General features: G+C 47.6%; 2 protein-coding genes across 10 annotated transcripts; both read left to right on the top strand.

Moving 5' to 3' along the window:
- Positions 1-26726: 26726 nt before the first annotated feature.
- Positions 26727-31818, top strand: SRSF6 (serine and arginine rich splicing factor 6). Of its 2 annotated transcripts, none has more exons than XM_015881306.2 (6): positions 26727-27008; positions 27280-27428; positions 28675-28802; positions 29041-29249; positions 29576-29665; positions 29787-31818. In XM_015881306.2, the coding sequence occupies exons 1-6, from the start codon at positions 26902-26904 to the stop codon at positions 30142-30144; spliced, it is 1041 nt and encodes a 346-aa protein (XP_015736792.1). In that variant the 5' UTR covers positions 26727-26901; the 3' UTR covers positions 30145-31818. The 2 variants fall into 2 exon arrangements, with proteins under 2 accessions (XP_015736792.1, XP_015736791.1); XM_015881305.2 differs by having other exon boundaries at positions 26736-27008; positions 27280-27437.
- Positions 31819-35689: 3871 nt separating this feature from the next.
- L3MBTL1 (L3MBTL histone methyl-lysine binding protein 1) lies at positions 35690-67192 on the top strand. Of its 8 annotated transcripts, none has more exons than XR_001559059.2 (22): positions 35691-35862; positions 46275-46437; positions 47189-47412; positions 48252-48396; positions 48556-48694; positions 49342-49465; positions 50061-50157; positions 52327-52418; positions 53025-53129; positions 54121-54256; positions 54724-54824; positions 55604-55755; positions 57029-57105; positions 57544-57629; positions 58204-58314; positions 58606-58720; positions 58913-59012; positions 59892-60089; positions 60410-60533; positions 61397-61554; positions 62464-62526; positions 63350-63404. XR_001559059.2 is itself a non-coding variant. In XM_015881299.2 (22 exons), exons 2-22 carry the CDS (start codon positions 46302-46304, stop codon positions 63482-63484), a joined length of 2532 nt encoding a protein of 843 aa, XP_015736785.2. In that variant the 5' UTR covers positions 35694-35862; positions 46275-46301; the 3' UTR covers positions 63485-67192. The 8 variants fall into 8 exon arrangements, 6 of the variants coding, with proteins under 6 accessions (XP_015736787.2, XP_015736785.2, XP_015736784.2 ...); XR_001559060.2 differs by having other exon boundaries at positions 60393-60456; XM_015881299.2 differs by having other exon boundaries at positions 35694-35862; positions 54733-54824; positions 60410-60456; positions 63350-67192.
- The last annotated feature ends 631 nt before the right edge of the window (positions 67193-67823 follow it).

Below are 67823 nucleotides of genomic sequence, written 5' to 3'. Positions count from 1 at the left end.
ATTGTAACTAATATTGTCAACCCAGTATCTTTCCTTAGCGGAACTCCTGGAGAACCAGTATCTCCTGACTGCTTTGAAACAACTGAAGCTGCACATTGCAGCCGGTCAGTTGGACCTGAAGAACAAGCCCTTAGAAGATGCAAAAGATGCCTGCTTTACCAACAGCTACAAGGAGACTGTAAGGCAGGTTATGCAATAACTGCTACTGACCAGGACCCAGGGACTATTCTTCCAGTTCACCCATTCCAAGCCGGGGACTGGATCCTGATCCAGACGGGGAAGGAGACAAAGCTGCAGCCTGACTGGGAAGGACCATTCCAAGTACTTCTAATGACTGAAACAGCTATGAGGACAGACGAGAAAGGATGGACTCACTACACACTGGTAAAGGCATCCACTAGCCCTGAGGCGTGGGAACTGTTGCCACAGAAAAACCTTTAAAAGATAAGAATTAGAAGGAAATCATGAAAAGTTTTTTTTTTATATGCATATTTTTTAAATTATTATTTTAACTAACCTTTAACTTTTCCTCAAATAGGTGAATAAATTATATACGTAAGTGGGAGAATATTATAACCTATATAGAACTAATGCTCAGAAAAAGTTTTCCATGTTGTAACAAAAAGTTTTTACTGCTGTAACAGAGTGTATCCCATTCGTTATCCTGATATATATTCGTTATCCTGTTCTGGAAAATGTAAAATTTGGCAATAATGCAGGGGAGGGACCAACTGGTAGTTTTTGATATGAATAAGGGACTCTCTTGTAGTGTATGGAATGATGTATGGTGGGCAACTACCTATTGAGGCTGGACATATACACCTGGAATATTTGATACTTCATGAGCACGTAAGGGAGTTGTCCAGCCAGACTGCAAACCGTTGCAGTGTAACCCGGTAAAAATAACAATTAACAAGACTGATAGCATTATTAATACCACTTTTGGTCTTGGGGTAGATATGCATGGAAAGGATTCAACAGCGAGATTCCAGATAGCTGTGTGGGATACATTGTGAAAATATCCAAATTGTCCAGGATAGGGAAGAGCTTAAAAAGGGGGTTAGAAAATCTTCCTAAAAACCCTGCAATTGTGACAGCTAAGGAGATAAAAGATCTTAGATAAACATTTGAAATCAAAACAGGATATGGGGACAGTAATGCCTGGGTAGAATGGATTAAGTATACTGTCCAGAGTCTCAACCATAGCAATTGCTATGCTTGTGCATCCGGATGGCTCATAGCTCAGGTGGTGCCCATTCTGCTGGGATGGACCAAGGAACCAAAGGGAATGCGATGCATGATTGCCCTGTACCAAGAGAAAACTGCCTGGGGAAACAGAGACTGCAGATCTCTCTCCCTCTTGTCTCCTCCAATGCCTGATACAGATGTCAAGATCCCTCCTGCAATCTCTACAGCGGTAGGTAACCATACAGCTTGCCTCTCACGGTAGGGTGTGAAGGCTACCAGGCCTATGGGAAACTTTTCCTTGTGCAGTGAGGTCTTGAATGTTATGGAGGATTCAGCAGGAAATTATTCAAGACTGGGAATCTCCAGGGCAGATCTCTGGTGGTACTGTGGGGGAAAGGTTTTATGGTCCACCCTACCATCTAACTGGGGAGGCACCTGTGCACTTGTTCAATTAGTTATACCATTCACCCTGGCATTTGAAAAAGGAATATGAAAAATTCTGGAAGAACCAAAAGGAGTTTAGGGGTATCATTTGATGATGCAATATATATATAGATTCAATTGAGGTACCTAGAGGTGTCCCTGATAAACTTAAGGCAAGAAATCAAAATGCTGCAGGATTTGAGTCACTGTTTTGGTGGGTGACGATCAACAAGAATGTAGACTGGATTAACTACATCTATTATAATTAACCGCGATTTATAAATGATACAAAAGGTGCAATTAAGGGAATTGCAGAACAGCTAGATGCCACGAGTAGGATGGCCTGGGAAAATTGGATTGCTCTAGATATGATGCTAGCTGAAAAGGGGTGTGTGTGTGTGTAATGTTGGGAACCCACTGTTGTACCTTCATCCCCAATAACACAGATCCAGACGGCACAATAATTCATGCATTGCAGGGACTTACTACCCTTGCGAATGAATTGGCAGAAAATTCAGGAACAGATACCTCTATCACTAGATGGATGGACTCGTGGTTTGGTAAATGGAAAGGGATGATTGTTTCTATATTTACTTCTTTGATTATAGTAGCAGGAGTCCTGGTGGCCATAGGATGCTGTATTATCCCCTGTGTAAGGGGCCTGGTACAGAGATCAATTGAGACAGCATAATTAAAACAAACACCAGTGAAACGACCACCATACTCAGATAAAATGATAATATTAAAGGAGATGGGTAATGAAAATAATGATATTAGAGGAGATGGGGAATGAAGGAAGTGATGAAGAGGAAGAGGTCTATAAGATAATACCTTAAAGAAAAAGCAAAACTTGCAGAAATCAACAGTGTATAAAGAAGAAAAGGGGGGATTGTGGGAATCAAATGTTGTTTCTGCATTTAGAATAAGATAAGAATATTTTATTTCAAGGTCTCATTATATAAGTGAAGCAGTTTGTAGTTATTAGGTAGAAGTTATTAGGTACAAAGACTGCAGCTCCTGTCTGTCCAGCTGTCTGAAATAGAACTACTGATTTTTGGTGCTGGACAAAGAAGACCTGAGTAATAAACGATCCAAAGAGAAGAAGCTGAAATAATTAACAATATGCCTGTATAAACTAGCAACAATGTATGTTTTAGTGTTTTGTTGTACGCATTGTAAAAATACCTAAGGATGTGCCTGAAGAGATATCGGGAAGGACTGGAATCACCCCCGCCCCGGGCTCTTTGTTTAACGACGGTTTCTGGGACAGAATTAAAGAAGCTTTGAAGGAAATCAACATATCAGTGCAATAAGAGTACCGAGACATCTTGGAAACAGAAACAGCAGGATGGCGACTGACAAGATAGCAAGTGAACTAACAAATTTCAGAATGTAATTAACAAATGCAAACCTCAGGTAAAATTGTAACCTGTAATACCCAACCAAAGGGGAGAGGGGAGGGGGAAACATATGGGAGAAAAGGTATAAAAACTGTAACATCATGTCCATAGGCACGCTTCTGCCATCAGGGCGCCCGCCATTGCAATAGCGAATAAAAACTGCTTTTATCAGATATACCGTCCTGACCAAAAATTATTGAGGATATTTCCAACAAGGAGAAAAGGCAGGGTTATTTCTCTTCATGTTACATGCAGCAGATAGTTACAGTGCTAAGGGTTACTTGTTTTCACAGATGTTTTCACAGGGTGAGAGCTTTGTTCTGGTTCCCTGCACAGAAAAGTTGTCACTGTTCTCTGGGACATCCATTCTACAGATGAGTCACTGTGTTATTACACACAAATAATCTTCATCTGAAAGTAGCTGCCTTTCATGACATTGAATCTAATGTTCAATTAACAACTGCAATCAATATCTGTCAAACAAAAAGAAAAGAAATGGAAAAAAAAAAAAAAAAAAAAGAAGGAAGGAAGTCCAGAGGCTGAGGGAGTGCTGTGTCACTAAAGCATCCCTGCATGGCCTTGGCTGTGCCCAGCTCTGGCTGTGAGGCTGCACCTTAGGGTTGGCTGTGCAAGATGCTGCCCTTGTGTCAGATGAGACCCCCGGAGCCCCTCTGCAAGATAAGCTGTTGGCACACTGTCCCCATGCTTTATTAGTGCCTGTCGGCATCCATTAGGGGATGGCTGTGGGGATGGGCTTGCTGTGGCTGTCTGGACTACTTCCCTACCCACTGTGCCAGTTGTGTGGTGCCAAGCTGCCTTGAAAGGATTTTAAACACATAATCATCTTGCATCTTCCAGCAGAATGAGCCCCAAAATTGCCTAACTAAGCATTCAATATATGCACGACATCTCATATCTTTGACTCACTAAGCAATGGGCATATTTCTACTCTTAAGTGTAACTTAAGAGTAAATATACGCTTACTGGTGTAAGTACTGGGTAATGCTGATGTTGTTAGGTGTCACAACTCCCATTGCCTGGAAACCTTGTGAAAATGCAGAACTGGCCCTCAATGCTGGCCACACAGAGTAGCAGCCTCCTGCAATGTTGGAGAAACATCAGCACCCACTGCAGTTCTCATGGGAGTGATGGGCAGTGACCATGGTAGGGGGGTTGGAGCTCAGTGATCTTTAAGGTCCCTTCTTACCTCAGCTATTCTATGATGATATGCAGTACAACAGGATTCAGCCGAGGGTACTCTAAGAGCAGGCTTGATGTCACTGTGAGTGTCTTAATTTTTTCTGAACAGTTCTGGAATCTGAAGAGGTCCCAGATGACTGAAAGCTGTCAGACCTTGTCCAAATTTTCAAGAAGGGTAAGAAAGAAAACTGTGTTAAATAAAGACCTTTCTGTCTCACTTCAGCACCTGGTAGAATTACAGAGGATTGTTCTGGAGTTGTCAGAATCACTTGAAAGACAGTGCAGTCATTGGTCATGGACAACATGAGTTCACAAGGGTTAGGGTCCTGCTTAACTAATTTAATTTCCGTTTACAGCAAGTTTCCCCAGCTGACCAAGGGAAGCCAGTTGATGTAATCTTCTTGGATTTCAGCAAAGCTTTTGATACTATTTCTCACAGAATCCTGGACAAAATACCCATCAAACAGCTAGACAAATGCATAATATGGTGGTTGAATAATTAACTGATACACTAGGCTCATATGGTTATAGTAAATTGGTTGGCCATCAGTCACCAGTGGAATTTTCCAGGGCTCTGTCCCGGGGCCTGTTCTTAATGTTTTCATAAATAGCCTCCATGCAAGACTCAATCCATTCAAAGTGTGTCTGTAGATAATAGTAAATGGATAGGAGCTGTTAACTACCTCAAGGGTATAGAAGCCTTGCAGAGGTCATGACACATTAGAGGGTGATCACCAACTGCATGAAGCTTAACAAGGGCAGGTGTCAGACTCTACACCTTAGGACAGGGCAACCCCTACTATATGTATAGACTGGAGGATGAGTGGGGCTGGAGAGCAGCCGCATAGAAGGATCTGGGGGGTTCTGGTTGACAGAAAATTGAATTGAAGCCAGCAGTGTGTCCCAGCAGCCAGAAGGGCCAACTATCCCCTGTGGTGCTTCAAGTCCAGCACAGCCTGCCAAAGCCTCATCTCCAGCACTGTGCACAGGTTTGGGTGCCACAACATAGATATAGGCCAAGATTAGGTTCTTGATGCAAACCTGAATCCTGTGGTTCACTTGATCCAAATCCATGGGTTATTCAGTGGCTCGTGCAAGGTGAGGCCATCTCTGAGACAGGCAATCAGCCTGGAGCACATCTGGGTAAAAATAAAAAAGGCTGTTCCTAGTGAGGGAGAAAGGGTGTGAGGAAAGAAGTGGATGAAAACAAGTGATGTGAAAAATGTCAGGGCTGGTACTGGAAGTGTGAGTCCTGCACTCCTAAGGGCCTGCACAGAGACAAAGGTCAGGAAAGGTGGAAAAAGTCAGATTTCTGCACCCAGAAGCCAATTAATCTGTGTGCCAGGAGGTCCTTCCATCAAGTACAACATGTCAGGCCATGAAGACTTGGGCATGCCACATGACACAATAAAATGTGCACTGTCACCAAGGCATAGTGTTAGACATGACCTGACCCCACCAAGGAGAACAAGAATCACTGTTGTCCCATGGCTCTGGACTCTGAACAGCCAGCTCAGGAGAGCAGAGAGATGGTAGAGAGACTTGGGAAAGAGGTGGATTCTGTCAGCACAGGCAGATGTGAGCCTTTGCACATGGCATTTTTGCTCAGTCACCTCTTCCACAGCACCCACAGATGCCAGTGAAAGGCAGGCAGAGCTGACCAGAGGAGCTTGGTGCAGTAAGGGCTCTCATTGCTAGTGATCATTTGCTGTGCTACTGGGAATCTGGGCCTGTGGGCTAAATGCACTTGCTGAGGTCCAAACCAGCCCCTGATGCACGATCCACCAGCCATAACATACAAATCTGATTATTCCCATTTTCAGTAAAGGACTGGAGGGACCTCTCATTTTGAAATGCCAAGTGAATCAATTGTACTTTTCTTTCTCTTATCAGATGGGATTGAGGAGGGAGGGACCATTAACATGAGGGAAAGAAAGAAAATGGAAATGGTATGGCAATAAGGTTACGCTTAAGTGAGCCCCATGACAATAGCTGGAGGCTGTTCACATGATGGCTTAGGCATTCTTTGTGAAGAGTGCTGAGAGTCTGCCAGGTCACCATCAAATTCAAAGGTGCAAAGGAAAAAAATAACAACTTGTAAGCACAACTTTGTGCTCCAGTTGACCAAGAAAGAAGGAGCACTGGTGTGGTGCTGCACTGAATGCACAACCTGAAGCCACCAACATGCCAGGGACAAAATCAGCCCAATGACCACAGCACAGCCTTGGCCCCCTACAGCCATGGAAGAGGAATGGCATGGCACGTGCCTTGTGCTGCATGTATGTCTCTTTGGCATGGCCTGTTACTGAGGGTTTGCTCCTGGACAAACCCAGCCCCTGCAGAGTTGGCTGCATTAAACTCAAGCAACAACCTGTTGTAGTGCTGAAGACTGAGATGCCTAGACACCAGCCTCCTGGGACCATGGTACTGCTCTTGTTGACTTGAGTGGAGTTGTGTCCCAGTGCAAGACAGTGCATACCATATTCATGCCATGTGATACCCTACCTATTCTATAGCTTCAGTACTAACGCCTCGCAAAGATCCCAGACACATGGCTGCAATGTTTCCAAAGTGCACTTTGCTCCAGTGCAGTCTTTTTCTCTACACTAATGATCTTACCTTTCATAGACAAATCCCCACAGGTCTGTAAAATATTGTAATTGTGTGAAAATATCCTATCTCCAAAATCAGGGATAGGAACATCACCAGCCTGTCACTTCCTGGGTAAAAGCAGCATCACAAGATCAGGGGTGATCGCATCACTTAGCCTTGAAGTCCACAGTTTGCAACACAGCAGCAAACACAGTCAGCAAGTGCTGCGTCTGATGCATGGACTCAGATGTAAACGATACAAATCATTTACTACAAGTCCTCACATCACTTATATACCTCCACAAGTTTACTCTTTCTAGCTTTCTCATTCGCCTCTATGTGTCAAAAGAACATTCCACAAACACTCTTCAACTGTTCATGCAGGCACTTATCCGAGCAGAGCCACGAGCCATTCTTTCTTCTTCTAGAGGTGTCCTTGGTTCTCATGCGGTTTATCTTGCTCCACAGCTGCTGCTCTGTACAGTCCTTCTTGTATTCCCACAAGCAAGCACCAGTGGATTCTCTTCAGTGCCCAATGGCAGCTGGGAAGGTGTCCATATGTGCTGCTGTTTGGCCACCACGCAGTAGGGCCACAGTGCCCAACCAGTGCCACCAACAAAGGGTCCAGCCATCAAGATTGTTCTGCCAGCACGTGTGTTTGGCTCCTGTAGGTGAGTCCACCAGCTCTTTACTTCAGTAAATCCTGACCACTTCAACATCCCTGTTAGCCACTTCAAGCCAGTCAGGCTGTAGCCATCACTCAGAACCCCTCTAATTTTCTGGGTACAGCTCAGCACCTTGCTTGGTGGTTTACCATCAGCTGTAATACTCTGATATGGGAAATGGCTGATGGGAAGGTATTGTCCCTCTTGCTACTTTGCTGTGGCATCTCTACCAAGATGCTCCCCAACAAGAACCAACAGCAAGGAAGTGCTGCAGGCATCTTCTGCAAGATAGTCTGTCCGTGGAGCTCACCCTGGCTCCTCTAGTTCCAACACTGCCAAGCCAAGTGAGACCTCAGACACCACAGTGCTGGCTTCCCACACATAAATCCCAAAATGGCCTGTGGATGTGCAGGGGGAGGACAAGGAGCACTGTCCAAATCCTGCTATATGTGAACATCAGCAGATCCAGAACAGTGAGGGCAGCAAGGGACAAATCAGAAGGATTGTGGACAAAGGGCTGAGGACAGAAGAGCCAGATTGTGGCACAGGAGACCTCAGTGCCAGAGTCTGCAGTACAATTTCCCCAGCAGAGGATATAATAGTAACAACAGCCACACTGTGAAAAGGTAGGATCGGATTTTTAGCTGTGTAACTATTTTGCAGACATAATTCAAGGAGAAGTCTTACTCTAGATAAATCACCTCAATGCAGAAGAGGAACAGTTGGAAACAGAGGAGCTGCCAGGCACTGAAAGGCTGCCTGAGCAAACCTGAGCATGTGGGAGACCTGCAGCAGCCTCAGCCAACGTGGAGTCCCAAGGCAGATTCCTCCAACCTGCCTCAAAGGAAGCAGGTTTCGGGGACCAGGTTGTGTTCAGAGGTGAGGGCCCTCCTTGCAAAGAATGTTGCTTTAGTAGGGAGATGCTCTCTGAGATATGGGTTTACCTCAGAAAGGAGCAGTGCTATTTCTCCTATTTCTTGCAGAAGTTCTTCTGTCTCAGGGAACCATCACTGACTTATATAATAGACCTCAGGGATCTTTACAATAGGCAAAGGCATTTGAGTATGCAGTAGGGGAGATGTGTTTTGTAACATAGCGTATGACTAGGCAGAAGGAGGGGAGAAAGGAGAGGAGAGGGAGAAGAGAGAGGGAGAGGAGAGGGGGGGGGGGGGGGGGGGGGGGGGGGGGTGGAGAGGAGAGGGAGAGGGAGAGGGAGAGGGAGAGGGAGAGGGAGAGGAGAGGAGAAGTGGCTGTGGGATTTCAGGGCAACAATTGTCTGATCTGCCTGGTTTATTAACTAACCAATATAAAATGTTTCCCACACTTTGCTTGATCCTGCTACTGAAGGCCTGGAAGATCTGGGGATGGTAGAGCAGGAAGATTTAAAGGATATATGTTTTGTTATATTGATTATAGAATAGTTGTATGTCCCTGTGCAAGACAATGCATACCATACCCATGAGTATGAGTGATTCCAGCACTTAGGTAATTTAGATCTTGGTTTCATGAGTGCAAACCCTAGACCAGCCAAACTGGTAGGGATTCCCATAAACCTTGGCATCAGGCTACAACCAGGAAGTGCTGAGCAGTGCTGGAAGCTTCAGAAGCCTTACCTGCAATCCTTCTGCACCTGCTTATGCATTTGTATCAAGGGGTTGCGAACAGGCCTGCCCAGCTCTTGTTTGCTTTGTCTCCATCCATGCTGACAATCCAGTGCTGGGACTAAGACTGGCATAGCACACTACGGTCCTGCTGAGCTGAGACCTTGTGCTTGTGAATTTCAAGCACGAGCTGACAACTCAGACATTGTGCTGCATTGTTGCATGGGTGATCCTCCTCATGTAATCCTCCTCAATGTAGAGCAGGAAACAAGGACTTCTCCTTGGGCAATGGCTGTATAATAGGCTGTTACTGGAGTATGGAACCCTCAGAGGTCAGTGCCACTCCCTCTGCACTGGGGAAGGAAAAATATATATCCAGGCCAGCCTTTGAGGCTGCTTGTTCAACCTGTTCTTCGGACCCTTGTAGTTAGTGGCTTCCACAAGGCTCTTTGGCAGGCTGAGATGTGAAAGCTATTTTGAACCTGCAGTAATGTCCAAGTGATACAAGCTGGGGTCTGTAGGCTAAGCCTGGGATGCTTGTAGGCACATTCCTCTTTAGTGTCTGTAGTTTTGTAAACAGCAGAGGAAGCGGCCTGCCAGGCTTAGGCAGATTGCTCTAGCCTTTGGGATCACCTCATTTCATGGCTACATAAATAGGACTTGCACCCAGAATAATGCATGTAGCTGGTGGATAACTTATGCAGATATAGTCAGGTATGGTACCACAGCTGAGGTGATGATTAATTGCTGTGTGCCTTCCAAATGCTCTGCTGTTTCTATACACAGTGAACTAGCTTTAAAATCATCATGATTTTAAGGTGAGCAGGAGCATTTGCTGAGCAAGTAATCCTGTTTATCAACCACTTGATCACACTGGAAAATGTCACAGCCCTTGCAACAAGTCACACAGACTGTTATCCTGCCAACCCTTTGCCCTGTCCACTTTCTTCCCTGTGCTTCTCCACTTCTGGCGTAGCTTTGCCATCCAGTGTCAGAGGTGGCACACACTGAAACCTTCATAATGTGCTGCACCATGGCTGTTTACATATGCCTCTTAGCGTTATAGATTTGGCCTCTGTCTTTTTTATTTGTGTCTCCAATTCTTCCCCTACAAAGTACATTAGTTGTTATGGAAACAATTATTTCGTTGGTATGAGTAATCTTCATGACAGCAACAAAAGCAGCAAAAAGTCAGTTCATATGCTGCACCTTCTACTTCATTCAGTTACCTGCTAATTAGATCTTCCCTTGAAAGTGATCAAAAACCCTGACACCTGTAGGGAAAAATAAATATTTTTTACTGTCTGCTTTGATCAGTTTTTCTGACTTTGTATTAATCAGAGAAGACTGACAGGTAGAAGCTGAAGCATTAGCCAACATCCAGTCCCTCAGTGTAGGACGACCAGAGGATATAGGCTGTACATAGGAAGCACCCAGCTTCCTATGTACTGATCCATAGGATCAGCACAAAACACCAGATTCCGAGCTGACCCACTGGTCTCTGCACTTATTCAAGAAATCCAGTGTAACCCAGGGCTGGGAGGATGCAGCATCGCAGCATGATGATACAGGGACTCCACATGAAACCTTGTCTAGGATCCACTAGACCAAGTCCATGTCTGTCCATTTGTAATACACTGGAGTTTTCCTGAGGCTTTACATTCATAGAATTGTAGAATCGTAGAATCATAGAATGGCTTGGGTTGGAAGGGACCTCAAGGATCATCAAGTTCCAACCTCTCTGCCACAGGCAGGGTTGCCAGCCACTAGATCAAGTACTAGATCAGGTTGCCCAGGACCCCATCCAACCTGGCCTTGAACACCTCCAGGGACAGGGCATCCATAAGCTCACTGGGCAACCTGTTCCAGCCCCTCACCACTCTCTCAGTGAAAAGCTTCGCTGACATCTAATCTAAATCTTCCCTCCTTCAGTTTAAAACCATTTCCCCTTGTCATATCACTATGACAATATCTACCCTTGAAAAAAGTTGCTTTCTCTCCTGTTTATAATCTCTCTTTAAATACTGGAAGCACACAATGAGATTTCCATGCAGTCTTCTCAACTCTTTCTCTCTGTTATGGTTTTGCAATTTGGTTGGTGTTGGTATTCCACATCAGAACACCATGCCTCATAATGGGAGTAAAGGGGACAAGTTTTTTTTTCTGTGAACTGCCTTAATGGGCATGTGGGGAGGGGCACCGGAAAGGAAGTGAGGAAGGGGACAAGGGGTTGCTGGCCCGGCTCACTGCAAGGAGACAACGTGGTCAGAGTTTCCTGCCTTCCACAGCTCCATCGGTGACATTGGGGACTTGGTATTCTCTTTGTTGAAACTCTCTTGTTGTTGTTTAGCATTATTGGGTTATTAAACTGCCGTTCGTTCTCAGATCACCTTTTTTCTCCCTCATTTTTTGTTAGACCTAATCGCAATCTCCCTTCCCTTCCCCTCTCCTGAAACGCACATGGCCGGGCCGCACCGTGCCACGCCGTGCCGTACAGTGCCGCTAGAGAAAGGGGGGGGCTTTTGTTCTTGCTGCCCCGGGTTTGTGCCCACTGTCCCGGAGTGAGCTCTAGAGAGAACTCCGTGACACTCTCTCTTCCCAGCTCCCTCAGCCTGTCATCATAGCAGCAGCACTCCAGCCCTCGAGCATCCTCATGGCTTCCTCTGGACCCTCTCCAAAAGCTCCGCATCTTTCCTGTGTTGGGGGCTCCAGACTTGGACACAGTACATCAGCTGGGGCCTCACGAGGACAGAATAAAGGGGGACCATCACCTCCCTCACCATGCTGGCCACCCCTCTTTTGATGGAACTCAGGATAGCACTGACCTTCCAGGCTGCAAGCACACACTGCTGGCTTATTTTAAGTTTTTCAAGAAGCAGGACCCCCAAGTCATTCTCAGCAGGGCTACTCTCAAGGATTTCTTCTCCCAGTCAGTGTACGAATCTGGGATTACCTGTCACGTGGGCAAGACCTTGAACTCTGCTTTGTTGAACCTCATTAGGTTCACAAGGGCCCACCTTTCAAGTTTATCAAGGCCCCTCTGGACGCTATCCCTTCTTTCTGCTCTATCAATTGCACCGCTCAGTTTGGTGTGATCAGCAAACTTGCTGAGGGTGCACTCAATCTCATCATCTACGTCACTGATAAAGATGTTGAAGAGCACCAGTCTCAAGACAGAACCACTTGTTACTGGCCTCCATGTGGACACAGGGCCATTGACTACAAATCTCTAGCTGTGACCATCCAACCAATTTCTTATGCACTGAACAGTCCATCCTTCAAATCTGCATCTCTCCAACTCAGAGATAAGGATGCTGAAGTCCAAGTAGATGGCATCAATTGCCTTCCCTTTGTCCACCAGTGCCATCACCCCATCATAGAAGGCCAACAGATTGGTCAGGCAAATTGTTTGGTGAAGCCGTGCTGGCTGTCTTGGATCACCTTCTCATGTGCCTTAACAACTCTTCTGTATTTGTTCCAAGATCTTCCCAGGCACAGAGGTGAGGCTACCAGCCTGTAGTTCCCTGAGTCCTCCTTCCTCCATTTTTTTGTAAATGGTTGTAAATGTTCCCATTTTTTCAGTCAATGGGGACTTCACCTAACATCTACAACTTTTCAGATATGATAGAGAGCAGCTCAGTAATCACATCAGCCTCTTAATACACATCGTCCAGCCCTTCTGACTTGTACACATTCAGTCCCATGAGGAGGTCTCAGACTTGATCTTGTCCTTAGAGAGGGCGGGGAGTTTGCTCTGCCAGTTCCCATGAGGAGGTTCAGGGATGTGAAAGATAGAAGAATCCTGGCAGCCAGTGAAAACTGAGTCAAAGAACTCACTGAGTACCTCAGCCTCCTCCATATTCGTTGTAGCCAGTTTTTCCTTCTCATTATCAGTGGTACTCTCTTTGGCCTCTCTTTCCTCAGATGTACTTACAGAACCTCTTCTTGCTGTTTTTAACATCCCTTGCCAAATTCAGTTCTACCTGTGCCTCAGCTTTCCTAATCCCATCTCTGCAAGTCCAGACAGCATCCCTGTATTCTTCCCAAGTGACATGCCCTTGCTTCCACTGTCTGTACTTGCTCTTCTTTCCTTCTTTTTCCTCAGTTTGACAAGAAGGTTCCTGCCAAACCATGCCGATTCTTGCCTTCTCTGCCTACTTTCTTATTTTGAGGGATGGAGAGCTCTTGGGCTTTCAGAAAAGCATCCTTAAAGAGTAGCCAGCTTTTCTCTACTGCTTTTTCCTCAAAGGACAGCTTGCCAAGAAATCTTGTCCAACAATTCCTTAAACAGCCTGAAGTTTGCTCTCTGGAAGTTCAGGGTCCTTACCCTACTCTCTTCCAGGTCCATGCTCCTGAAGATCATGAACTCAGCCAAGGTATGGTCCCTGCAGCACGGGCTGCCTCCAATCTTAATGTCTTTAATGGTTTCCACAGTGGTGAGCACAAGGTCACCTCTGGTCGACCTGTCCAATACCTGAACCAGAAAGTTACTGTCAGTGGACTCTGGGAGTCTTCTGGATCACTTGTAGTTCACCATGTTGTTCTCCCAGCAGAAACTAGAAACATTAACTAGAGATAATTTAAACTTCCAAATCAGACTCTGACAAGATGTCTGATGGCATGCCTGCAGCTGGCCCTTCATCTCCAGGACACCAACAGAGCCACCCAAAATACAGTGAGTACCACTTGGCAGCTCCAAGCTTTGCCTATGCCTCATCTGATGCTGCAGGCCTGTTGTGCAGAATTAATCAGCTGCCTTGGCTAGAGAAAGCTTGGTGGAAACAGTACCTTGAATTGAGTCCTAGCAAGATTTGTGGAAGCAGGTTTAGGCGGATACAGATGTGAAACACGAAGGGGACTGTGAGCAGGGCCATGTCCTCTGATCTCAGACTATGAGAGCAGGTTCATCTGAGGATGCTCCCAGATGTTAGATTCTCTGTATTCTCCAGTGCTGCTGAATATGAGATGTCAGCTGAGCACTTCTGGGTCTCCAGTAAGAGCTGATTACAGAGCCAGGCTAATGGTAGCGATCAGACAAGCTCTTTGGTGTGAAAAGGGGCAGAGGCAAGAAACAGGTTTGAAAGAAATGATGTGATCCCAAATAACTCCCAAAGGAGTTCTTCCCAGGAAGAATAAACCCAAGGAAATTCCTAGACTGTGATAAGCCACTGGGAGACCAGATGCACCACGAGGATGGAACATGCTAAAATGTTATATCTATACATGGAAGATTAATTGCAGCTCAGAGAACAACACAACCACCTCAATTACCTCTTCGTGCTTTCTCTGTTAGCTAATCAGTGTGTGAGGGGATTGATACTGATACTTCTGAAGATTAGGAGCTGTGCTATGGTACCCTTCACCTGCCTGGGAAGCACATCCTGCCCCTGTACCTCTCTCCTTGATCCACACGCCAAACTTCAGAGGCATCCCACTGCTTTTCAGTAAACCCCAGGCTATGACCACAGGAATGGATGTTCCTTTTCCAGATGCTTTCACCTCCACTCTGGAGCTCCACAGTGGAGCTCCCCCTGGATGGTGTGGAACTGCTTACTGCTCAGTGCCATGCTCGGCCACCTTCAGGCCCAACATGTGGCAGAAAGTGTGGCTTGCAAGGTGCTGTATGAGTGCTCACACCTGAGCAGAAAGCACTATTGAGCCATGGATGGTGATAAGTTCTTCAGAAGGGAGAGGCAAGGAAGGAGAGGTGGCAGCATGACTCTCAGTGTTAGAGAGTTTTGATCTTGTAGAGCTCAGTGATAAGAATAATAAGGTTAAGTCTCAGTGGATAAGGATAAAGGGGAGGGCCAACAAAGCTGACATGGGGGTCTGTTAAAGACAACCTAATCGGGATGAAGAGACAGACAAGGCATTTCTGTGAACAGCTGGCACAGGCTGTATGATTGCCAGCCCTTGTTCTCATTGAGGACTTTAACTTCCCCTGATAAATACTGGAAATATAATACAGTGCAGAAGAAGCAGTCTAGGAGGTTTCTAGAGTGTATGGAAGATAACTTCCTGATGCAGCTGGTAAGAGAGCCTACCAGGGAGGAGCCCTGCTAGACCTGCTGTTCACAAATGGAGGACTGTTGGGAGATGTGGAAGTGGGGGGGGGGGGGTCTTGGGCAGCGCAGCCACAAAATGGTAGAGTTCTCTATTCTTGGTGAAGTCATGATTCAGGGCAGAAAAATTGCTACCTTGGATTTCCAGAGGGTGGACTTTGAACTGTTGAAGACACTAATAGGGAGGCTTGTTTGGGATTCAGTCCTAAAGGGCGAAAGGGCCCAGGAAGCCTGGGTGCTCCTCAAGATGGAAATCTTAAAGGCACATGAGCAAGCTGTCTTCCTGTGTTGCAAGGGAAAAAGACTGGCTTGGATGAAGAGGATCCAGGAGAAAAAGAGCATCTGTCTCCTGTGGAAGAAGGGACTGACAACTCAGAGAGAGTAAAAAAAAATTATTAGGATGTGCAAGGAGAAAATTAGAAATGCAAAATCCCAGGTTGGACCCAACTTGTTCACTGGGGTAAAAGAGAACAGAAAACATTTGGATTAAAAGTAAGGGGAGAGCTTAGAAGAATCTCCATCCTTTACTGGATGTGTTGCCAAATGGTGACCACTGAGGACAAGAAAAAGGCTGAGGTTCTCAATACTTTCTTTACTAAAAACTGAGACCTTGAGGTACTCTACCCCCTGACCTGGAAGTCTGGGATGGCGAACAGAATAAACCTTCCATGATTCAGGTGGAAACAGTCAGAGATTTACTACTCCACTTTACTGCCACAAGTGCCAGGGACCAGATCTACCTGAGGATGCTGAGGGAGCTGGCAGAGGTAGTTGCCAAGCCACTTTCCACCATCTATCAGTGTTCCTGCTCAATCATAGAGGTCACAGAGAACTGGAGGCTTGCCATTGTGACTCCTGTCTGCAAGAAGGGTCATAAGGAGGATCTGAGGTCCTAGAGGCCCATCATCCTGACCTCAGTGCCTGTGAAGGATGTGGAATAGGTCATCTTGACTGAGATCACACAACATAAGTGGGACAACCAGGGGATCAGGCCCAGCCAGTATGGGTTCACAGAAGGCAGGTCCTGCTTGACCAACCAGATCTTCTCTGATTGATTGCCCAGCTTGGGAGAAGAGTGAGAGGCTGTTGACATAGTCTACCTAGGCCTCAGCAAAGTCTTTAATGATAACTCCCACAATATTCTCCCGGAGAAGCTGGCAGCTTGTGGCTTGGAGAGGTACACTCTTTGCTGGGTAAAGAACTTACAGGATTGCTGGACCCAGAGGGTGATGGTGAATGGAGATAAATCAAGATGGTGCCTAGTCACAAGTGATGTCTCTCAGGGGTCAGTACTGGGGTCGGCCCTGCTTAATAGCTTTATTGATGATTTGGATGAGGGGACTGAGTGTACCCTAAGTGTAAGTTTGCAGATGACACCAAGTCAGGAGGAAGTGTTGATCTGCCTGAGGGTAGGAAGGCCCTACAGAGGTGCATGGACAGGCTGGATAGCTGGACTGAGGCAAGTGGAATGAAGTTCAACAAGACCAATTGCTTGGTCATGCACTTTGGTCACAATGACCCCAGGCAGCGCTACAGGCTTGAGACAGAGTGGCTGGAAAGATGCACAGAAAAAGGATCTTGGGATGTTAGCTGACAGCCAGCTGAATGTAAGCCAGCAGTGTGCCCCTATACTCAGCTCTGGTGAGACTGCAACTCAAGTGCTGTGCTTAGTTTTGGGCCCCTCACTACAAGAAAAGCATCGAGGCCCTGGAGTGTGTCCAGATCAGGGCAGTGAAGTTGATGAGGAGTCCTATGAGAAGTCCCAGTCCTATGAGAAGCTCTGCATGGCAGTGGTACTTATGAGTGAACCCTCCAACTTCTCCTCTACTCAGGACAAGCCTCAGGAGGCAAAGATGTAGGAAAGATGCTCAAGAAGTCACAAGCCTGGTGATCCATGTATCATGAGCAGGAGAATTCCTAGACCGTCACCTTTTATGCCCATTATCCTCCCTTGCTTTCTTTTAACTCAGAAGAAACACATTTCTCTACTATGTGCTGCCAGCTCATCAGAGTTTGAGGTCATCTGAGGTCAGCATCAGTCAGCTGGCAACTGGAGGGACCACGGGCTCATCTCACAGCTTTGTACTGAGGATGTGACTGCTGGAGCTACGCACACCTTGATGTTTGTTTTGGTCACCTGAGGAGCTCAGTGCTTTCCACTGTCAGCTGAGGCCCTGGGCAGCCGCTCTTGTAGAATCTAAGGAAAGTTAATTGCTTTAGAGATAAGGCTGTGGCTGCTTCTCCAAGCACATCACAGGAGAAAGCACTGGGACAGAAAGAAAAACCAAAACCACCAGCTGCTTAAATAAAGGGCTGATTCAGCAGTGAACAATTATTTGGATAGAACTGCATCCAAACCCTCTATTATAAAGTGCCCGATCCCAGTCAGGGAAAGCCTTTTGCTGCCTAAGGGATTTGGAGAGAGCCTTTATATTACCCCAGAAGGAAACCTCATGTTTTCCAGCTGACCATCAGATTTTCCTACTTAGTTTCCTACTCAGCAAACATCTTTTCCCTCTGCATTTGTACAGCATGTGAACTACAAAGTTCCACTCCATGCCTGGTTTTCCAGGATGCTGCTAGCATGCAGGGAACCTGGAGGAAGTGCAGACACATCTGCAGGAGTGACTTCCTTTGCCCTAATGCCTGCTTCAAAATGTGGGCTGTCGAGCAGAAGAAGCCTGTGCTATATGCCTGGATTGCTAGATTTCAAGAAGCAGCACAGAGTTGGGTTGCTGCTGGCCCAGTTCCCTGGTGCTTTGCAGGAAGATTGAGGGAAAATGGATAAACACTAGCAAATGGAGCAGTGTTAGACCAATCTATTTCCCATCCCCTTTAACCTCTTCCACCATTATTATAAGTTGAAGATGTCTCCAGACTGATAATTAAGAGCCAAGAAGCTTCAAGGGAAGGTCACTGCTAATAGCATGCAAGACAAGATGATTGCTTTTTCATGCTGACAACTGATGCATTTTGCTTGTCAAAGTGTCACTCTTTTGGCTGAACTTTACACTTCTGGACCTCTCAGGGGTACATTTTCTCAGACTGGGCACTGGATATGCATGAGAGATGAGGACTGAAATACAACCACTTCACTCCAGGTCCTATTCTGCCTATTTTTTTTTCTACCCCCCTCCCCCCCCCCTTCTGCAATTAGCTCAGTGAGTTTTCAGCTCTAATGCCAATACTTCTCACCATACCATGTGCAGTCTCTTTTTCTTCTTACCGCACTGCATCTGCCTGTGTATTCATCCATACAGCTGTTTCATAAAGAGACTACAAGCAAGGCCCTAATCAAGGCATGGGCTAGGGTAAATTTAAATGCATCCTGGGAAACTGGATTTGTTGTAAGGAATTAAAGGCTCCCAAAGATTCGTCTGGCCAAGTTGTACCTTGATCTCTTATTAGTAGGCTCAAGGCTTTGTTCCCAATAAGTGCAACACGCCACAGGCCATTTAAGAAGCTTCCAGAAATGGCTGGTGGTCCAGGTGTCAAATAACTCTAGTGTTTGCTCCTGGTTATCAGACCTTTCCTGGGGCTGTCATGGTGATAATCAGTGCAACATCCTGACTGAGAGGACTGAAGGATGTCTTGCCCAAGGGCTCAGCCCAGCTTATTACAGCTCTTTGTTGGAGGAGGACTGGACGTGGGGTGCAGCAGGGAAATCCCTGTGCATCACCTACATCACTACAGATATAACTCGCAGAAAGATCACTACAGTGATAGCAAGAACCTTTCAAAGTCTTCTATGACATCTCCTAAAGATCTCAGATAAACACTGAGTTTCAGGTAAAACTCACAGATCTACCACTGCCTGAGAAGCTTGGGTAAGCTGTGTGCATGGCTACAGGCACCAGCAGGGCACCAGGAGTGCAGACAGCTCCAGTGTCTTCATAGCATGTGGCCAATGCTACAGGCATGGCTGATAACCCATTTTTTATTTTTCTGGAAAAATAGATGCATTTCAGGTTTTACTGAAAAACCCACTGTCACATGATTTACTGCACTGAACGACTCGCTAGTAATATTTTCCCTAGGTTTACATTCAGTGAAAAGTAAACCATGCTTATAATCAAGCTTGTCAGCAAGTCATGGGGAAGGGGTAAAATTAAGCCAGAAATGAAAATTGTTTCTTCTTTAATAGGAAAATAAATAAATAAATAAATATGGAATGCCTTCAAGATAAAAGTAAACAAAGAAGCCATCTATTCAGTAAAATCTGTGGAGAGGCAAATTAACATGCTTACAAATGTTACCCTTCCTTAAAAAATCAGAAACATTGTCATCCACAAACGTGCTGACCTCCCACTCTTTGTTATTTGAAAGGTACCAATGTGTTCTTATTTCAGTAGAAACTTCAAGGCTGGGCTTTGGAAGCACACACAAAACTGCCCCATTTTGCAAGAATTTGTTTGCACCAGATGTTTTCATGTTATGCATGGCATTAAATATCTCTCTCACATACGTGGTATAGCCCAGAGATGTTTTGCTAGAATTCTCAGATCAATTCTCAAGTCTCATCATGTAAAAATGAAGGAGACAAAAGTAAACTCAAGACATCTCAATCCGAAGCCCAAAGTGCCTTCATGGAGGGCACTTTGCACTGCTGAGAATAAATCTCTATCTCTGCTCATGTCTAAAAATCTAAGATTAAATTCTTTGATGTTTATTCTTGAAACGTATGTGAAAGTCTTATTCATTAGATGTTTGGCTCTCAGGATAGGTGGATAAGCACTGACTGTCTCCAGGCTCAAGAGGAAGGCTGAGAGCCTACAAGAGTGAGTGAATTTCTCTCCTTCTCTCTAAACAGAAAAGGACTGATGCATAAAATTCATTGCTGAGTCCAGCTCAGGGCCCAAGTATCAGAATGCCTCCGCTGGCCCACCAACGTTCATCCACCACCATCTCACCTCTTGTCCAACATCTCTTCTCACCAGATCTTGTGAGACTGGGGCTCCTTTGTACTTCTCCAGGGTCTCTGACAACAGAGTTCCTCTCTCCCACGTGGCCTTATGCAGGTGCTCCAGATGAAATCCCTGCCAGCCCCCCAAGGAGAGCCTCCACCAGGCCAGCAAGGTCTGCCCCAGCTGGAAGTGACCGTGTGCCACCAGCACCATGCCAGAATCATCAGCAGACAGTCAAGCCTTATCCTCAGTAGTGTTTTGCAGTCAAGCCTTAACCCTCCGCTTCCTTCCAGAAACACTTTTTATTCATACTCCTCCCTGATGCAATGCCTGCCCCTTGTGCAAGGTTTGGCAGGAGCTCTGACAGGTTGCTTCTCTAAAGGAGACCATCTCTTTGAATTTCTAGCCCAGAAGGTTTTAAGTTTTATTGCTGGGAGTGGGATTTTTAATGCTACATAAATTTCAGCCTGCTCCAGGGAGGTCAAGTAGCATGGGCTGCATGAAGAAGAAAGGATTCAGAGGAGAGATTCATAAAAGTTACAGAGGCTTTAAAAAAGAAACAAAAAACTATGATTAATCTCCTAAATGCAAAGAGCATTTTCTGTGACGTTAATTTAATGAGTCAGCACTGCTTTCAGAGTGTTGCCAAGTCTCTCCACTTGCCCTGGCTGCTAGAATCCAGAGAACTCTTTTAATTCAGACAAAAAATTACAGAATTCCAGGGGTAAGAAGAATAGCTGGACAAGGCAACTAAAGGCCTCCAGAAAGGCACGCAAAGGGACTGAGTAACTCATTACTCACAAGCCAGACTTGCAATTTTGGTGCCCTGTCCCCACCCACCTGGAAAGCCACCATGGAGGACAGGCTAGTCCCAGCCCCCTCCACAAGAGCACTCCCTGCCAGGGACCAGCACCCTTATCTCTGCTGTGCACGTGGAGCTGGGTGAGAACTTTGTGGCTGGCCATAAGACAGGGCTACACATTCTATAGGGCTGGCAGGGGACACAGCAGCAGCATGAGCACAGGTGTGGGACATGGTAACAGCACAGGGGCTGCTTGCAGGGACAGGTAGGGCTCAACGCAGGCAAGCCATTGCCATGATATGATGGCCAGGCAGTGACCATCAGCCTATGCATTGCTACTGCCTTGCAACGGAGCTGGTAGGCAGCGCTGGCAGTGTCAGGGGAATGGGGCAGGCAGGCCCAGTGGAGCACTTGCCCCACTGGACTCCTTGCACTGCATCACCAAACAGCCTTGTGGTTACAAATTTCAGCCAGGACTGATGTGAACTGAGAACAGATGGACAGGACTGGAAAGCAGATGGTGAGAAGGAAATTTGGACATCATTTAAAGGCCCCTAAGTGTCTTGTCAGGAAAACACACATTATGGGCAGCTGTCTGAATTGCAGACAAGCCCATGGACAAGTGTGAGTGCAAAGCTGGAACAAAAGGGATGCAAGAACAGGGCAAAACACAGCTACCACTCATGGGCAAGTCACTGCACTCAAATCATTGCACTGTGGCTCTGCTGACAAACGATACAGTCTTCTGCAACTCCATGGCTCTCAGCCCTGAGGCTGCCATGGCTCATGAAGCCTTCCTGCTACAAGTGGGCTCGACATCCTTTGAAATGAAGTGGGAGCTGCCCACCAGAGAGAGCAGAAAATGGGAAAATGGGGGAAATGAGAGCCAGTTTGCTGTCTGTATATTGGTTTCTGCACCCCTCTGCTGGGCAGTCAGTACCATTGCTAAACAACACAGCAGTGAATCGCAGTGGAGTGCAGTAATGAGAGTTGACAGGAAAAATAAAAACACTACCAAAATAAAAATAACTTCATCAAAATTTCAAAATGTGGAAGCCAATGATAATCCCTACTGACAGACAGACTGCAGTCAGTGATAACCTCCCAGGGCCCTACTCTGCCTGGAGGCAACAGGTTCAACATACATTTTCATCAGCAGAATCACTTAAAGACAATCAAGCAGGGAATCCTTTCTCTGTTCTTCCAGTGATATCAGATGCTGGACAGAAGGCATTTGAAAACATTCACTTTTACCTCACTGAGCATTCACCTGTTATATTCTCACAAGGTAGCAGAGGATAGGGACCCAGGCTTGGAGACATCCCAGATCAGAGATTTTTTTGGCCTAAGCACAGACATCACCACATGTATTCTGTGACACTTTATTAAAATGGCAATGTGGCAGCTGTATCTACAGTTCTCTCACAGATAAGTCAATCAATCTTACACATGTAGGACAAACTGGAACAACAGAGCTTTAGAAATACTTCCCAAAATGAATAATAATGCACAGTCTGAGCGAAGTTCCTTCTTACATCCAGTCTAAACTTCCTCTGGTACAACTTGTGGCCATTTCCTTGGGTCCTGTTTGTTGCCTGGGAGAAGAGGCCGAACCCCTCCTCATCACAGCCTCCCTTCAGGAAGTTGTAGAGTGCAATGAGGTCTCCCCTGAGCCTCCTCTTCTCCAGACTAAGCAATTCCAGCTCCTTCAGCCGCTCCTCCTAAGACTTGTGCTCCAGACCCCCCACCAGTTTTGTTGCCCTTCTCTGGACACGCTCCAGGGCCTCAATGTCTTTCTTGTAGTGAGGGGCCCAAAACTGAACACAGTACTGGAGGTGCGGCCTCACCAGTGCTGAGTACAGGGGATGATCACCTCTCTGCTCCTGCTGGCCACACTATTTCTTATACAGGCCAGGATCCCACGGGCCTTCTTGACCACCTGGACACACTGTCAGCTCATGTTCAGCCGAGCACCAACCAACACCCCCAGGTCCCTTTCCTCTTCACAGTCATCCATCCATTCTGCCCCAGGCCTATAGCGCTGCATGGAGTTATTGTGACCAAAGTGCAGGACCCGGCACTTGGCTTTGTTGAACCTCATCCCATTGGCTTCAGCCCAGCAATTCAGCCTATCCAGAACCCTCTGTTGGGCCTCCCTACCCTCAGGCAGATCCACACCACCTCCCAACTTGGTGTCTGCATCTGAAGACTTACTGAGGGTACACTCAATCTCCTCATCTAGGTTATCAATAAAGGTATTAAACAAGATGGGGGACACCACTTGTAACAGGTTACCAGCTGGACTTAACTCCATTAACTACCTAGCCCTCTAGCCAGTTCCTTACCCAAAGAAGGGTATACCTGTCCAGGCCATGGGCAGCCAGTTTCCCCAGGAGAATACTGTGAGAGACCATGACAAAGGCTTTTCTGAAATCTAGGTAGACTGCATCAACAGCCTTTTCCTCATCTACCAGTCTGGTCACCCAGTTGTAGAAGGAAATGAGGTTGGTTAAGCACGAACCCATAACCATTAATGAACCCATACTGGCTGGGTCTGATCCCCTGGATGCCACACGCATGCCGTGTGATCTCACCCAAGACAATTTGTTCCATAACTTTCTCCAGTACCGTGGTCAGGCTGACAGGCCTGTAGTTCCCTGGATCCTCCTTACAGCCCTTCCTGTAGATTGGAGTCATATTGGCAAGCCTGCAATCCTCTGGGACCTCTCCAAATAGCCAGGAATGCTGATAGATGGTGGAGATGACATTACTGTGACATTTCCCAGGGACAGGCAGGATGTCCATCTGGAGAGAGAATTTTTGCTGGAATCTCTGACCATATAGGAGATGCAAACAGTGCACATCACACTAGCCAGTGCTACTGGGGAGAAGAACAAATACACCTATTGCCCAAAGACATCTATCTCGCTCATATGTGTAAGTCCAAGCTGTAGAAGGATACTTCCAGACCTACATTGTGTGCCTCTGTTTAGATTATGTGTACATGGGGAGATGAGACACTTTTGCAGAAAAGAAAGCAAAAGACTGCAAGCTACAAAAGCCAATTGGCTGCCATCTGGCACTGATGATGCCCAGGGAGTGCCTACAAAACAGGTATGGACACCCAAATACACAACAGAAAAAAGTGTTAAAAAATCACATTCTAGCCACTAACACACAGAACTAGTTACTGTCAATTCAGCAGATTTGCATGTACCATAGAAACACAGAATCTGAGCATGGCCTGAGCTGGAAAGGACCTTAAAGATCATGGATCCATTCCCCTGCCATGGGCTGGCTGCCCCCCACCAGATCAGGCTGCCCAGAGCCTCATCCAGCCTGGCCTTGGGCACCTCCAGGGATGGGGCAGCCTGTGCCAGGCGCTCACCCTCCTCTGAGTGGATGTGTGTATATGTGTCAAGAAGTCCAGTTTCGGTCTAAAGCCCAGGCAGCCACTCACAAGGCAGTGAATTAAAGTCTGAATGAGAGCAAAATAGCACTGAAAGATCTGCTAAGCCACAGCAGATGGATGTGCTGCTTGAACAGCAGCCCCTGGGAGCCATTGACATCTCTTGCGCCTCTGCTCAGTTAAAAACATTTTTTAGTTTGTGCCATGACAGGATGATGACAGCTTTTGTAGCTCTTTTATTTTAACATTTTAACAGTGAATCCATTTTAACTGTGAATCTACTTTAACTGTGAGTACATTTTAACTGTGAATACAAACTTGCCCTTCGATATCAGTGACTATGACATTCACCTAAAGAAGCTAGACAAAATGTGAGCAGAACAAAAAAGCCCGTCCTGGCAGCCTGCACGTTCTGCCTCTTGAGCAGCACCCTGAGCTCAGAACCAGGTTCTCTGTCAGAGATGTGACAGAGAATAGTTGATCTAAAACGAAAGTGTAATGAAAACACTGTCAGACACCTGACAGCAGTGTCCTGAGATGTCAGTCTTGCAACAAGTAGCTGATGCAGAATAAATGCAGGATATGCATATTTTATGCTGTTTTCATGAGACACACATGTATGTGTGCACTTACTGCTGGCAAGACTGGAGAAAGATCATCAGTTTCACACTGAGGACTCATTTTACAACAGGCTATAAGAAATAATCACTAGCCAAATACTCATACTCAACAAGACAGACAAATTACATGTGATGCTTTTTATTGGCCTAAGAACAACAAAAAAAAAGACCATTAAAAGGTTACCAGAGCTCTGCTTTCTGTCTCACAGACTATTATTAATTATAGACTTAAAGTCTCTGTAACAAGAGAGCCTTTCACCGTTAGCAAGAAAAAGGATGAATTCTAATTTCGTCTTATGACGCTTCTCCCACCTTCCACTGTGGAAGCTGTGTGGAAAGACTAACACTTATCTTTCTCCATTTCTCTGTTCTCTCTTTGCCTTAAGTCTAAGAAAAAGCATCAGAGGTTTGAACGAGAGAATTGCAATTTACAGTTCTGTGGAGCCAATTGATTTGGTGGGTCAGGCCAGTCAAGTAACATATTTGAGCCATTTATTCTGGGCTCCCAGGGGTCAGGAAAACATATCACTTTGAAGAAAGATACGTACTGTCAGGAATTGTGTCAGGAATAAGAAAGGAATAAGTCAGGGGCATAAAAATAAGACAAAACAGGTGTAAGTAATGGAAACGGCCCAGGACCACTGATCCAGAAGTACGAAGAAGACAATTGCATCTTACCTGCGTTTCCTGTGAGCAACACCTCCTAGCAGGCCTGGCCTGTGTAAGAGGTGAGCTTCATCTCTGGTCACTACACAACCTGTTTTACAGCCACTTCTTGCCTCAGGTTTACCAACAGACCATAAGTGAAGGCTAAGATTATGCCTCTAATCACAGCCAACACTGGTCAGATGGGTCCTGAAATCTGCCTAGGCAGACTTTTTGTTGTACTCTTCCTTGGTATCAGCTTGACCTTAGCTCAGCCATCAAGCCCCATGAAGTGGGAGAATATCAGAGGGAAAAGAAGCAGAGTGAGAAACAGGCAAATAATTATGGGGGACAACTAGTGGAATCAAGAATTTCAAAGTGGTTTGAAAGCGCACCAGAGGCAGACACTGGGTACAGCACCCAGTGAGACGGCACTATGAGGACCCTTCACCTTTCATGTATAGGAACAGAATAACAGAATAACAAAACAAGGCTGCAAGATCCAGGCATGGCTCCAAGCACAAGGGATCACTGTCCATTGCTTACAGCAAATCTCTCTCTGCGGTCATCTGACAAGAGCTTTGAGATGTCCCCCCAAAGCATGTAGTGGGAGCCCCATGCTATATCAGTATTGCATATTGAATATGGAACTTCATACAGTCCCATCCTGTGACACTTAGTGCGCAGGGATGAACAGTTCCCTACAGAAATGGGCACTGCTGCATTGAAGATAACTGCACAGTTCCTCTGTCACTGAACGGCCTTTGCACACGTTCTAGTCCAGAATCAGAGCAGTCCGGGCTGCACCGCTCCCCCCCCTCATCAACAAGACACGTCTCCTCTTAAGAGCACGAGTGGAAAACGACAATCACGGGGTGGGAACGGAGCAGCACCAGATCGTCCCGAGGCCCGGTTCCCACACTGACACATGGCCGCGGCCCACATCACGGAGCCACCATCGGGAAACAACACCACGCATGTGCAGAACGGCACTTCCACTCACGGCCCGCCAGCGCCAAGTGCATGCGCACAGGCGTTCCTCGCGGAGCGAGCACCGACACGCGCGGGCGGATGCGCATGCGTGCCGGCAAGCCTCCCCGAGCCACCTCTCTGCCCCCCAGTCCCGCTCGGGCCAGCGCGGTGACGTCACGGCTTTGCCCCCACCCCTGCTACGTGCGTCGTAACGTCCGCTTTGGCCCCGCCCCCCGCTATAAAAGCGGCCGCGGGCAGCGGGCGCCATTGTGCTGCGGAGCAGGCCGCGGCGGTGCGGTTCGTCGGCCTGGTACCGCGCGCTCCCCGCTCTTCGCTCGCCTTTTTTTCTCTCCTTTCTCTTTCATTTTTCTTCTTCTTTCCCTCCCCTCTCCCCCTCCCTCCCCCTCCGGCCGCGGACATGCCGCGCGTCTACATCGGCCGCCTGAGCTACCACGTCCGGGAGAAGGACATCCAGCGCTTCTTCAGCGGCTACGGCCGCCTGCTCGAGGTGGACCTCAAAAATGGGTGAGCGCCGTCCGCGCGCTGGGAGCGGCCCGCGGGCGCCCGTACGCGTCCTTCCCCGCGCCCTCCCCCCGTTCCCGGCCCTGCGGGGCCGCCCCTCCCCCATCCGTTGGCCGGGCCCGCTCCTCCCGCCGCTGCCGCGTGGCGCCCTCCTCAAAATGGCGGCGGCGCGCGGGGAGCGGGGGCGCTGCGCGGGGCGGCCTCCATTGTCCCGGCCCCGGGAGCCGCCGGCGGGGCGGGGCCGCGGCTGACGGAGCGGTTCCTTCCCGCCCAGTTACGGCTTCGTGGAGTTTGAGGACTCCCGCGACGCCGACGATGCCGTTTACGAGCTGAACGGCAAAGATCTGTGCGGGGAGCGCGTGATCGTGGAGCACGCCCGCGGCCCCCGCCGCGACAGAGACGGGTACAGCTACAGCAGCCGCAGTGAGTACGGTCCGTTCTGCGGGGCGCTGCCGGGGCGGGGCGGGCGACCGCGGTGGGTCGGTGTGAGCAGGTCGGGGTACCTGGCGCCCCGCAGGCTGCGCTGCCGGCGGTTTGTCGCGGCGCTGGCGCCGCGCTCAGGTACCCCCTGAGAAATACGTGAGCGCGAATAAGCGGAGCGGTTTTGGCTGCAAAATTGGGGTCTTCTCGTAGAAAGAGTTTCTTGTAGCTTAGGATTAACGTGCTCTGCTCATATAAAGGCTCCTCGTTCGTAGGAGCGCTTAGATAAGAGCGGTGTTCCATCGCTTATATTAATGAGTAAATACCGTTGCGTAATTGGGGTAGAAGCAGCCAGTGGTGACGGGTGGGGGAGGATTTCGAGCAGGAATCTGGTGTGTTGGTGGGGCGTGCTGTAAACTTTAATACGTTCAGCTAACTCGTGTAGTTTGTTGAGGAGCTGAGCTATGCCCGGTGCTGTAACTGAAGTACCGCGGTTCACTTTTCAGTAATCTCTAAAATGGTGGTGTTTGGGGGGGGTGGGGATCTGTCTGTTTAAAAGAATCGAATGTATGTTGTTTAAAATTGTTGCATGTTCAATTTCAAACTTTTTAACAAGTCCTTGATGTTTCAATTTAAAAGTGACCAGTGGGGCTGAGGCTGTGTCCACTGAGGCTAAGATGACTGCCTTTCCTGATTGGCCATGGCTTTTCCATACATTGTGTGACCCTTGCCCTATGACCCTTTGGCTGACCTTACCGGAAGCCATGACGACAGCAGCCTTTTGCCATTAGACGCAGGGTGATGGTGAGGATTCCAAGGGTTAGACAAAACTGGTTAAACTGAACTAGGTGACTGTTACCTTGCGTGTTTTGTGGCCAAACCACCACCAAAAACCTCATACTGTGATGTAAGTACTTAGTGTAACTAGTAAACGTTTTTGTAAAATGTAGAAATGCATGTAATCAGTTAAGTTTTATATTTTACAATGTTCTGTAAAATAAAACTTAGCAAGGTGAATCTAATAAGGAGCAGTCACTCTCTAACAGATCTTAGGAAGACAGACTTACAGGATTTCAGTCTGTTTGATTTGCCATTAATATATATCATGGCAAAATTGCAAGTTTATTGGAGGTGTAGAGAAATAAAGTCCTACTCCAGTAAATATATCTGTTTTAACTAATTTTTTCAGAACGTTTTAATTCTCTTGGTGCTAGGAGACAACCTAACTTTCTTTCTTTGTACAATAAAGGTGGGGGTGGTGGCGGATATAGCAGTCGGAGACAATCTGGAAGAGATAAATATGGACCCCCTGTTCGTACAGAGCACAGACTGATTGTTGAAAACCTTTCCAGTCGCTGTAGTTGGCAGGATTTGAAAGTAAGTATGTATTAGTGTTCTGTCATCGAATGTGTTGTGATCGGTTATGGGCAGTAGCTTTCTTTCTATATAAATGTTTGTTTGGATTTCAGTGGAAATAATTGAGAAGAATTTGCACACGAGTGTTGGTGCACAATTAATACTTTTTCATTTGCTCAGACTCGTCTTAAGCTTATTTAATTGCAGAGTGCAGACTTATTAAATAGTTGTGTAATTTTTTTCCACCAACTCCTAAAAGGATTTTATGAGGCAAGCTGGTGAGGTGACCTATGCAGATGCTCACAAAGAACGTACAAACGAAGGAGTAATTGAGTTCCGATCTTACTCGGACATGAAACGTGCCCTGGACAAGCTGGATGGCACAGAGATAAATGGAAGGAAGATCAGGCTGGTTGAAGACAAGCCACGGTCAAGCCATAGACGATCATACTCTTGCAGCAGGTCAAGGTAACTTATGGGATATGTCATTTTCAGCATCAAGACAAGCTAAATTAAACTAAGAGTATATACAAGTAGCCTGACCTACTGAGTTTACCTTTGGTTGATGTTTTAGGAATAGGGTGATTACTGAGAATGTTGAGTTGTTTTATATAACATGGCACAGTTGGGTATGAAAGATTTTATATAAAATTAATTGATAGTGTGTTGAGTTGGGGTGGATTGGTCTTGATGATGTTGCTTTAATGAGAAGTTCTTTAACAGTTTCTCTGTGATGAACAGAGGGGCAGGGCACACCAAACAGTAAGGACCTGCGTGTGTTTGAATGTGTCTAGGTCACGATCTAGAAGACGATCAAGAAGCAGGAGTCGTAGAAGTAGGAGCAGCCGCAGCAGGTCCCGTAGTGTCTCTAAAAGTCGTTCCAGGTAAGTTATCCATTGCTTTCTCCTAGTACAAGAGGGTTGCTACTTATTAATTGCTAACAACTGAAAATGGCTATAAGTACGTTTCAGTTCATGCAGAATAAACTGTCTTTCTCTTTGGAAGATCTAAATCCAGGTCACGAAGCAAAGACCGCTCACGTTCCAGATCTAAAAGCCGGAAGTCTAGATCAAAGAGCAAATCAAAACCCAAGTCTGACAGGGGTTCGCGCTCTCACAGCAGATCTAAGGAGAAGTCAGAGAAGTCTCGGTCCAGGTCCAGGTCTCGATCTCCCAAAGAGAATGGTAAAGGAGATACTAAGTCTAAATCCAGGTCAAGGAGTAGGTCTCGTTCCAATTCTCCACAGCAGCAGCCATCTGCCAAGGCTCGTTCAGAGTCACCACCCAAAAGAGCTGCATCGAGGTCCCGTTCCAGATCTCGTTCAAAGTCTCGTTCACGATCAAGATCTAGTTCAAGAGATTAAGGCTAGAACTCTCCTCTTACCTTGCACACTATTATGGAACATTTTTCCTACTTGTCAGGCCATTAGTGTCATGTTAGTTCTTCAGAAGTTGTTTTTTTCTCTTGCAGGATTGAATGGCCTAAGAACTAATTAATGAGGCATAAAGCTTTAATTTGTATTCTAAATTTGAAAATACAAGATCAGATGGTGTGGTACAAAGCAGGAAAAGTCTCCCTCCCCCCCCCCCCCCCCTTTTTTTTTAATTTTTATTTTTTAGACATTCAGCTAGAACTTTGATTTTATAGCATTTCTGCTGGAGTAACTTAACTGCTCTAAAGTGCAAAGTGGTTTTTATATTACAAATTGAATATAACAGGCTTAAATCTGGGCTTCTTTTCCTCCCTCCCACCCCCCCAAGGTTTTAGAACTATGAGTATCATTGGCGTAGTAGGTTTACAGCTTGCTGCCAAAGGCAAGATCGTCTTGCAGGGCAGATCAGAATTGTCTGGTTTATTTGTGGAAGCCTGCTGCAAAGCTGTAAGCAAGAAACTAAACTAGAAAGGCTAGACCAGCAATAAACTCACGTTGGAGCATTTGTGTTGCATCTGAACTTGCCAAAAGAACATTCCTCCCCAATACTGTGACTGTATTAAAGGTAATAAAGGTACTCTATAACCTGTGTCATGCAGTATTGCTACAAATCATACTTTTGAGACTTAAAAGAATGAAAGCTTAGTGATGTTTTTTTTTGCTTGACTATCAAGTGGCAGTTCTCAGACACTAAAGTGTCTCTTGGATGTAGTTGAAGTCCTCTAGTATGTTGTATGATTTGTCAGCCTTGAAATACCTATTGGATATGAAAACTATCTAAAACAAAACTGTCTTTGCTCTCTTTAGACTCATTTATGTTAACATTCTACTTTAGAACTAAGATCGTATTGTGTTTGAACCTGAACTTTACCGGAAGCGTAATCTCTTCAAGCTAGAGTTCTAGTCTTAATGAAGGCTTTGCTAAACCACAGTTGCCAATTCACTTAAACTGTGAAATAGAACTCATCCTAAAATCTCCCCTTTATAGCTAAATTGATTTTTGTAACATGCAACATTAGAACTGCCTTGTACTCTTTATACAATGTGTAGTTTGACTTGTATAAAATTAAATTGGTGAATCAAACTCCTGTGTTTTGTTGGCTTGCAATGGAATTATTTTTGTCTCCTTGTGCTGAGGAGATCACCGTTTATCTTGTTTAAAGCTTTTCCTTGATTAACTACTATTCTTTATTTAGCACAGAAGTTGGGAGCCTTCAAAATCCAACTTGACCAGTAAGCACATATCCTGGTGAAACCGGAACTGAAATGATTTCATTGTATGTTTTGTGGTGGCAGAAGATTTATTACTATTATCCATGTTGTGTCCATCCCAAGCATGGAAGAGCTGCTCATAATAATTTCTCTTCAATTATGGGTATTTACTGGAGACTTCACCAGAAGCTGGATGGTTCAAAGATACACGACTGGAAAGATCTTATTCCCTTAAAATTACACAAGAGCACTACATGTAATAGGAACAGTTAATGGCAAAAGCATTTGGTGTCACTAAGCTTTTAACCTGATGTTTCAGGGATCTGTGTGTGTGTTAGGCATGCTGACTTTCTGCATTTGATATAATGCAACATAAACTTGTTCTTAAAAGAAGTTGAATGGTAAACACGTGTCATCAGATGTGTCGGAATGATTTAAAATGTTTTGTCTTCCAGCAAATTTTGAAGGAGAAATCAGCATTGCTCCCTGTGAGATGTGAGAATCATGGTGCATGTCTTTGGAGTCTCTTCCTGGGCTTTCCTTGTTTGCTTTTGTTTGTTTTTAAGTTACCTCTACTTAAATGTTGCTGTTTTGGTGCAAATCAGAATCACTAAGGTTCCAAAAGACCCCCAAGGTCTTCTAGTCCAACCATCTGCCTGCCACCACAGCTCCTGTTCGTGTGATGTTAAGTGCCTGTCTTAAAGCAAGATCAGACCTCAGTCTGATGTGTGTGAAACTCTTGACAGACAGTAGGAGAGCTTGTGCTTGTGGGTGAGTCAGAATGCTCTTTAGCTTTGGAAGGGGATTGGAACCTTGTAGAGAAGCTGCTGAACACTCAGTAGTCAGGAATGGCCTTAATTCTATATCAGGTCAGGACTAGCTGAGATTTCTGGATCTGCACAACAGCAAATAATTCACTGCTCAAGTAGGAGCTGTGGCAGCATCTGCAACTATTCCCTCAGAGAGGACTGACTTTGGCTGTTATACCTCAATGGGGATACCCAGTAACACACCATCACTCAGGGCTTCTTGCTGACTTGTAATTTTTATTTGCCTTAACGTAATCTGCATTGCCTGCCATTGTCAGTATGCCACAGGAGGATTCCTTTTCCCCAGCTCAGAAAGGTCCTTCCTCTTGTGCTCTAACTGTGCTTTAATGGAGAAGAGGATAAAACAGTGATAAGCCTGGTCTGATGAGGGAGGAAGTTGCAGAATATGGTTATTCCTAAAGTAGATGGGTGACTGACTCCAGTCCTGGAGCCTGAAATGAGGTAGTGATTGAGGTTGGAGCATATGTTGAGCATCTGTTAAGTAGTTTGATACCCCAAAACCTGCAAGCAGGGCAGATGTAGAGATGCTTCCCCAGCAGTGCCAAGGCCTGAGAACAAACTACCTTGGCCTTCATGACTACAACACCTGATTTTCAGAAGCTGCCAGCTCTACTATTGAAGTCCATGCAGGTTTTTCTGCTGCTGTTTGCCACCGTGAAAAAATGTCTTGTTCCCAACATGCTTTAATAGGCAGACATGCAGGCTTGTTTCATGGAAGGTGTTCAAATCACTTCTTAAATAAGAGCATGAAATGAACTAAGAACAAGCTTGCTGGGTTTGTTGCTTCATATCTGGTATGAATTGGATTATTTCCAATTCTCAATTTATTTGGCACCGTAATGAGAGCAGTGACTCATGTACCCTTCAGTCAAAGGGCAAACGCTGGGGGTGTGTTCAGATACCAAAAGTCAAAACAGTGTGAGCTCAGGAGCCTGAAAATGAAAACAAACAAACCAAAACCAGTTGGGCACAGAGAACTTAGCAGGCTACGTACTTAAAATATTACTGTGACACAGTTAGGAGATCTTTGCTGTATTTCTTGTTTGCTTTTTCAAAGCTAATTTAATATTTAGATGAATGCATTACTTTAAAAGGTGAGAATTAAAACTAAAATGAAAACTTTTTTGTGTAGTGGCAGATATGAACAGTTCACAAACGTAACCCATCTGGTTTTGGGATCACAAGACTGGGAGTTGTGATGGACCTGTTTTCCCCATGTTTAGTTAGGTGGAAGGAATCAAGTAGCTTAACTCTCCAAGCTCCTTCATGCTGCTTTGCTAGATGTGGGTGTTGGGGGGAACTTTTTTTGTGGGGTTTGGGCTCAACCCAGTACAAATCTGCAGTCAGCTGCTCTGAAATGGCTCCAACCCTTTTAGTGACATCTTTCAGTACGGATCTGAGCTGGTTATCTGGATACAGGTGAGGGACCATCACAGCAATTGGTACGATGCACACTGCTGCTTTAGAGTGTATTTAGCAATGGTTTGTAGCTCTGTGTGGGATTTGGGGTGATTCTCTGCCTCTGGGGCTGCGTCATCTTTTTACAGGAAGCTGCTTTTATGGGACAGTTACTTGGATTGAGGGATCTCAAATACACATTTATAAACTCAGCAAAGATGCTCCATTTTAAAGGCCAAGTTCTTTTCCTCCAATGTTTTGACTTAACGGGAGCAGACAGTTCAGTGACTTCAGTGCAAACTACTGAGGATAACGGAAGGGAGAGCTCTGCAGGGGAAGCTGTGGTTGGAAGCGACTGGAAGATGCAGCTTGTGCTCTAATGGATGGAGCCGTGGGTGGAATTTGGCAAATAACTCTCCTGGTCTGTGCATCTGGAACAGGATAATGTGTGTTTGCATAGTAAATATTGCTGTTCAGTAGATGTGAAGTAGCTGGTGTCTCATCTGCTTGGTACAGATACAGTTGCACCTGATTGATCTGCTAGCAGGAAAAACATTGCTTCTAGAAACAGGTAAAATGCAAAGCCTTTCCCATACGTGGCACTTGTGCTTCTCATCCACCACCAGCATTGCTGCTCAGCATCAATGTGAGACGAAAATAACATAGCAAAGAGTCCTTTGGCATCGTAGTGGCACATTGACATGGCACAGTTAGCCTGATGAACAGCAGTGGTTTGCACGTGGATGGTGCAAGGCTGCTTGGGATGGCAGCTCCTGTTCTGAGCTGTCCAGTAAGGCCATGCCACTCAGTGCAGGGTTAAGTGTTGTGAGGAGCTGGAAGGAGAGAGGTACAAGAAGAGCTGTTTAAGAGTAAAAATAAGCATTAAAAAATAACTAAGTTGAAAGAAATAAAAGCTGTGTTACAACAGAGGCTGCAGAAATGGCAGGTGATGCACACCAATGTAGTACAGCTGCCAGGGCCTTCACTGCACAGCTGAGCACCTTCCTGCTTTATTCCCCTCCCCAACCAGCTGTTCTGCAGACATCCAGCATTCTTGAATTCATAACTTTGTTTTCTCTTTAATTGGCAAACATGGCCAAGAACAGAGGAGCTACAGTGTGTGCCTTCGGTGGGGGGAGGGTGAATCCTGACTGCTTTTCCAGTGACGGATCTCTGCTCTTCATCTGAATCTGTTTGAACCTCCTGCCGCAGTGTAAGTGCATTATGGGATGACTTGTTCCCTGCTGTAGTACCGAGGGTTTATTTAATAACGGGAAAGAAGGCAGTAGCAGCAGAGGAAACACCTGTCAGTGATTTCCTGCTTGCTTTATCAGGCTTCTGCATCTTTTTTGACACGCTGAAAGTTTTGGAGGGCACAGCTCCAGGTGTGTTAAGTGCTGGGGACTCCACAGGGAGCAGCTTGCTCCTGTGCTGCCATTGCCTGCCCAATTCAGATGGGGCTTAAGCCGTTTGTGTCATCCTGCAGGTCTCCTACCTGTGTTATATGAAAGGTAGGTACTTTACAATCTGTGATAGATTCTTATTGCTCTCCCTGCCCAACGTAACTCAATTTCAAGCATCATTTTTAAGACGGGGAGTGAAAATGCCGTCTGAGCCACCTCAAACCGCCCCAATACAAGGCAAGGCCGTGGAAGCCTGGAGCTCAGCACCGCCGTTAACGTTGTGGGGTCCGATTACTCCGTGAATGCTCGCTCCTGCTAAGCACGGGGGGAACGGGAGGACGGGGGGAAGCGGAGACGGATTCACCGCTACAACCGCAGCTGGCCGAGGTCCCGAGCGCAGCAGAGCTGCTGACGGCCGGGCCGCGCCCGGAGCCCTCCCGTGCGGCTTCCCCCGCCCCGCGGCCGTGCGGGGTGTCCGGGCGGCGCCGTCGGGCCGCTCCCGAAATCATGCGGCCGGACCGAGAACCGACGGCGCGGCGCTGAGAAATGCGCGGGTTGCCATGGCGACGGCGCTCATTAAGTGCATACATTCCCAACCTGCCCAATTACCGCCCCCTCCCCCCGCACACTCTCACTCACTCACGCACACGCCCGGCCCTCCCGGCGCGGGGGCTCCGCAGCTCCGGGCCGCTCGGGCGCCGCGGAACTCGGCCCAACCCGCATCTGCGCAACGCGCTCCCGGCTGCGCGAGCACCGCCCCGATCGGGCCGCGGGGCGCCCCGCGCGGGGTCGGCGGCGCCGTGCGGGTAAGCAGCGGCGTGCGGGGCGGCGGAGCGGCGGACGGCACCGCTAAGCCCGGGCCTGCGGCGGCGCTTCCCCGCCCCGGCGCTCGGGCCGGGCGCTGCGGCCCGCCTGGGTTTCGTCTTCATTTTTACTGTTGTTTTTTTTTCCTTCCTTCCCTTCTGCCGCAGGGCACCGTGCGGCGCCCCGTGCCCAGGGGCGGCGGGGCGGGAGGAGTGCGCGGGTCGGGGCCTGGCGGGCAGCGCCTTTCCGCGGCGTTCCGCTCCGCGCCGCCCCCTGCAGACGGGGCGGCCCCGGCGCACCCGCGGGGAGGGGAAACTCCGCCATTTTCGCGCTAAGAAAAAAAAAAGCCGCGCTGCGGGGACAGCGGGGGGTGGCACACGGCGCCAAGCTTCGCCCCGGCCCCGCTGAGCGGCGTGACCGAAGGGTTTGTCCCGCATCGCCGCTCGGCCGCGCCGTGGCAGCGCTACGCCGCTTTTTGTCTCGGCACGAGCCGCTGTTCTGAACAATGGGGGGCGTATCTTACGGGGGAAAGTAGGAGGTGCGGTACGGATCTGTGCGGAGGAGCGGAGGATGCCTCGCACCGCCGGGCCGGGGGCCGCTCTCCCTCCCGCTGCGCTGCGCGGGGCTCCGCCGGGGCGAGAGGCGGGGAGGAGCGGCTGAGCGGGTCGCCGTGCGGTCTGTTCCGTTCGGACATCCCGGCAGCGCGTTGGTGTCAGCTGCAAACAGCCGCAGGAACACAAAAAAACACCCCGTTTCGTTTTGTTTTTGGTCAGAGGTCTGAAACTTCTCTTCTCGTTCCTTGATCAGAACGGGAAGCAGGGCGTGCATTTTTTGCCACTCGCAGACCGCGTTCAGCAGCCCATCAGAACGCATTCGGTTATTTGCTGTTGCTCGAGTTTGCCGTAATTTAAGTTTCATTCTGAATGCTGCTGCGATTTGAACCATAGCACAGATAAGCTGCTTTTCACCTTGAAGACGCATATGGGCTCATGTAAATGTTCACTCGAATCCACCAGAAATGCTCCATATCCAACTCCTGGCACCAGCTTCCCTTCTGATCCCACTCGTGCCGTGATTTCATCTTACAGATCATAAAATCTTGGGATCGTTTTCCCCCTCAGCCATCTTCCTTCAGAAGAACAAATGATGTCCCCACCATCAGCATCCACACTTTTAAGGAACTGGCCCTGATTCAGTCCTTCAGACATAATGAACGTCATGGTGTTGATAATGATTTGCACAATGTTATCCATCTTTAGAGCTCTTTTGCACTTAGTTTCGTTGATGTCTGGCAATAAGCATCAGCTGTGAGTTGTTGGCAGCACTGTTGTTGTCTTCTATTCTTTTTATAGGTCTCTCTTTCACCAGCCATAGCTGGGCACCATCAGGTTCTAAGTGTCATTTCTACTGCTTCATACAAACAGAGAGATGTAGTTGAGTCTCAGTGGCACCAGAGCAGCCATTTCTTCAGTGATGTGCTATTCATTGTCAATACTTCTAAGAAAAATGGCAGATGGAGCTGTTTCTGTAGCATCAGAACTTTCATCTGTTGCCAAGGAGTGAGACTTGAAGTGCACAGCTTTCATCTCCAAATTTCCTTCTATAGATTTTCCCCTTTCTTCAGTTTACCAAAGTGCTCCAGGACCGCCCATCCCTCAGTGGGTCTGATGTTCCATGTGATCAGATACGCTCCCGCGTGATGAGTGTTGATAGCAGTCAGTGTGAGCTGTAACTCAACAACCAACACTGAGGTGATGCTTTTTTCTCAGTTCCACTCTTTTCTCTGGGCAAAACGTTCCTTGGTAGGCATCAGGTTTGAATTGTAGCCTCTGATAATAGACGTGATTTGCTTGCAAAGGAGGCGTAGTGCCCTATTGGTTGTAATGACACAAAGCTACTCAGCTGTCCATTTTGCTGGGAGAACTACTCTTTTATCCACAGTGTTTCTCTCCTGGCTTGTTCCCTGTTGACAGGGCAGTAGGTAGGTAGAAACGTCAGCATTGGCACAGCTGCCCAGCACCCGGGTGGTCTAGGATAGGTTTTATTTAATTAGTTTGAAGATAAAAGATGGTATTTCAAAATGTTTGGGAACCGCATTTCAGTTCTCTTTGGATGCATCTCCCTGCTTGTAAGCAGTAAAGAACAGCAGGCTGGGATGTTCTGAGCGGTGCTCAGAGCAGGAGTTGGCTGGCAAGGTTTCTGCTCATCCCAGGGTGGCAAGTGAGATCACTGATAACTTTGTGTTCTCCCTGTGTATGCCTGTGAGCTGTGACTGCGGAGGCACAGGCACAAGAGCTGCTCTCAGTGACAGTGATGCTCCTGGAGATGACTGGTGGGAGAGGAGTTCCAAGTGTTCCTGCTCCGTTAGCTGTGTCTGAACTGTGCCACGAGGTCCTTTCCTCTAAAGCTGCTTCCCAGACAAATGGTGCCCAGCATGGACTAGTGCGGAACTGAAAGATGTTTGACTTTATCAGAAGCCAAAAAGCTGATAAACACATTATACTGTTTTAGATAGAGCTAATTTAAATCAATTATGTGATGAAAAGACACAAATTTTGACTGCTCTGAGCTTTGTGAAGTGCTGGTTGCTGGGGCTATCCAGTGTCTCTGAGCTGAGAGTTGCTTTTCTCTGTGCTCCATGATGGCCTGTTCCACAGAGTTTAACTCTCCTCTTTGCAAAGAGATCATCCCTTGGCTTTGCTGTGGGTTTGCAAGAGTTAAAGTGTGAGGTCGCTGCAGAGTTGGAGCCTCTTCTGTGTAGCAACAATAGAAACAGCAGCTTTCTGAGTCCTGGTGCTGCTGGTCCCGGGCAGTGGTGTCCAAAACTGAACATTTTTTGCTTGATGAGCTAGAAACTTCAGGAGCAGAAGCAGAGAATACGATCTGCCTTACTTACGTGTTTTGTGGCCATTTTCCTTTGTACGCATGTGTGCTGTGGTCAGCTGTCCATAATAAATTCAGCTCATTTTCCGTGCTGACAGCTTTGAGGGTGAGGCAATCCAGAGACCCAGTTCTCTATGTAGATTCCCAGACATGAAGGTTTTACTACTAGAGACCATCATTATAAAGATATCTATCTTGCTGTCAAAACTGGTTGAAATAGACTGGCAGGGTCTGCTTGCAGACAGATGGCTGTATGCATTGAGAACATGATTGCAAAAACTGCTGTGCTGGAGGAAAGCAGGCCAAGAAAGAGAGCGTTTCTGGATGATAGTGATAAATTCTTCTTTCCAGTTTGCCTATTGTGGTGTCCTCTGTGGAGAACACAAATCAGCCATTCATGCGTGGCTGGAGTGTCCTAGAATGGCATTTCTCCTTTCTGGGCTTTTTGTTAGACTCTGAGCAGGAGCATGAGGTGCTTTTCTGTCCCTCAACAGGAGGTAAGAGAGAGGAATGAGTGTGCAGAGTTTTCAGAGATGGGTACACGATACAGGTGAGGCACAGCAGAATGACTCACCACCAGCCCACCACTGCCCAGCCAGGCCCTGAGCACCAGCAGCACACCTGGCCACTTGCCCCATATTTCTTGTTCTGCCTGATGTGATGTGGTATGGGATGTCCCTTTGGCCAGCTTGGATCAGATGTCCTGGCTGTGTCCCCTCCCACCTGTCTATGCACCCTGTCTTTCTCACTGGGCAGGGATAGCTCAGCTGGCAGATCCCCAGGTGTTGACTAAGCAGGTGGCTTTTGCTAGATGTACTCTACTGTCTGAATGTCTCCTTGCTCTCAATGTAGTGTTTAACAGTCCATTGTATCGTTTGATTTTACTGGAGGCTGGTGCATGACAGGGGATGTGATATATCCACTCAATGGATGTTTGGCCCAGGCATTTATGAGGTGGTTTTGGAAGGGAGTCCTGCTGTCTGGTTCAGTTCTTTATTGGGTGCTGCGTTGCCAGAAGACTCGCTTTTAAAGGCCCACAATAGTTTTTCAGGCATTGGCATTAGGGCATGGAAAGATTTCCCACTATCCAGTGGTTGTTTCCACCATTGTGAGCACGCGATACTTGCCTTGGTGTGTTTGTGGCAGTGTGTCAGCCTCCATTCTCAATTAGACTTCCCCACTGGCCACATGGGACTACTAAATATTAAAGAGTGACTGAATCTTGTTGATGACTCCTTGGCTCTCCAGTCAGCTAATAGATGGGCATAGGGGAGTGTTGATTGGTGCTATACTGTTGCCAGTGGATTGCTGTGGCAGCAGTCATTACCTGCTGTTTGTCAGCCATAAGCCACCCCAGAGCAGAAGGGTAATTCGGGATGCTGGGCAAAGTAGACAAATGTTTAATATCCATGTCCATGGCAGCTATAGCAAAAGACCAGGCCTTTCTGGTCCTTTAAGTATGCCAAAGATGCATGGAGCCTCTGGGCCAGTCACAGTGGAGTGCTTTTACCACTCCTTCCCAGTTAGGCTCACTTTGGCATCCAGTACAGTTATCTGTATTCTGGGCTGCGACAACAGATGGGGGCAGGGATTGTCCTCCTGTGCTCTGCCTTCATGAGGCCCTGTGTGGAGTACTGTGTCCAGGCCTGGGTACCCCAGCAAGGAAGGATGTGGAGGTGGAATTATTGCAGTTATTTCAGAGGAAGGCCATGAAGATGGTCGGCAGGCTGGAGCACATCTCCTATAAAGACAGGCTGAGGGAGTTGGGCTGGTTTAACTTGGAGAAGAGAAGGCTCCGAGGGAGATGGCGTCGTGGCCTTCCATTGCTAGAAGGGAACTTACGAGCAGGAGGGGGACCAAATTGGGGGACCAAATTTTTTGTGTTCTGATAGTGACAGGACTGGTTTTAAATTAAAAGAGGGAAGATTTAGATTAGATTTAGATTCTGGGGAAATATTTTATTCAGAGGGTGATGAGGTGCTGGAATGTGTTGCCCTGGGAGGTTGTGGATGCCCCATCTCTGGAGGCATTCAAGGCCAGGTTGGGTGGGATCCTGGGCAGCCTGATCTGGTGGCTGGCAATGCTGCCTGTGGCAGAGGGTTGGAATGAGATGATCATTAATGCCCCTCCAACCTAAAATATTCTGTGGTTCTAACTGGAGTATCTGTTGTTTAAATACGTGTAATAATGTAATAAATGTAAACCAGAAGTCCCTTCATTAAGATCTGAAGTATGATTAGCCCTTCTATTCTGTCTGGGGAGCTGCCCAGCAGAAACTGGAGCAGTTATTTTCCTCTTTTGGCTGTTGTGTTATTCTTGCAACTCACACACCTGCCCTGTTAGCTTCAAAGTAGATTTTTTTCTTCCCACTTCCTGATGTTTTCGTCATGGTCATGCAGATAAAACCACAGAGTGGCGCTTGACATGTACCCACTGTATCCTCTCTCACATGAGCAGAGGAACTGACCCTTGTGGTAGCTGAGGCAGCAGACTATACAGGTAGGAAGGAGGATATGCTCTCTTTGAGTTGCTGGACCCCTCGGGCAGTTTCCTTGCAGCCAAGAAGTGGCCCATCGTGAAGGGAGAGGTTTTCTTTATGTTGCCAGAGCTGGATGAGCACTATGTGCACTGTTGGTTCCTTTCCATCTTTCCAGTGTGCTGGCATATGACGACTGATCGTGTGCTCCATACAGATTTCTGTCTCATTGGCTGCATGCATGGTCTCCATCTGGATCTTTGGTTACTTGCTTGTTGTCCAGGTGACCATAAATCTCTTCCAGCACAGCTAGTGTGGTGGTTCCACTCGAATAGGTGACATACATCGTCTTCTGTGAAGAAATTTGGTTCCCAACAGGAGTCACCTCCAGAGGCTGAGGGCTTGTGGGCCTTTTCCAATCCCCTTGCCAGTGTCCTATTCCTTAGAGAGGGATTCCAGCTGCATGGTTTCCCTGCATGGCTAATAGCCCTGTTATCCTCACATCGGAGTAACCAGGAGACAATGTTCTTGCCTGCGTGATGGCTGAAATGCTTTCATGTATCTCACATCTCGCTCAGGAATAGAGATTGTGTAGTTTCTGACTCATTTGAGTTCTGTCTCTTCCTCCTCCTGTTCTTGTGATGGCCCCACTGCAGGGGAGCCTGCCTCTTCCAATTCTTCCTCTTGGTACCTGCTAGGAGAAGCTGCTTTTTCCCCTACTAAGTGAGCTGGCTTCTGCTTCAGTTGTTTTCTCCTGATACAGCAGTGACTGATACTGCGGAGGTCAGGCTCTCTGGTTCAGCCGCCGTCCCTGTAGTGGAAGTTGTGTTAGCCACAGTGTCTGTCAGCAGAGGTGGATTAGCTGCAGGGCTTGCATTAGCTGCAGTGTTTGTGGTGGATGTTGGATTAATGTTGAGTGTGGCTCAGTAGGCGTAGGCCAAGCCCTAGAACATTTGTCCTGGTTTCATCTGGGGCAGAGTTAACTTTCTTCAGAGTGTCTGATATGGGGCTCTGTTTTGGGTTTAGGAGAAAAGAACAGTATTGGTAACACAGAGCAGCACTGAGCAGTGCTGTAGAGAGCAGAGCCAAGGAAGTTTCAGCTGCTCATACTATCCTGCCAGCAAGGAGCTGGGGAACACAAAGGAAGCTGAAAAGGGACAGAAACAGGACAGCTCACCTGAACTTGCCAAAGGGATGATCCATACCAAACAGTATCATGCTGGAAATTGGGGTGTTGGCCATGAGGGGCTAATGCTGCGTGGGGACGGCCTTGGCAAGGATCAGCAGGTGGTGAGCAATATGATGTATGTAAGTACATACAAGGGCTGCTCTATTTTATGATGTGGGCACAGAACATCAGAGGCAGACACTGGTGGGATGGCAGTAGAAGCTGAACCTTCCCCTCAATATTCTGTGCTGTTTTGTTGCAATATGGCAGAGTGCAGCAGAGGGGCAATCTGATAGCATGGTGTGGGAGTGCAGAGTGTGGAACCAATCTCCTCCTTGTGGAAAAGAAGTGTAGCCATTGACATTCATCAGCATTTGCTGAATGTTTATGAACACCAAACAGTGGATGTTGGCACAGTGGAGCGGTGGGTGGTGAGTTTCAGCAGTGGAAACAGTGGCAGTGGGGCACCTCTGCTGGTGCAGGTTATTAGGAGCACAGCATGCAGACTCTTGTTCATTGCTGGCAAAAATACGTAGTTAAGGGTGGTGACTATGCTGAAAAGGAATGTTTTGTAGCTGAGGATGTGTTATGTCAAATAGTGCTATTTGTACCTGCTGTAGTTTCCTTGGAAATAAATAGGAGGCATTGCTTTTGGAGCACTCCCTGTATATATGTATTATTATTGTCATTACTATTATTTCTCTCTTCTTTTTCTATTTTAGTAAATAGTTTTTATCTCAGCCTACAAGTTCTACTTTTCTTTCTTTCTGATCCCCAGCCCCCCCACCCCCCCGGCTGTGTAGTGCTGAGCTTGCTTGTGGTTAAACCACAGCAGTGTTGCAGTGATTTGTGTGATGCAGACATTTTAACAGTTTTTCCATACTTTGCACTTGTTCAGATATGAAGTTCCAAAGCACTGGTTGTGTCCACTGCCCAAAATGCCTGCCCATATAATCTCACACACCCTACCACTTGTAACTAGCCTGCTTCAGGGCAGGTCTCTCCACGAACAGGTTGCCCAAGGAGGCTGTGGATGCCCCATCCCTGGAGGCATTCAAGGCCAGGCTGGATGTGGCTCTGGGCAGCCTGGGCTGCTGGTTGGTGACCCTGCACATAGCAAGGGGATTGAAACCAGATGATCTTTGTGGTTCTTTTCAACCCAGGCCATTCTATGATTCTGTGATTCTTGATATTCTGAAATAGTTTTTTGACCTTAGACAGAACCTGAAACACACTCCGCAGACATAGCAATAGTTTGCTTGTTCAAAGATACGTTCCAAAAGATATTCAGAATTCTCAAGCACTGTTGTAAGTAGCCTGGAGGAGAAGAGGAAAGTGGAGGAGAATGGAGAGATGTCCTCTGCAGATTCACTCCCTGTGGAGAAAAGGTAGAAAATGTGTTTAGTCATAGTTTTGCGAAATAGTTCCTGAAGTATGAGGATGCCAACAGTACTGAGTACAAGTACCAGATTAGGCTCATGGTCAATGTAACATAAGCAGATGTTTCGTACAAACTGAGGAAGCCAGCTCCCAGAGACAGAAGTAGCAAGAAAGTGGTTACATAAGAAACCTTGTAAGCAGTAAATCAATGTTCAAAGCAAAGAAATCTGTGTTGTAATTGGCAATTGTTAAATTAGTTACTTACAGCAAATTGCAAACACATTTTTTCTAACACGCTCAGGTTAGATCTGTTGTCTTGATCTGCAGGGCTCCGTGTTGGGTGCTAAAGCTGTTGCAGTTCAGCCCAGTGGGCATCTCAGCACCACAGAGCTGATGGTTCACTTTCCCCACAGTGAGGTAAGGAAGAGAATCAACGAAGGGAAAAGTGAAACTCTTGGGTAAGGACAGAATAATAGGAAGGAAAAAGAAGGAAAAGTAATAATAATAATAATAAAAAAAATAAATAAAAAGCAAAAAGAAAAGAATACACAAAAGGAATGATGCACAGTGTAGTTGCTCATCATGTGCTGACCAATGCCAAGCCAGCAGCAGACAAACTCACCCCAGTTTTCAGCATGATGCTGTGTAATATCCATCATCTCTTTGGCAGCTTCAGGTCAGCTGTCCTGGTTCCATCCCCTCCCAGTTCCTTCTGACTCCTTTCCATCTCCTTGCTGGCAGGGCATTGGGAAAAGCTGAAATGTCCTTGAGCACTGCTAATGAACAAATAAATCGATGTTGTTCTCATCCTACATCCAAATCACAGCACCTTACCAGCTACTATAAAGAAAATTAACCATCAGCCAAAACCAGGATACCATAATAAAATATATTTGGGTCTCTCCGAAGGCAATGCCTCCTATTTATTTCAACAGAAACTGCATCAGATACAAAGAGCACAATAACACTGTTTGTCTGAGCAAATTCTCAGCTACAAAACACTGTTTTTCAACATAGTCACCACCATTAGCTATGTATTTTTTCCAGTGATGAATAGGAGCCTGCATGCTGTGCTCATAAAAATCTGCACCGGTGGTGACCCACTGGCTGTTGCCACTGCTGAAATGAATGTTAGACTGGTGTGTCCACAGCTGTGGGCCTCCTCTCCCTGATGTCTGACAGAGGTCCCACTCAGAGAGGAGAGCTGTCCAAAGGGCTGTGTAACAGTGCCTTTGCTCCTGCTGCAACAGTGATGCTAGGTCTTCATAGCTGCAGCTGTGCTCCTGCTTATTCTCTTTTCTCCCTTTTTATTTCTTTGGATGTTCCCCATCTGAGGTTGAGCTTTTTGGGGGCATCACATCAGGTTGAGCTTTTTGGGGGCTTTTCTGCCAGTGTTTCGAAAGGTGTGAGTTACAAATGCTGTCTCCAGTGCTATTTCTCACTCCTTTGGAGGTGAGGAAGGAACTCTTCAGCCTGTCTGTTGTTTGGTGCTCGCTCTCCTTCAATTGGTGAGGCTCCTACACATTATGGGACACTGAACCAGATCAGTGCTCTGGGACTTGATGTTATTTGTGCAATCAGTATCTCAGAAATACTGTATTAAAAGTTTAACCATAAACTTTTAATGTGAGCGGTGTTGGTGGTAGGTTGCTGTCTAACACTATGGAAGCCTATGAGAAATGGTGGGAGATCTCTATGAACTGCTGGATTTCAGCTATGGCAATGGTGTGTTTACAAATCCACACCAACAGTGCTCTCATTAGACATTTGGCCTTGGAGTAGCTTTTGGCCTGGCCTGTGGTGTCTGAGGGGGGGAGCAAGTACTGAGCCATCATGGACAGGTCCAGCTAAGAACTCAGATCAATAGGCCATTCTGGACATCCACCTGCAGGCTCGGTTCTGTGACCAGCAAGAAAGCCTGAGGTGAAGCCAGGCTCCAGACCAGCAGGGGATAGTCCCTCCCCCCACCACATGCCTTGCCTCCTCCTTGAAATTCATGTCTGGATGGGTTGAACATCAGTGATACCGTGAGAAATTCAGTTACATGCAATGGATATTCCTCCTGATTAAGTCTCGTTTGTGAAATTCTCTCTTATAGCCATCTAGAAGGAAATCAAGAGTCGCTGTACAGTTGGAGAACTGAAAGGTAGACTTCAGAGACCTCTTTCTTCTCCTGTGTAGGGTTCACCAAGCCCCAGTCATGGTCTGCATCTGGATGGTATAGACCTCAGAACAGTATTGCTTGTAGTGAACCTGCTACATTCATCCCTTATGATTGTGCCAGGTGAGATGAAAACCTTGATGTTCGCAGGCTGGGATTGTACAGCATGGGCCTTACTAGGTTGTGTTGTGACTTTCATGACCTTCTCTGTTAGGTTAAGTGGGTCTTTAAAGCATCTTAGAGAAATGCCTCCTGGAAGGTGGTGGAAAGGGAGGTCCATGGTCTCTTTCTCACACCTTTGTTGTGTTTGTACTACCAACTTGATTTCTTTCCTGCTGGCTTCCAGTGTCTCACTCTGTGCCTATGCGAGGTGATGGACAGCAGATCAGAGATGGAGGTTGTGAGAACCACGAAGGGAAATGCTGCTGGGGAGGTCAGTGTTCATGTGGTCACCACTGAGAGCACTGTGCAGAACACCCACCTGCCAACGACTGCCTTCATCTTACCAGGTATGTGGTCTGATTTTTGGATGGTCCTTTGTAGAGCCAGGAGGTGGGATATTCTGTGATTCTATGGTTGGCTTGTCTAACTCAGCTTCCCCAGCTTTCTCACCATGCATTGATACGTATCACACTTCTTGTATGTCTGTGATCCTCTCAAACCTTGGGAGGCAAAGTTGTGTTGCTGTTACTATCTTAGAAATTCTCTATGGCTATCCCACATCACTTTGATAGTTTGTGGCTGATCAAAAGCTTTTGAAATGAAGCCCTGATCTTTAGAGCCCTGTGCCAGTGCAGTGCAGTTTGCCTGGGTGCCCACTTTGCAGAGTGTAAGGGCTCCTATGTTGCAGTTCTAGGGCTAATCTGGCCCAGTTGAGCAGCGTAGAAGCAAATGTCCTGATAGTTCCTCTTCCTGACCTTGGATCCTGCTGTGGAAAAGCCATGGACTGTATAGTGCATTCTTTGAGCAGTCCAGAAGCTTAGTGGCACACTGCTACAACATGGCATTCTGATCATGGGAGTAGGCTGAAGTAAGACCCCCTAAATGTGGATAGTGCCACCTCCTCACACCAGCATCTCTGGCTGCAGATCCTGTTGGGCCACACTGCCTGCATGTGAGTGCTTTAGAACATGATACTGAGCCCTTGGCTGGAAGGTTACTTTGCGCTACCTGAGGCTGCTGTGATTTAGGATTTGTTTACATCAACAAAACATTCTGTATATGTCTCTGGTTGGTTGTTTCTTTTCTTCCCCTCTCAAGCAAATGCTACTACCATCAACCTTCCTCCAAGCACCTTAGAAATCCAGCGATTCCCCAGGGAGCCACCAAAAAACACAGGGGCTGAGAGGCCAGAGAAGGGAGTAGGGAATGAACCCATCACAGCCACTGTCATCCCCCAGATCAGTGGGGTGCAGACCTGCAACACGGTTCGTGTACTGGAGTGGAAAGATGGGGTAGCTACTTTGCCTGGGAGTAACCTGCGGGTAAGTGTAACCATGGGCCATGTTTGCCCTCCCCCCACTCTTCTGCTGCTCCCTCCAACTGCTTGCCCTTTTTAAGCAGCAGCCCTCAAGCATGTGCCAGCCTGGGACCTCTGGAATATGATGCAAGGCCCTGGCAGTACCCATGGCCCAGCCAGAGAATTGTTCAGCTGTTCCTGCTCTGTGAGGCTGCTCATTCCTCATCTCTGTGACTGACCTGTACCATGTTGTGAGCTTAGCAGAGAAAGCATGTACATGCTGTGTTTCAGGCTGCAGTGGTCTGCCCTGCACAGGGAGGCAGAGGAATGCTACATTCCATGTGGGACATTTTTCCTTTCCAAGCCATGTTGTGGAGTTGACTCTGGAGTCCTGCACTCACTGTAAAAGTAGCAGCCTTTCACTCATCAGACAACTTTTAAGTGTACTGAGTCTACTGAGTAGTATGAAATAGCTTGCATGAAGTGCACTGATTTCTCAGTTTCTATTTAGCCACAGGGCATCACATCATGATGCCTGCTCAGTGCTACCAGCTGGTGCTGATCACACCCAAGAGCAGGCAGACAGCAGATGAAGGCTGGTGTTAGAGCCTCTTGTGCTTCTTCCCTCTTCTCGGACCATGCAGGATAGGCTCAGCAGCCAGCAGGGGCTGCATGGTGGGGCGTTGGGATGGGTGACTTTTCTGCTCAACTATATCGTTGGAGGAGCCAAATCCTCTTTCTGGACACACTAATCACCAAGCCGTGCCCCTGTTATACTCAGAACTCATGTTGCACCACTAGCTTTAAAGTTACATTTCTATCCTTGTTAACTTTTTCCTTCTGTTTTTTGGTTCAATGGCATAGTTTCAAATAAATGAGTATGGAACACTGAAGGTAGTGAGTGCTGACAAGATGCCTCCAGCAGAAGCTATAAAGGAGGGTCATGCGAAGAAAGATGGGGACTCAGATGTGGCACCCACTAGCAGGGACAATACTATTGTTGCTCAGGGTAAGAGCATCGTAGAGGTACTTTTGGGGGCGGGTAACATCATCCAGCATGTGCTGTCTGGTGTAGGACATAAGCAAGGCAAATATCTCCTGCTTCTTGCTTTTTTTTCCTTTCTTTTCTGTTCTTTGTTTCTCACTGTTCCTCTTCTCTCTGACTCAGATATGCCAGAGCAACCCAAACTGCCTACAGCAGATAGCATTTGCCACTGTGATACCTGTGGCCGGAGACATGTGTCAGATGGAGCCCGGGAAGGCAGGGGTTTCTGCAGTGAGCATTGTCACCAGCAGTTCAAAGAAAGGTAAAGGAAGGGGGGTTTGCTCCATGCAGGGCCATATCTATTCATCTGTCTGCCCTCTCTCCCCTAGTCAGCATGCTTCCAGGAAGAGATGCAAGCTCATCTATCTCTGGCAGGTTCTGAGGACCCCACTTGTTTCCATCTTCCCTGTAGGCAGGGTGCCCAAGGTACAGCACAGGGGAGATAAAGAGTTATTCCAAGGGGCAACAAAAGGTGCAGGAAGGCAGATTTTCTCTTACCCAGATTGTGGCCTCATAAATATGCATCTACTGGGGCAGGACAGTTGTGGGAGTTTGCTACAGTGGATACTTCCAGGCTGAACAGCAGTGAGAAGTGTGGGTCGCAAGGGCATTTCCAACCTTTCTCCTTACTGACACGTGACTTCCAGCACTGATTTTCCAGCATCTCTATGGATCCACCCCTAGATCCAGGTTTCCTATACTAGTGCATGAGGGTGGTTCTGCTCTACATTCTCGTTCTGACTGCTTGCCAGCTTTGTCACCAAGAAGAGTGTGTAAGTTAGTCAGGAGGAATGGGATGCTGTGTGAATAGGAAATGGGACAACAGCACTTCTCCAGGACTGACTCCCTTACCAGCACCACAGATACTGCCATATATTGGACCACAGTGGTTTACTTTCCTTTGTGTAGGTCTGTCATTGTGGAAAACTCTGCCAGTAGTACCAGTGCCCCTGAAATCCTCAAGCCAGTGAAGAAACGAAAGAGGAAGGACTACCAGAGCCCTTCAGAAGAAGACTATGAATCTGAGCAAATGGTAGGAAGAAGGCAGGGCAAGCATGTGTGTGTCCATGCCAGTCTTACTGTGTGCAGTAAGTGTTTTTCAGTGCCACATTAGCAGTATGTTGAGGAGGTAACCAGAAGCTGTTAGTGCCAAAAAGATGAGTGTCATGGCTTCTAGACAATTTGACTGGCTGTTTCGCATACTGAGTACATGGGAATGCTCAGTGTTGGACATGTTCTGACTGGGGTGCTTTAGGTACTGAATGTTCTCAACTACTGTCTTGAGTCTAGGCTACTCTAGAGTAGAAGTGCTGAAGAGAGCACCTATCTGTGTTATGTGTTTTTGGGGGACGGGACTGTTTGACAAGACAAAGAAGCTCTACTTGCCAGGCCTGGCTGTAAGCAGATCCAAACCAGATGTGATTGTTACCACACAGTACCAAAATTTCCCTGTCAGATTCTCAGATTGATCCCGTTGGCTTCCCATTTCTGGGCTAAGTACCAGTTGAAACATGGATGTTGTTGGAGGCTTATCTTGGCCCTTGGCACTGGTGTGAAGGTACAACATGCAGCATAAACCTCTGCGCAGGATCCTGACATGTAGCACTTCTGTCTGCTCTTGTGTCAAGGAGGAAAAGCAGGAAGAGCTGAAAAACTCTGTGGGAGACTCTGCCATCAGCAATCCAGAGGCTGACGCTTGGAGCCAGCATAGTACAGAGGGGCCAGGTAGGTGGTGGGGTGAGCAATCCTCTGCCACAGTAGTGTGGATGGGAACGTATGGTGAGGGCTGCAGGATCCCACTGCAGTCCTGTGGGGATGAACCAGCATTTTGGTGCTCGAGCAGAGTCAAGCACCAGTGCCACACATTGGTATATGTTCTTGAAAGCTTGTGAACTCCTCTGCTTGATTGATCCTGCTCTCTCTGTCTCTTTCCCTTTCTTTCCTTTCCTCTCTTTCTCCCCGTGGAATGGTTGCACCCTTACAAGATATGGCTGTGTCTTCTTCAGGAGCTATGTCATACTGTACAGTGCTTTGTGGTCACTCCCTATGGGAATCAACCCTCCCATGTGGATAATCCACTCTGAGAGCTGCTGTCCTGAGCAATAACCTGTCTGTGCCTTGTCTGGCTGTTCCCTTCTCTTTGAATGGGAATCAAGAGCTCACAGATTTGGGTGCTGCTTCTGTAGGTCTTGGCTTGTAGGAGCCCAGTCATTTGGGATTGGCTCTTGTCACATCTGTTCCTAGACTGAATCAGAGCAAATCTCAAACACTGAGCTGCGGTGAAATCAGAGAGAAATTGGACAAGCTGAGGGATGCACTGTTTCCTTGTTTTTTTTTGTTGTTTTTTTTCCCCGCCTTGAAGTATAATGAGGGGTGAGGGAGGAGAGGAAAAACTGTGAAAATACTGGAAGTAAACATCTATGGAAAATATATTTTCTTTGAAGTGAAAGTTATTTCAAACTGAAACTGTTCCAGCTTTATACTCACCTCCATAGGAAAATGTAGAGACTGTAACAGGTTCTACATGGTTGTCAAACCCTGATTTTGAATAGGTGCAGAGGAGGGCCGTGAGGCTGCTCAGAGGGCTGGAGCTCCTCTTCTGTGCAGACGGCCTGGGCTTGTTCAACCTGGAAAAGAGAAGGATGAGGGGAGACCTTAGAGTGGTCTTCCAATACTTAAGGGAGCTTGTAAGCAGGAGAGAAATCAATGTTTTACATGGATGGATAGTGACAGGACAAGGGGGAACAGTTTTGAGCTCAAAGAGGGAAGATGTAGATTTGATGTTGGGGAAATTTTTCACTAAGAGAGTAGTGAGGCCCTGCCACAGCTGTGGATGCCCCATCCCTAGAAGGTGAGGTTGGATGGGGTTGCGGGCAACCTTATCTAGTGCCTGATTTAGTGCTTGGCAACCCTGCCCACAGCAGAGAGATTGGAACTAGGTGATATTTAAGGTCTTTTCCAACCTAAGCCATTCTATGATTCTGAGAGTACAGTGAGTAAAGCACTACTGAAAAGGAAGGTTTTATGTGCTTGCCAGGTCCTTTTCTCTACAGTCTGAGCCCTGAACACAGAATCTTCCCTGCTGCTTACAAGTAAGCAGTGCTGAACTTTGTTATTTTCAGCATTTTATTTTCTCATGTTTTAGAAGTTCATCAGTAGACAAAATATGCACCTGGATACTTTGGTGCAGCAGAGTAGGTGCACCTTCTGTCTCTAGGTGTTTTTGTCACTCTCCAGAAGCATGAAATTTGTACACATGCATTCCCTGGACATATTTTGCTGTATTTGGGTATTGTCATCCTTAAGTGAGTATTGTAGGGGTAAATGCATTTCTAGAGCATCTGAGTGGCTCTGGTGTCTGGGGAGGACTCAGGTGGATATCTCAGAGAAGATAGCAGAGCTCGTACCTCTGAAATAGTAGAGGAAGGTGGTTTGACTGGCTGGGAGCCTCTTGCATTGGGGAGTGATTCCCAGACTTCTAGATGGATTATGCTGGCTGTCCCAGATCTGTCAGCGCTGTGGCCATTTCGGATGTACTGGCTGGTTACAGAGGTGTCCTGATGCTTTTGCACAAGATCGCTTGTGTCTCATGGCCATTAGATGCTTTCTAGAGCATCTAATGTTGTACAGCAGCAAAAGACATTTGGGTTACAGGAACATGTGTGAGAAGGGGGTTCGCTTGGCTCTATGCCTCCTTGGACAGCTGGTCGGGTTTGCTGGAGAAGGGGCTCTGGTAGTACAGTGCTGAGCTTTGCAGGTATGCAGGACCGTGTGTGAGAGTGGGATGTGGCCCCAGTGGGACCTATGTGCTCACCTGCCCCAAGGCAGGCAGGGACTGCAGCTGGAGCAGAACCTCAGCAGCGCCTCTTGTGTGTGCGTTTGTGCTGCGCTCAGGTGCCAGCGAGGAGAAGAAAGAAGGCTGGTCTTGGGCGTCCTACCTGGAGGAGCAGAAAGCTGTCGCTGCCCCTTTAGATCTCTTCCAGGATGTGAGTTGGGATTTTCCTGTCTTTTTCCTTCTTTCATATTCTCTTTTCTGTACCTTTTCTTTCCCACTCCTCCTCTTTCTCCTCTATTCCCTGCTTCCCTATTTAGTGGGGTTCCCATCTTCACTTGGAAGTGACCAATCAGCCTCCAGTTCTGATTGACCCCAAGTCCTTCTCCCCAGCAGGGTGCTGTCCCTGTCCCTGTCCCAAGTGCCTCGTGTCTGCCTATCATCTGGCAGGTTGGTGGAGCCCTTCCAGTCCTTCCTCAAGTCCGGCCTGGGCTCTCCTGAGGCCATGCAGGGGATCTGTGCCCCCACCTCCCATTCGTTGATTGCCAGGGTGCTAGAGGAGCCCACACCCCATGCCCCACTCCCTGTCAGCCCAGGGACAGTCTGCCCTGACAGCAGCAAGAGTCACAAACCCACAAGGACGTGGAGTAAGGTGTTTTTTTCTGTGGAAAAGCCTAACAATTTGGCCAAAAACATAATCTGTTGCCCATAATCTCCTGGGCCCAGCAGCTCCCATAGGCTGATGGTTGTTCCTTGGGATGGTTCTGGACCCATTTACATCTGCCATTCTTTTACATTGTTGTTTAATTTTTATTTTCAGTACCAAATAGCTTCCCAGCACAAGAATGGCTTTAAAGTGGGGATGAAGCTGGAGGGAATTGATCCACAGCACCCATCCATGTACTTTATCCTGACAGTGGCTGAGGTAAGGTGCCTTTGCTTTCTGCATCTTTCTGCCCATCCTTGTGCTTCTCATTCCTGCCCAGGGGGAGGCTCTGCAGGAGAGGAGGTGCTGCTGTGAGGCTGGTGGAGAAGATGGATTTGGGGCCCTCACCTGCATTCTGCTGTCAGTACTGCATGAGATGAGCTAGCACTCTGTCTCCTCTGTAAAGCAAATGAGTGTTTTCTTCCCATTTGTAAGGGCAGGAGACAGTGCTGCAAAGCAGCTGCCATGTCCCAGCCAAGTTATTCTCCTTACACCATGACACAGTGGAGCCATGGGGGACTGTGGTAGTGGCAATGGATTCTTACTTTTTAGTTGATGCCACTCAGACATGTCTGAGCCCTGGAGATGGCAGATGTGAAGGTCTCCCATTGCTCTTGTGTCTACAGAGGCTCTCTGGCTCTGGGAATCTCCACTCAGTCACTTGCCATGCCCCCAAATCAGGCTTGCCTTGCATTTCTCTCTGGGCCCACAGGCAGCCAGGAAAATCACCCATGTGGCAGCAGACACTGTTCTTGCTACTGGAGAGATTTCATCAAAGGAACATGACATTTAGCTAATCTTCTGTGCAAACATCTCCCACAGATGCAGAAAAGAGAATACTTGCACTCAGTGGATCCATCACAAAAAGTGAATACAAAGATATTTTACTGTGGCACCTTAAGCACCAGCCTGAAACCCCCTGCTCAGAAGCTGGCTAGCAATGGCCTTGTACTTACCTTACTCCATATTGGATAGCTCTTGGGTCTGGCATCCTGATTTGTGCACGGGCATACAATTTTTGTTTCTTAACAAAAGAAGCCCTACAGAGTAATTGCTCCTTGATGCTCTTAAACAGGCATCCATAGCACCCACAGAGGCTGTGCTTGGCTTCCTTAAGTGCTATGCTGAAATGGTGTGTGGGAGGGGTCCCAGCTGGGGACAGCAAGAGGTTTCCATGGTCCTTTCCTTCTTCTTCCCTCCTTGTGGGTAGGTATGTGGTTATCGGATGCGTCTCCACTTCGACGGCTACTCTGAGTGCCATGATTTCTGGCTGAATGCTGACTCCCCTGACATCCACCCTGCTGGCTGGTTTGAAGAAACGGGACATAAACTCCAGCCTCCGAAAGGTAAGAGTCTTGGTTGATGGGCCTTATTGAAGGAAGCCCCCAGTTCAAGAGTAGGACATAGGGATGGGTGGCTCCCTGGGTTCCAGGAGGGGTAATACTGTACTGGGTGTTGCTGTAGGATACCACTTTAGGCACCCATCAACATTAAACTTCCCTTCCATTCTGGGGCAAAGTCCTGTTGCCCTGGATGTACCAGGCTGGGGCCCAGTGGTGCTATCCTAACCTGGGTGCAGTGAACTCCTGGGCAAAGGATCAGTGCTGAGCTGTTTTTCCACTCCAATGCTAACATTTCACAGCACCCCTTTGAAGTCAGACACTGGCCTAAACCACAGGCTGTAGGTGCTCGAGGGTTGTTTAAAACCCTGCCCACCCTTGGTGTGAAGGTTGGCTGGATTAGGATGTCTGGGCTCAACCACATGACCTCTTGGCTCCCTTGTGAACTTGCTGCTCTCATTTCTCTTCCTGAGGGGTTTTAGGTTATAAGGAAGAAGAATTCAGCTGGACAAACTACCTGAAGATAACAAAGGCTCAGGCAGCTCCTAAGCACCTCTTCCTGATCCGAAACACTGTGAGTAGCAGCTTCTCCCTGTCAGAGCCTGCAGGTTTGGGGTGACTCCTCTCCAAGTGAATGTTGGTCTTTTCTCTTTTCACCCCACAATTCTCAAAACCACAGTGCGTAGTGCCAAGCGAATGCACTACTTGTGTCAAGATGTGGTGTGTTTAGCTGCTGAAGATCTATACCCTGGGCACAGGCTTGCTGTGCCCAGGATTTGAGTTGGGCTGATTTGCTTAATCATCTGGGTCTGTCTCATGGACTGTTAACATCTGTCACAAAGGTATTGAGTGGGGAAAAATAGATATTACTCTCAACAAATATTTTGCCAAAGAAAACCAAACAAACTCTTAATGTTCCGTTGCCTGTTTTCTGTCTTCATTATCTCTGTCTCTGCCTTTGTTTCTTATATAGCAACTTGGGTAAAGGAAGTGAGAATATAGTGGAATATAAAATCCCAGCTCTTTCTACCAAACCTAGGGCATTAGTAGCTAACATGGGAGGAACATGTCTAGACTGAAATCAGTATAAGTTGGAGGCAGTTTTTCTCTCCTTATAGAAGATCCTGAGGGTCTGAAGACTTTTTTCTTTCTTTTTGTATGGCCAGGGTGATTTAATTAACCTCTGCCTGTTCTCTTGTGTACATAGGCCCTTCTGACCCTAAGTGTAGGCCTGCCTGCAGGCTTCAAAGGGTCTTATTTTAGGCAGCTGCTCTCTTGCAACAGGCAAGAAATGTGGTGAGGAGGGTGTTGGGACTGAGGCTGTGAAAGAAACCTGCCTCTTTCTCCTCCCAGCATGAGGCTCCTCCAGGCTTTGAGGTGGGCATGAAGCTTGAGGCTGTGGACCGCATGAATCCTTCCCTGATCTGTGTTGCCACAGTGACTGATGTGGTGGATGATCGCTTTTTGGTGCACTTTGACAACTGGGATGATACTTATGACTACTGGTAAGTGCACAGAGGCTTCAAGGTTCCCAGTGCCAGCTCTCAGTAGCTCCTTGCTGCTGCTTCAGCAAGAGTGATGAGGTACTTCAGCAAACACAGGACAATACCACAAGCATGCTGCTGCAGATCCAGCAACAATCTGACCCTGTAACACTCATAGACTGTCCCAGCAACAATCATAGAATCATGCAGATTAGAAAAGTCATTCAGGATCTTGAAGTCTAACCATCATCTGATCTACTAAGTCCTATCACTAAACCATGTCCAGAGGTAGACACTCCAACAGTTCCGTGGATGGACTGTTCCAATACTTGACCATCCTCTCAATGAAGAAATGATTCCTAACATTCAATCTAAACTTACCCTGGTGCAACTTGAGACCATTATGAGACTGAAGAAGAGTGTCACTCACCTGTGCTGGGGTGCAAGCCTTTACCTGTTCACTGTCACTGTCTGGGGTGTTGCTGTGGCCTTTTAGTTAACATGGGGCTGAGATGGGTCTAATTACAAACCATAGGCTTGCCCTGATACCCACTTGGGTGTCAGAGAGGGTTTTCTGCAATGCAGCTGAGGCAGAGGCTGGATACCTACTCTTGAAAAGAGTTCCTGGGCCTGTAGGTGAGGCATTGTTTGCCTCTGTGGATGTGATTGGGGAGGTGTCCCAGTTGAGGCTAATTTATGCCAAGTAGCACAAATAGAGTTCTGCTTTGTGACTGATAGCCTCTTACTTTGCACCCCAAGGAGCTGTGTGTCTGCAGCAGTTTCTGTCTGTGGCTGCTCCTTGCTGGTGTTGGGTACACGAAATAAGTGCTTCATACTCTGATCCAAGGCAGACCTCAAGTATTCTGTGACATACTAGGAGCTGTGATCAGGGTGTGAGCCCTGCTGGTTCCCCAGATTTGACTGCTGTGAAGTCTGAAAGATGTGGCATGTACCCCCCCCCCCCCAGGGTTGCTTTTCCCTGGGCAGCTCTGACACAGCACTTCCATGCAACTCACACTCATGTCCTGCTCTTGTGAGATGGAGTACTTTACTCTACTCTACTCTACTCTTTTACTTTACTCTAGCCTTTGCCCTCCTAGGGCCTGGAGACCCTTGGGTCACTCAGGGCTGAAGGTGCTGTAGAAAACCTTTGTTTCTGCAGGGGCTTTTGCTGGTGGTGTAGATCTAGACTGTGCCACTTGCTGGCCTATCCCAGGCCCTGGCAGCCTGCACAGTCTAGCAGGGGTGAGACAGGTGTCTCAGTCCTGTATAATGGTTTAGATGTATTTTCTAGGTGTGACCCCAGCAGTCCATACATTCACCCAGTCGGATGGTGTCAGGAGCATGGCAAACCCCTCACACCTCCTCAAGGTGAGTTGATAGCTGGGGAGCACAGCCTTCAATGGCACATCACCTCAGAGACAGGCTTTCTGGGGTGGGACGGGATGCCTGGGGAGTCAAACCCCATGGCCTGTGCTTGCCTGCAGGCCCAGGCAGTTCCCTTCAGCAAGGTTGTGGCAAGGAGGTGGCATGTACAAGAGTCTCTTGTACAAATATGTTCAGGTCCAGCATGATGTTAGTGTCAGGCCAAGTGGAAAGGTCAGGAAGACCCAAGCTATGTGTGCAGGCCCAAATGTCCTGCTTCCCCTCACCCTGGATTTCATGGTCCAGGACAAAATAGTAGCACGTCTCAATGTCTCTTATGTTTCCACATATGTGGCACAGGCATAGTTGGTCTTTCAAGGTCTCTGGGTTACTTGCCATCTTCCTGCTGTTGTGTGTCTCACCTTCTGCATCTTTCCCTTCTAGATTATCCTGACCCTGATAACTTCATCTGGGAAAAGTACTTAAAAGAAACAGGAGCATCTGCTGTTCCAGCTTGGGCCTTTAAAGTGGTGAGTGCCACACTGTCTTCTCCATTGTACCTGGGCAAGAATTCAGGTTTTCTCCATTGTCAGGTCTTTATTTATGAAGAGTAAAGAGATGTTTAGCATCTTCTTACCACAGGCCTGGGACTAAGTTCTATGCTCAAGGTTCAGAAGTGAAGGCTGTCCTGGGCAAATAGTTCAGAATGTGGAAAAATTGGAAAAATGTCCATCACCTCTGCTAGACAGAAGCTGTGTGATGGGAAATCATTTAAGTTTGCTTGATAGCTATCTCCACTTGCGTTAACAGCTATGTCCAGCCAAGTGCAGCTGTGCTGTAGAATCCCCAAATGACTCTTGAAGTCTTTCTCCCTTTGGGCATAGCTTTTCCATCTTGTTGAAAATACAGTTCAGATCTTGGAGGTCTGTTCACATTCTCCTGGTAGCCCGTATGAGCAGCAATGGCTCTTACTTGAACAGGACAGGGGGTCGGAACTGGGTTTTGGGAACACTTATGCTTCTGGGAAAGAAAAGTAGTCTGGGGGCAACAGGATCCTGGAGCATGGCCCTCCTCCCTCCTGATCTATACTTTTCCTTGTCCCAGCGCCCGCCCCATGGCTTCCTAGTCAACATGAAGCTGGAGGCAGTGGACAGGAGGACTCCTTCCTTCATCCGAGTGGCCAGTGTGGAGGATGTGGAAGATCACAGGATAAAAGTGGGTTCTGAAGTCTCGCTGCTAAGCCTGGGTCCAGGCGCTGTACTGGCCTGCTCTTGCCCTTCCTAATTAACTTCCAGTTGCAATAGCAAGGTGTATAGAGGTCTGTGGAAGCACACAGTGCATAAAATGGCAGATGGCAAATCCTAGTGCCTGGATCCAGGAGTGGAGCAGAATCTTGTGTTGCAGTTCATCCCTGCTTTGTTGTATGCTATCAGCTTGGAAGACTTCAGAGCTGCTCATGGAGGTACACTGAGGTTTAAAGGGTGACCTCTCTACTTATTTCTTCAGATCCATTTTGACGGCTGGAGCCACGTATATGATTTCTGGATTGATGCAGATCATCCAGACATACATCCCATAGGCTGGTGCTCAAAAACTGGTCATCCACTGCAGCCTCCTCTTAGTAAGTTCTCATACCAGGGCCCAGGTGTGCCAGATCCCCACAGTCAATATCACCTGCCCACGTGCATCCATTGTGCTGGTCAAGGGTGGGCAGGGAGGAAGGACTTTCACTGGGAAAATACTTTGGTTTGGTGCAGGCTGGGGTGTCTGGGGCTATGTCTGTGACAGTCTGTCCTCTGTTCTTCTGGTCTAGGGCCAAAGGAACCAGCTTCCTCTGCTCACGCAAGCTGTCCAACTCTGGGCTGCAAGAACATTCCTCATTCCAAGAGCTCCAAGTACAGTTTTCACCACAGGTGAGTTCCCCAACTCAGCTCAAAGGGGCAAAGCTTCCCTGCCAACTCTGTGCCAGGGCCTTCCTCTGAGCTTGTCAGCAACCAGTCCTTCCTTGCACCCTTCCTGTTCCTGGCTCTGCCCCTGGAGCCTGCTGCCAGTGTAACCGCTGATGAGCTGATGTGTTCCTTTCTGCAGCTGTCCTGTTCCCCAGAGCTCCTGGGGATGCTCTTCATGTTCATCTGCAAGGGGTCCTATAAGCCTTGTAGAGGATGTCCTTTTTGTATTGGTAGATGATGCTTGGAGGATAATATTCCTCCCGCCCCTCACCTTCCACTGTGAGGTTGTAAATTGGGAAGTACTGAGAGGGGACATCTCCCTCAAGGCTTTGTCAGTTGTTTGCATGACCCTTTTCAAGGGAAATCAGTGCTGGTGTAATGCTGATCCCAGCATGACAAGCTGTGGTCAGAGCAGAGGAGCAAGTATAGCAGAGAGTACTTGAGAATGAGGGAGGCAAGTCTGGCTCCCTGGGGTTTACCTGCTTAGTCACAGTCATGGCACATGCCTTACTCTGAGGCTAATTTTAATGCTTGTGAGGAAGCACTCCTACGAACCCCACTGATGTGCTTGATCAGCATTCTGCTGACTTGCACAGGGTGGCTGTGATGCCAGTGGACAAGATAGGACAGGTGTTCATACCTGGAGGGACTGGATTTGCCGTATCTATGAACCCATGCAGCTATCACCATGACTCCAGGGAATGTGATCAGCAAGTCTTTACTATGCTTTGTTTGACCAGGGTTATGGCTTCCAGCATTTGGTGTCATAGGGTGGTCCCAAGCCAGGTTCACCCACTCTTGCCTCATGCTTTGTCCAACTCTCACTTGCCCTCTGTTCTCCAGGAAGTGCCCCACGCCGGGCTGTGATGGATCAGGACATGTGACAGGGAGATTCACAGCACACTACTGCCTCTCAGGGTGCCCTCTGGCAGAGAAGAACCAGGGCAGGCTTAAGGCAGACTTGTCTGATACTGAGGCCTCAACTCGCAAGAGGAACCTGATTGGCTTCTCTCAGCGGAAGAAATCTCGGCACCATGGGAGGTAGGGGCAAGCCTGTGTGGAGCCACTGGGCTACACATAGCATCCGTAGGATGGATGGTTGAGTTGGAGAGACTCCTTGCCTGCAGGGGAGCATGCTTGCTGACAGCTGGTGTTTGTTATTGCAGCTCTTATTTAGTGACCTTGGACACCTCTCCTATTTGTTTTTTCTATTCACATTGTGTTTCTTTGGCTGTCAACCCTTTTTGTCAGGGTCTGAGGGTAAGCCTTGCTCCTACTGTCAAGGCATTGCTCTGTGCAGTGTGGTGGAGGGCCCTTAGCCAGTTCCAACACAAGTGAAATCAGTTTTCCTTTATCTTTAGAGGGCGACCTCCAAAGTACCGGAAGATCCAGCAGGAAGATTTCCAGAGTAAGTGCGCTCCTCTGCCATGGTGTTATTGCAGAACAGGGGTAAGACTTGAGGAGCTGGAGTGGTGGCTGGCAGAGGTATGTCTCTCCTTGGCTTGCTCAGTTAGTCCTTGCACAGGTCAGCACCAGGCTGAGGGCTGTGTAGACCTCATGATGTCAAAACCATCTAACAAGGGATGTCCATGACTCTTATCAGAACTCTGCTAGGTCCCTCATCACTTCTCTTGAATAGTATCTATGAATCTTTGAATGCTTTGGGGCAGGGAATTGGGACCCAATCTCTTTGGCTGTGCATTTTTCCAGGCACTTTGTCTTCTTCAGCCAGAGGTGCTGTGCCTTCATCCTATCAGTGCTATACCCCAAATCCTCAGTGTGATGTGCCACACTACTGCAGAACAGAACCTGTTGCTGAACATTTTGTTTGGCATCTAGTTCTGATGGTTGGCATGGGATATAAGTGGCTGTGGGGTGGTAAGGCATTTTCTCCAGCCAGTATTGATTTTACCATAGGCTGGCTTGGTGTTCAGCCCATCACTGAAGGTGAATGAAGGTCTCTTTTTGGAAGCCATCATTGGCTCATTAGACTAAGGCTTAAAGTTTTGTTTTAAACCTAAATTTAGTTGAATGATAAGGGATAGTATTCTGGTGTGAAATTTGAATTGAAATTTATCTCAGCATGAAGGACTGAAGAGAACAAGGCAAAGTCAGCCTGGTCTCTGAACTTCCCTCACCATCCCCCGTCCCACCATATTGAATGCCAATGAATCATTAACCTGTTAATTCAAAGGACAGCCACTAGCCCTTGATAACATGACCCCATGAGACCATCTGCTCCCAGCCCCAGGTCCTCTCCTGAACAGAGTCTTCTCCAAGGCTTGTAGAATGGAATAGGATGTTCTCATCCCCCTTCTTTATATCATATCTTACGTTTTTATTGGCAGCTATTTCTTCAGACAACATGCACCAGTCACTCTTCATGTCTGCCCTGTCTGCCCATCCTGACCGCTCTCTATCTCTATGTTGGGAGCAGCACTGCAAACTCCTACCAGGAGTGGCTGGCATCACAGCAACCACAGTAGCCAAATGGACAACTGATGAGGTAAGATGGTTTTGGAGTGTGTGTGCTGGTTCCTAACCCACTGGCGTGACTGGGAGAACTTGAGCTGGCTGGGCAGCACCATGATACACATCCCAGGCACAGAACAGTGGCCTTTTCCCTGGGCTAATGAGGTGTGGACAGCTGTCAGTCGCATGCCCTGGTGGCAGTGGCTTGGGAAGAATATGTAGAACTACCAGATTCTTCCTTGGCTTGAATGCAATGCTAGCAGGGCAGGCAGTGAAGGACAACAGTCTTCATTTAGCATACCAGTTTTCCAAATCAGTTTTCTCTTTTCTAAATAATAAAAAAACAAAACAAAACAAGACAAAACAAACAAGCAAAAAACCTCCCATAGACTTTGCAAATGGGGAATCGCTTCCCTCTCTCTCCTGTGATGAAATATTTACTTCTGATTCATACTCATCACTCTCATTCACTTTCTTTGGTATCAGTAGTGGCCTCTCTTGAAGACTGGGTAGCTGGACCTCTGACACTGTACTGGCAGCCCCAGCACCCAGCTCTGCCTGATTTCCCATTCCTCCTGTGCACGCCACTTCTCTCCCAGTCCCTCGGTGGGAATCGTATTGTTGGTCTGGAGATGGCTTATTGGAGATAAAGCTATTGTAGCACTTGCTACTCTGAGGCTGGAAAGGACCAGCACCCATGCTGTTTGTTGTGCAGGCTATGTCTTGGATGGGTTCCGCTGAACAAGCTTTGAGGCAAAAATTGTTCCAGCTTCTTACACCCAGGTCAGGAGTGGCATAGGAGAATGCAGCACTTTGCCCTACCAGGCATGGGTTAACTTAAAGGAGTCATAAAGCTTCTGTGGAAATGAGGATGTGATCTTGTGGGGTGTCACCAGACAGAAACATTGCTTCCATCTTGACATTTCTTTCTGTTTATTCCAAGGTCTTTAGCTTTGTTCAAACTCTGACGGGTTGTGAGGACCAAGCCAAGCTCTTCAAAGATGAGGTGAGAAGGTCTGGAGGATGAATGCAGCTGCCCAAAACAGCTGTTTGCCAACAGAGGAGGAAAAAATTGATCACTGGCCTTCCTTTGGTGGCTTTGCTGCTGAATGTCTAGAGCACATCCACCACCTGGCAGTGATTCCCACCCTGGGGGCAGCAGTTGCATGGCATTCCAGTGTGCAGCTGTCTGCCCTTGCAGGCAGTGGCAAGAGGGAGATTCTGGATTCTGTCCATATCAAGTTGTGCTTCCCTCTTCCCTTGGCCTGAGTGAAGAAGGGTCCCTCTGAGGAGGCTGAGACTGGTGAGCAGGAGGAGGGTGCTGCAGCTTCATAGAATCACAGAACTGCTCAGATTGAAAAAGACCTTAAAGATCATCAAGTCCAACCACAACCTAACCATACTACCCTAACTAACAACCCTCCACTCAATCATGTCCCTGAGCACCACATCCAGATGGTTTTTAAACACATCCAGGGATGGTGACTCTCCCTGGGGAGCCTATTCCAGTGCTTAACAACCCATTCTGTAAAGAAATTCTTCCTGATATCCAAACTAAACCTCCTCTGGTGCAACGTGAGGCCATTTCCCCTCCTCCTGTCATCTGTCACCAGTGAGAAGAGACCAACCTCACTCTGCTGCAATCACTTTTCAGTGATTGCACTGTGGGTGGCTCTTGCCAAGCTCCATATGAGCAGGGGGGAGGCTGTGGTGGGCTGCCAGAAGTGAATGTGATTGTATGCATCTCCAGAGTGCCTGCACTGTCTGTCTGTAGGATGTCGCAGCCTGGGTTGTCGATGAATGCCTTAAGTCCCTACTCTCCTCTGCAGATGATTGATGGTGAAGCATTCCTCTTGCTGACTCAGGCTGACATTGTCAAGATTATGAGTGTTAAGCTGGGCCCTGCTCTCAAGATCTACAATGCCATCCTCATGTTCAAGAATGCCGATGACACCTTAAAGTGACTTTTCTTGGCCCCACTGGGACCTTCCTTCAGCACTGGTGCTGCCAAACTGCCTGGCCAGGACAGAGACCTCCCTGAGTGCCCGCGGCTTGTCGTGTCCTGCAGCATCTCCTGCAGTCTGTCTCCTGTCCTCTCCCTCAGTCTCCTTGCCACCTCTCTGCTCCAGCATTGGGCACAGGCTAACCACAGTCTGCAGAGATAGGGGTTGAATGTTGGACTGCCTTATTGCAAAAACTGCCCCAATACCCGGCTGTGACTGCACGACATTTGGGGTGTGATTAAGGATGAGGGAGTGGTGTGGAGGCTGTAACTGATGGAGGTTGACACCTCAGCTTAAGCCGCTGAGATAAGGGAAAGGACTGACTGACTGTGTACATGCTTGCAGGCTTGTCTTTGTTCAACAACTGGGAGAGATTTTTGTTCTTTTTTTCATCTCTGTATGTTGCTCTCCGAGGGATTAGGTGCTCTAGAGGAGCTTCTGCTCTCTTTGCCGTCTTCAATTCTTGTGACTCAAGGCTAGATGATAACTTTGCTTTGTCCCTTCACTGTGCTGGGAAGCAGTGGCCTCATCTCTTGCTCCTTCTGGCAGTGTGTCCTGGCTGCAGCTCTGCCTATGACCGTCTGTGTTTTGTTCTTTACGGAGAAGCCTGTTGGGACTAGGGCTGGGTGACGGTAGAGCAAGCTCCATTTCCTCTTGTGCAAGCTGTCTTTGCCAGCATGTCTGTGGGAGAGAGTGGTTGGTTAAATTGTACCCCTTTCAGCAGTTAAAAGAGTCCTGTGCAAGGGAGAATCAAGCCTACTTTGGTCTGTGTATTATGGGCAAAGCCCTTTCTAGAAATTAAGCAGCTGAGAAAGGTAAAAAATATCCACAGACAGAATGAGGGCTCGGCTCCAAAGGCATTCTTGGCCTCTCTAAATCAGTTCTGCCAAGCTGCCTTCTCCCCATTTTGCCCTTGTGTGGTCCCTGGGCATTCCTGTATGAGGAGCAGGATCCCTTGCTGTCCCTGGATTTCTTCCCTTCAAAACCAAGAGGCAGTTGTTTTTTTTTATTTTTTCCCCTCCTATATTTTTACTAATATATGACTTTTCCAGCAAGAATGTGTGCACTTTGGAAGCGCTGGTTCTCCCCTGTAACAGAGTCGTGTTCTGGAAGAAGACCTTTTCTTCAGATATTCCATGTGTCCCCTGCTCCTGGGGATGAAGCCCTGCAGCACCCACATGGCACTCACTGTACTCTGCCATCCTTATGTGCACAGCTGCTGCAGGTGTTGTTGGAGCAGCGGAGTGGCAGTGCTGTGCTGCAGGGCAGCCACACACCCCAAGGAGTCTCCATAGGCTACAGTGATGTGACCCAAGTCCCACACTCAACTTTCTTTCCCATTCCCAAGAATGACAAACCAGTATCAAAATATGTTTTCCCCCTTTCCCAGTGTCCAAAGACAGAGATGAGGTGTCTTAGCAAGTGCACCAGCAATGTGTGGAGCAGAACCGCCTTGGGAGCCACTGTCACACCTGAGTTGATCTGTTTTAGGCTTCCCATGGAAATGTAGCATTTTGACTCTTCGTTAGTAAATCTTTGAGGTTGCATTTGACCTGCTGTTGCAATGTCTGCTGCTTGCTCTTCATGCAGCTAGTCCATGTATTTGTTTATGTAGTCAGTGCTAGGGTTTGATCTAGACAGCTCCGTCATCTTTTCAAGAGCTGCACCATGGTCGGCTGTGGAGAGAGGGTGAGTGGGAGGGGACACCTGTGTCCCACAGTGGCTCCTCCAGTCAGTGAAGGTCCTGAAATTGGTCTCTTCAGCTAATAGGGAGCTTTCCTCAGCTACCGTGTGTTTAGAAAGAGGAAGAGCAGTCCCAGGACCTTCAGCTGTGAGACTTCATGCAGACCACGCTGAGACATCTGCAGGTGTAGTCTGGGATGGAACGGCTCCTGTTTGGCTCTTGTTACCCACGTGCAGCATGTGGTTATTGAGCTTATAAGGGAGCAACATAGGAAAGAATCCTGTTCTCATCTACTACCTAATGCTAAGTCATTCCTCCTCACGGGGATGTGACTAAGCATTGGTCCTGGGTACTAGGAGAGGAATGTCAGATCTGAAACCAGTGTGAATGATGGACAGCCTTGTTTAACACAGGGCTGCTCTGCAGTGCAGAGGTGCTTGTGAGTTCAGAAGATACCTGCTGAAGGAGAACTGCAGAGGTGTGTGCTCCAGACTGTGCCAGCCTTTGGCATCAGCAGGAAGCTCTGCCCATGCAATACTCCCCTCCTGGCTTCTTTTGACCTCCCTGTAAGGTCTGGTGGCACAGCTTGATCCCAGGTCCCTGCTGGGCTGTTACTCTGCCCCGGGAGCAGCTGCCAGGAAAACCAGTGCCACTGGGAAGGTGACGTGTGCAGTGATGGTCTCTGTCACTCACTTGCCTGCTGTCTTGAGCATCAGTCCATCAGCCTCCCAGGCTGACTCCTCTCAGCCCTCTGGGTACAAATCTGGTGCAGTGGTGCACTTAAGTGAGAGACTTACAGGGTCTGCAGATTGTTAAGGGCTATTTGCTGTTTAAAGCCTAGAAGCTGTTTCTGATTCCTTTAAACCAAACCCAAAGCATCGTGTGTGTGTGTGTGTGGATAGGTGTTTGTGGGTACCAGCGTGGGGAAATCACAGAACAATGTCCTACACTGTTGGTGTGACACTGTTTAATTGTGGTGGTCTCAGGCCGCGGAGGTGGCCCAGGGTCTCTTGCAATGCATTCTCCATTAGCAGAAGTTGTCACTGGTCCCAAGAGGGAAGCCGGGGAGAAAAAGGTTTTTCTGCACCTCTAAATGTAGCAAGTCCTCTGCCTCTGTAGAGCATTGCATGGAAGCCCCTTTCAGGGAGCATCAGGACCAGGGCAGAAGGACCAGAGTTTCTTTTCCTTATCACCAGACCATGTGAGTTGTCCCACCACACACTTTGGCAACTTCTGGGGTGACTGGTCCACTGGTGACACTGTGTACATGGGCACAGTTGGAGCCTCTTGAGAAGGTGATTCTCCTTTGTGGAAACGGTCAGCATTGTGATGGGGTGAGGCTGAAATCTCTGTTTCTTTGAGAGCAGCCAACCTGAAGCTGCTTCGTAGTGAGGAGGGTGACTGTGTCTGCCCTATGGGAGAACAAGTTCTCTGGGAAGGTTTACGGCTGCAGAGGCAGATCTGGGGACTTGTGTGCAATGAAAGAAGCTGGAGGAGAAGAGGGAGCCATGAGATAATGCGACTTGATAACTGCTCTTCTATTCCTGCTCCTTAACCTCTTGGGGAGGGACTGCTTGATCCATAGGACTGGAACATAACAGGGCTACAGCCGAGCTCCATCCCTGCAACCCATCTATTCCTTGTTGGCGGGAGGAAAAGGGGGAATATGTGGAAGGAGCACGATATGATAATAGACATTTTGCACTTTCATTCATTTTGCACTCGTTTTTATTTATATTATATAGATTTTGTTTTTAATTTTTTTTTTTTTTTTTTGCTATTTGCACATCCCCTTGGTTTTTCATAACAAAACTCTTTCCGTTGTAGCCAGTGAAGCTATTCCAAAATTTGTGTCCTGACTATCCAGAAGTTTAAAGGTTTTATATATATAAATTTATATCTACACCAAATAAATTTATATATATAGATCACGGTGTGATGTGTTCTGTCAGTGCTTTAAAACAATAAATGATGTGAGCAATGGAGTCAGTGCAGCTGGAGATACTTGTTCAGCCCCACTCCCAGGCTCAAACCCCAACTGCTCTCGGTGGCGGAGGGGGGCCATCCCTGCTCTGCCAAGAGGGAAATGAAGGCACAGAGCGCTGCTGTGGGTACGTGTCCCAGGAGCCCACTGGGTCCCCAAGACATATAGAGCTCAAAGTCCACCCTAAACCTTGTTCCATCCCACAGAGGTGACAACTGGAGGCAGTAGGAGAAGGAAGGGATGGTTCATTGATTTCATCACAAAGGACTTAAGGAGAAATATCCACTGCTGGGCTCAGGGGGGAGGACGCCAGTTCCAGGGAGCTCTGTGTGCTGGGCACAGACTGACTGAGCTGAATACCGAGGGTGGACGGAAAGCAAAGGGAAGGGAAGGGGACGAGGGCGAGGAAGGAAGGAAGGGAAGGGGAAGGTAAAGGAAGGAAAGCGAGAGGAAAGACACGAAATGAGGCCCCGGAACGCGTTCAGAGGAGGGCAACAAAGCTGGTGAGGGGTCTGGAGCACAGGCCGTATGAGTTGAGGCTGAGGGAGCTGGGATTGTTCAGCCTGGAGAAGAGGAGGCTCAGGGGAGACCTCATTGCTCTCTCTAACTTCCTGAAGGGAGGCTGTAGTGAG

The sequence above is a fragment of the Coturnix japonica genome, chromosome 20, assembly GCF_001577835.2.
Source record: "Coturnix japonica isolate 7356 chromosome 20, Coturnix japonica 2.1, whole genome shotgun sequence".
NCBI classification, from domain to species: Eukaryota; Metazoa; Chordata; class Aves; order Galliformes; family Phasianidae; genus Coturnix; species Coturnix japonica.
The sequence above is the reverse complement of the archived record's forward strand: the minus strand, read 5'-3'. Positions and strand labels throughout refer to the sequence as shown.

What these genes read in the sequence shown, in the direction of transcription:
- L3MBTL1 (XM_015881298.2), top strand. Translation starts at nt 46,302, where the DNA reads ATGGACAGCAGATCAGAGATGGAGGTTGTGAGAACCACGAAGGGAAAT. An exon ending in TTATCCTGACAGTGGCTGAG is followed by an intron (nt 53,130 to 54,120) that starts GTAAGGTGCCTT and finishes CCTTGTGGGTAG; the next exon opens with GTATGTGGTTATCGGATGCG. An exon ending in AAGTACAGTTTTCACCACAG is followed by an intron (nt 59,013 to 59,891) that starts GTGAGTTCCCCA and finishes TCTGTTCTCCAG; the next exon opens with GAAGTGCCCCACGCCGGGCT.
- SRSF6 (XM_015881305.2), top strand. Translation starts at nt 26,902, where the DNA reads ATGCCGCGCGTCTACATCGGCCGCCTGAGCTACCACGTCCGGGAGAAG. An exon ending in CAGCAGCCGCAGTGAGTACG is followed by an intron (nt 27,438 to 28,674) that starts GTCCGTTCTGCG and finishes TGTACAATAAAG; the next exon opens with GTGGGGGTGGTGGCGGATAT. An exon ending in GTCTCTAAAAGTCGTTCCAG is followed by an intron (nt 29,666 to 29,786) that starts GTAAGTTATCCA and finishes TCTCTTTGGAAG; the next exon opens with ATCTAAATCCAGGTCACGAA.